Genomic DNA, 72,089 nt, shown 5'->3' on the forward strand with positions numbered 1-72,089 from the left:
ATATCACGATATATTTCTTAATTTCAGTCGATACGATATAATTCCGATATCGATATGAACACTATTAAAAAAGCCTCATAAAAACGGCCAAGAATGGCCACAACAGATGTCTGTGCCTACAAACTTATGAAAAATTATTTTGCCAACTCTATGAAACCTACTCCTACAAAACTATATAATATTTTAGGAAACAAATGGCGCAAATAAATAAATGTTCACCTTTTATTGGTATTTAGCCTTCATACAAACAAGAAATGTGAAATCACTGTCAAATAAATATCAGACTCTCCATATTAATATTAATATTTTTTACTTCAAACTATAGGCTAACATACCAGTCAAAAGTTTTTGAACAGTATGGCTGTAAACAAAGCAGCTCCGCTCATGAACGCTACTTCATCAGATAAAAATGCCATCTAAACTATTCTGAAGACAGTCGGTTCCCTTCAGAGATACATTCACATAAAACACCCGCGACGCGTTTTGATTTTGAAACGTGCAGCGCTCATGTTTATTCAACGAAGTCAAACGCCACAAATAAATCAATGTATGGGAAACACTGGTAATGTATATCGAAATATCGGAAATGTGTTTAAAAATCATATCACCGTTATTGAAAAAAATTATATCGCGATACATATTGATATTGAATTATTGTCCAGCCCTAGTGTGAACTATCCCTTTAACAACTGGTTTCAGCCAGGGCCATCCTTAGCTGACACAAGGCCCAGTGCGAGGTAGGGCCCCCTCTGTCCGTTCACGATCACGTTCCCCCTCGGTCCATTCGCAATCACTTTCCCCCTAGGCCCATTCGCAGTCCCAAAGGGCCCCTTGTGCTGGACGTTGGGGCCTCCATAGCATTTTGCTGGTGGTAGTGATAAAAGGATAGGATACCTATAATGTTTATCAGAAAGGGATGCCTCTGATTGATTTGTATTGTGAATTAATAAAAGCTTCAAGGCAACTTTGCTCTTGACTGGGACTTGCAAATGGGGCTCCTGAAGATACATGAAAGAAACAGGGGCCCTTGTGTTTTTTCAGAGAGGTGACTGGGGGGATGGGGTCTTCGATTCATTTGGGGTGGAGGGGCCAGACTGCTTGGGGCCTCTGGGCATGTGTCCCACATGCTGGTCATAATCACAGACCCAGAACATAAACAATGCATCAGACCATGAATTTGCTACATCCATCACATGCCAGATCTGATGGCGGGGTGGTTATACCAAGACATAAACGAACATATTACCTCGCAGGTGATGAAGCATCTTACACCAAAAGCACATATGTCAACACATTCAAGCTGTTCTGTACTGGTCCTAGTGGAGAATACAAAACATTAGTCTAGAATGTTCCCACATAAAAAAAATGCTCTTGCTAATGGAGCATATAATGGACACAGTCATTGACATTTACATAGCAGCAGATATGTATTCAAACATATCCTTTATATATGCCAACTGACCATGTTCATGCCCTTATCTTCTGTTGGGTCTCACATGTCATTCTCTTTTAAATTTACATATTGTAGAGATATTTTTAGCCGTTGGTCATTATCTGAGTTCTCTGATGCAAAAGTTGTTTGAAGAGAACAACAATTTTGCTCAGTCTGAACCAGCACACACTTCTAGATGCACATGCTCTCTTAATAGGCTCTTCAAGACACACAGGCATCTCATGTTCATGCACAAGTATTCTTTTGATACTGATATTCTTTTAATCAGATAAAAACCGATTGCTGATCATAGATTACAGATCAAGTTTCTTCCTGACTCAGGGGTTGAATTTACTTTTTATGCAGTGATAAATGTCTCTTGCTAATGTCTGTCTCTCTTTTTATCTAAACCTCCACCCCTCCCACCTACAATGGTCCCCATCCCTACCTGGTCCCCTCTTTTGAAAGAGCACACAATAGTGTGGGAGACAAAGGAAAAGAGCTGAGTGGGCAGCACTAAGTATCTGTGGGTACTGGGGCCCTCTCGAGCTGGAACTGGCTGAAGCTTTGCTTACATAGAACTGCTTTCTGCTCACTACAGCACATTCAGTATCTCACTCTGTTGCTCACTCTTTTTTTCAGTTTTATCTTTTAAAGTCTGTTAAAAGTTAAAAGTGGTTGATATTGTGGGGACTGGCCTGCGGTCCACACGATGGAAAAAAAAATATTAAAAATAGTAAATGATGTTTATCTGAAAGTTTAACAATGCAAACAGGTTTTCTGTAAGGGGTATGGTTAGGGTTAGGGGATAGTAAATATCGTTTGGTGAGAAGAGTTCAGATGCAAAAGCCTCTAAGTGCCATCTGAAATTTTCTTTTAAAATTAGCATTTTTATCAGGCTCCTATGTTTAGATTCAGTCATTTTACTTTAATGGCAATGTATAGGTCCTTTTCTATGCCATTAAAGTGAAATAAATTAACATAAATATAGGAGCCTGATGAAAATGCTCATTTTAGATGAAAATTTCAGATGGCACTTAGAGACTTTTGCATCTGAACTCTTCATATATATATAGCCTATCCACCTTTTTCTTGCTGTAAAAATGGGCGTGGCCATTTGTAAATTCTATGGGTCTAGCTTCCAGTCTCATTGGTGTCCAGCTATTTTTAGCTGTACAAAACAGTTTGTTTTGCTGCTTGATATTGAAAATTGGTTTGTCTTATCATATTATTTTAATCTATTGTCTTAATTATGAACACACTGATTTGTAGCGCAAACAGTTTTACTGTTTACTGCACGTTGTTATTCTTCTCATTATTTACCTATAGCAGCTAATGAACCGGAAGTCTCGCCCATAGGCTTACTTCCACGTTGAAGAAAAAGGTGGATATACATATATATATATACAGTGGGGCAAAAAAGTATTTAGTCAGCCACCAATTGTGCAAGTTCTCCAGTATATGTGTGTGTTTTTGTGTGTATGATGTAAATCCATTTGAAATAGCAAATTATGAGTGCACAGTGTTGGTGTGTTTTGTGTGCAGAAGCAATTATTTTTGCCTCAGGCTCAGTGCATGTGTCCAGTTTTGGATCTCCAAATCTGTTGGCTATGACCACCAGGGAGATTGTGCTAAGATAGATGGAGACTTTCAAGTCTGTTGCTGTGCACAACACTCACACCGCACTGATGCCGTTTAGATCAAATAGATGACTGTGTAGTTCTTGTTTCTTGATACCATTGACTGATGAGGTACCTTGATGCTGAAGTCACAACTGTACCCAAGAGAAACCATATGATTAAATGCAAATACAAACTATGACGGCCCTCCTTTTCCCTTTCTCTCTCTCTTTTTTTCTCCCCTGTATCTTTATCTCTTCCACTCTCTCTCTCTCTCTCTCTCTCTCTCTCCGACCTACTAAAAGATATTTATATTCCTCTCACAACCTCCTCAAGTCATCTCATTGGGACAAGCAAACTATTTCTGTTCTCTCTCTCTCATTCTCACACCACCAAGTTCTACCAGAAACAAGTTTTTGAAGGTCACCTAGCTGTTCCAGTTTAGACCACAAGAATTGTTGCCATAAAAATAGGACATAGATGTAGGAGATATTGAGGCAGAGTCAAGGAAAAAGGAATCAGGATGAAACCAAAGAGACTGCACTGTAATTTAGGTGATGACATTTGAGGCACGAATAAATATGTGGCTTACATCACTAAAGAAACCAGGTTACACTCAACTCTAAAAACAGTTATAGCAGTAATTCCTCAGAATTACCCAGAAACAAACAAAAATAAACAACAACATGAATAAAGCAGCAGGCTGCAGAAGACTAATCCAACTTACTTTATATTCAAATATAGAACCAAATAAAAATATTCTTACATTAAACATCAACCTGCTTATTCAAATTTTGTCTTTGCATAGGTACACAATGCACTGTAGTTTCTTGAGAAGGTGTCACAGCTATTATTAAGTGCCTTATTGGAATATATGTTATGATGGCTAGGAATCCAAATGATAGGATAAATAAAATAGGTTCACTTTAACCTTTAAAAAAGGAACGAGTGTGACAAAATTGGCAAGAGAACAGAAAGGAAAATAGAAGAATGGGAAATGTGATGGGAACAGCGGGAAGATGACAAATAGATTATTTCTCTGGTATGTTTATCTCCGGCTCCTTCCCAGAATGCATTGTGTGGACAGTGGCAAATGATATAGCCCTTACAAGATGCTACAGATGGCTGCGCAAGTGTGTGTGTGTGGGGCAAGTTTTGCCTACGTTGTGAGAACCAAATGTCCCCTCAAGGATATTAAAACCTGAAATCAACTACATTATGAAGAACAGAACGTAGCCAATGCTTCCCACAAGGAAATCAGCTTTATAAATATACTAAATAACGTTTTACTGATCATATAAAAATGGTGAAAGGTTTCTGTGAGGTTTAGGAGTAAGATTATAGAATAGAAAATATCATTAGCTTAGTATAAAAACAATAGAAACACTATAATAGAAAAACAAATGTTTATGTAGGCTCAGAGGCGGACAAAGTACTCAACTCCATTACTTGAGTGAAAGTACAGATACTGCTGGTCAAATATTACTCTATTACAAGTAAATGTTGTAAAGACAGATTTTTACTTAAGTCAAAGTACAGAAGTACTTGCTTTTAAAAGTACTTAAGTACCAGAAGTAAATGTCCTTTTTTATGTCAATGCACTGTTTTATTGTTGTATGTAGTACTTGCAATACTTCTGAAGCAACTTACAATACATTACACCTGCTGAATACACTGACTATCTTGTAGTATCTTTGGAATAAAGAGGTTTTAGAATGTTAAAAACCTATGGGGGAAAACAAAAAAAAAAATTTAACACCCCTACCCACCCCCACAAAAGTAGGATGGTAGTGCTCTGGACACATCTATGTGTAGCCATTCATCCACATTTGAACAGAATGGACAGTGAGATCCTGTAAATACAGAGTGATGAGGAAGATCAACCTTGATTTAAAACCCAGCAACACAACTGTAGCTGTATAACTTTACAACAGCAACACTGCTTTAACAACAAAGCAAAACAGCAAGACTTATTTGACATCAAAACAAAAATGTTAAATGCTGTCTAATCACCCTCGCAGTACTTTGATGCCACACACACAACAGTCTGTGCAGTCCTGCTTCAGTCAAACACCTATTGTGTTTTATTAGATGCACAACAATCCTTCTGTGGCTTTATAGGTAATATTTTCATGTACACAATTTAGCAAAATCAGACAATGTTGTGTCTAATATATACCACATTATTAACTTATTAAATTGTTGTAAATAAATATCACATTTGCAACTGCTCAGTGTTCAAAAAATGCAGGGAAATCTCTTCATGTAGCCCTACAAGAGTGATTACTGATAAACTGTCTGAAAAAAAGAAAGTCACGTTATAGCACGTTTTTCAAAGCTGCTGCATACAGTAATAAAGACTTTCTACTTCGAGGACCTTGATAGAAATGTAGTGGAGTGAAAAGTACAATATATGTCTTTCAAATGTAGTGAAGTTAAAGTCATAAGTTCCCAGAAAAAATAATACTCAAGTAAAGTACAGATACTCAAAAAGTGTACTTAAGTACAATACTCAAGTAAATGTACTTAGTTACTGTCCGCCTCTGTGTAGGCTACATTACATAATGCAATCACTCACCTGCACACTAACCTAACACAGATATCTGACAATGGATGAAACTACACAGAATAAAAAATTATGAACAGATGAGAGGAGGAAGTGATGAAAAATGGACACACATTCTCACACTGTGTACTGGGCGGCATTATTCCCTAAACACACACTCGCAATCACATTATCAGTTTAGATAAAGTTACATGAATAACCCAGCTATCCCAAAAAAGTTCTGCCCTCAAACTTTAGCTCAAAACTATTTAAATCAATCACCGACCTAAAATAGCCATCTTAAACCAGGGCGCACAAACATACAGTCCCTCCCTCTCGCTCTCTCTCGCTCGCTCTCAAGCTCATTACAGCGTCCCATTCTGAATTTTGTAGAATATAGGTAAAGTGACATTGACGCTGTTATCATTAATACTATGAGTCTGGAGACACACGCTGCATGCTTCACTCACTGAATAACTGTGACTTTGATACAAACTCAATCTCTGACCTCATTAGAAAGAGAGAGAGCAGCAGAGGGAGAAAGAGAACGAGAATTAAACAACATAGAGAGAGCAAGAAAGAGAAAAAGATAAGAGTTTGAGGCTGTTCTGTGTGTGAATCAGGTCAACTGAGATTTAGCAAGATGAGGTGTGAGGTTTGTTCTGCTCTGGGTGAAACACACATTCATGCGTTCCAGAATCAAACCAACTGGGATCTCCCGGTCACAAAACATCACTTGTCCTGAAAAACTTCTGTTCATATATAAATGAGTGGCTCAAAACCACATCCAATCATTCTACTCTACATTTCCAAGCATGTTTAATTCACTAAGAGCATTCAAGTCACTGAAATGTGTGTCCTATATTTTAGCCACCTCTGGGTTTGGTAGCAAGGGACTTGCTGACCTATTCATGAGCGCCTTTCTAATTATGCTAATTTAAGACTTAACCGGGCTGACGCCTGCAAAGCCAAACATTATCTCATGAGGATGAGCTGAACACACAGGCAAATTAATATGAATTTAATATAATTAAATAACACACTATTCATTTGAAAACATATAACACCACGCAACAGACTATGCAGCTTACATAACCAAGTTATGCCTTTCTGTATGTTAAATATATAATTTGCTCCACCTATCTCTTCTCTTTCTGCAACTGGAATGAGAGCAAGCTATCAGAACATGAGATGTTTCTTGTTGCTATGCAACCAGAAATATGGGATCGTGGGTTATTCTGCGCTGTGTATGGCACTACATAACCATTCAAAAGCAGAGCCATCTGCATCAGTGGCACAGTGAGGTAATGCATGTGAGGATCCTTAAACAAATGGCAGACAGACTTTCTAGATAGACTGTTATCCTGTGGTGCAGCTCTAGGAAAATTATTAGAATAGAATTGTAATTAGAGAATAATTCAAATTGTGCAGGAAGCATGTTGTTTTTATTGATGGCGTCATTTATATTCAGAAATTCAGACTATATAGGGAAGTTAGTTAGTTTCAGTCCTCAAAATTAGAACTGTGGATTTCACTATTAGTATTGACTCTTCGTGCAGGTTTCATCAGTAAGTGACTGTGTTTAATCATTCACTTAAACAATTATTTTGAACACTAATTAATTGAGGAATGAAACAAGTGACTAGATGCCTGCATCTGAATCCAATTATTTCCATACTATATGTGAAATCCTTATATCTAAATCCTCAGTGGACATTCGACACCTGAAAAATAGAGGTAGATCATTGACCCGGGTTCAAATCCCGGACGAGCCCCCAATTTTCACTGTTACGTCCCAGATGTAGGGGTCTAGGGTAAGGGAGTAACAGAGAAAAGTAAACATAAAATTGGTTGACCTGAAAGGAACCGGTAAAATAATCAGGCACAGGCACACAGGATAATTCCGAAACTAATGACCACAGTCCCGCTGAATGACAGCAAATGCCTGCCATCAACCAGAAGAGATACAGGTAGAGTTCAAACTGAGGCTCCTTTCTACATACCCGATTAAGGACTGTGAGTCATACTGCACAATGAGAAAAAGAGAAAGTATTTCTGAGCTGAGGAATGACTCACAGTAGACCTAATCACATGCTATGCTCAGGGATGACAAAAAGAGACAGATGACAAGTGGGATGCGGAGGCTGATGAATGCAAGGATAAATAAGAAAGGAGTGTGATCATTTCAATCACACTTTTATCAATATCATCTTCTTTTTCTCCAACAATAGCATCACAGTGTAGCAGTCAGTGATGGTTGGTGATGGCGCCCCCGAGTGGCTAAACTGATTTAGAGCAGTAGAACATAATAACCTTGTTTACTGAACCCAGCCTCTGAGTCCAATTACACAATTTTCACCAAGTGGCTGTACCACTTTATGTTATGTGTCTGATGCCCCGTGGTATTTTATATCCCCTCCCACATCATGAATTGAAAATATAGAGATCAGAATCTTGCTTTGTCATCACTGTGTCCTTGAGCAAGGCACCAAACCCCAGGTGTTTCCACACAAACTGTCTCTGTAATTAGTCTACTGTGAGTCACTTTACATTAAGACCATTGTCTACAATTTGACATCTAAACATAAATATGAAGGACCTATGGATGGATAGACTAACAGACACATGCATATTCGTCATTCTTAGAGGACAAGGTGCCTTGATACTTCTATTTAACATGCAAATCGAATGAGATGCATGAGTTCTAACATTTGGTGTCACAGGAGACCTTTGGAGACACAGTACTATTGATCTTCCTGGCACCGGTAAATATGTTTATTAATTATGTTTCATAAATAGCACTGTAACTGTGTGATTTTAAAATAAAATCTGCAATTTGTCATTTGAGAAGTATTAAAATGTTTGAAGGATGCTTTGTGATAGAGGGGATTTAACATATGGTACATGGTCTATAATGGATTAACATAGAACTATTACAGAAATCATATATTCTGAACTGTGAGAATATATATATATATATACATGATATTTTCTGTTTACTTATGTGTTATATATTATGATAGTGATGTGCTTTTGACATGATGTGTAAATATATATTTTAAAAAAAAACATTTCAAGAGTTTCAAGGCATATTAAGTTGTTTAGCTATAATCAGTATAACGGAAATCATGCAGAATACCCACGATTAATAAGTGTAAAAATGTTTGATATATGTTGACAAAAACTATTAATATGTTGAACCTCAACTAAAAATCAACTTCTTTTATTAGCGTGTTTGCACTGGATATATAAGATAGAACGTCTTAAATAACAACACATTCTCAGTGAAGAGAAAAATAGATGTTAATCACCTCAACAGCAGAGTAAAAATGAGCACACAGTTCATTTTGGATGCTGTAAAGATTAATTGTGGGAGTTATTTTTGTTCCACACAGGCCACAAAGAGAGAAAGAGAGAGAGAGAGAGAGAGAGAGAGAATGAATGGCTGCCAGATCTGTCTGTGTGCTGGTCATCTCTGTAGGTTGGTGGTTTCACATCTGATAAATTCAGAATTACAGCAAAATCCTTACAATGAATATCAGTCATGAACAGGAAACCAATACGATTTCTTTTTCCTGGGTTTAGACTAGGGAGTCACTATATGCCTTTACTGTTTTATCTAAAGATTTGGGACAATGAAGCATCACTGAGTCACAGGCCAATGACCAGTAGCTACAGTATAGCAGTGGGTGAGGGTGATTGACGAATAATAAAAATTCCAAATATTACCAAACACATCACATGTTTTTCTAACCTGTACATTCTGTAGACCTAAAAAGGAGAACCATAATCACTGAACAAACTGTGAATTAAACACAGTTAATGATAAACCCCAAAAACCTATGGGTTATCATAAGATAAAGATCCATCAGTATCATCATACTGATCTGTTTAGTATTAATTTCTTCTTTACATTCTTTATGTAGTGGTGATCAGTGTGACTGGAATGCTGGCGTCTTGGATAATGAGGTGCAAATTTTTATAGTCCTTTAAAAATATGTGACAGTCTAGTAAGAGTTCTTAATGATTACAGGGTTTTTTTTATTCATGTCTAGGTTTCAACAATCTGAGATTAGAATGAAGTATTCCGTAAATTCATTCACAGTCAACTCAGATGCAGCTCGAACAGAGATGACAACATTAGCGAGTGCATCAGATGTGACCGAAGGTGTGCCGAACATGCCGAAGGCACATATAATCACAAATATTCCTGGAACTGCATCAGTGAATATGATGTCTGGATCATCTGTGGTATCAAGAGCTTCATCCGTTGCTATTGCCGAACCCTCTCGGCAAACAATAGCTGAGACAGCAGCAGTGAGATCTACAGCTGGGGAAACAATCGTCTCGTCTGGGACCATAGAGAAAGTTAAGATACACACTTTACCTGGAACAAAAAACGCCGAAAGACGAGAAACAGCAGAAACAACAGTCACCACAAGTACACAAATACAAGAAAGTGCCAGTGTGGAAACATTGATAAATACAGCTCACAAAACACCCGAACCTGAGAGAATAAGTGAAAGTGATATCATACAAACAGATGTTACAATATTTGAGAAACCAGCAGAAATAAGCATCACACCCAAACAAGAATCAGGGACAACCAGATTAGCTCTGACTATAACAGCTACAGTTAATATCAGGAGTGCGACTCCGATACCAGAACCAGTGACAGTAAGAGCAACAAATTACATTTCAACAACCCAAACTAGACCAGACATTACATTTAGGACAGAAGTAGCTAGGACTGAAACAAAAGCATATTTAACTGAAGGAAAACTAGCACCAACCACCATCATAAAAAGACCAAAAACAGCAGGAACAGGGCCATCTAAAGTTGAAACAAGTGAAAAAAACACAGTTAGACCACAAAAATCTCCTCAAGCTATAAAGACTCCAAATGGTCCAACAATAAATGAGGCTACTGGTATAAATCTTATAACTATGATTCAAACTGCCACTGGAAAACAAGCAAAAACAGTGGGAAAACAATTAAGTACAGCTGGTACAGGCATAACAATAAAATCAAATGTATTAACTACAATTAAATCCATTGTAAATGATTTAAACACCATTTCACCAGAGAGACAGACTGCTAAAGTGTTTGAGAAGTTGACAACTCATCCACACAAGTCTGTATCGCCATGTACAGGTAAATGTCAAACCAAATCTACTACTAAGAAAACTACAGGCAGACGAGGCCAGGACAAGAAGCCCCTGTCGCATAAAACTATTTATTCTGCCATCACTATGGGTAGCATCTTGGTTGTATGTGGCCTTCTAGCTCTTGTTGTGTTTATAAAGGATTTTATTGGGCCCGACTAAAATACTCAATTCAAATGTTGGTTAATTGTTTCATGAGTTGAAATGTAGTATTTGTTTTAAAATGTAAATAAACAACTAATTGAATAAATAACTAATAACTAAACCTGTAATTATTAATTTTGAATAAATAACTAATTCATTATAATGAATTCAGATAATGACTGTTGATTTTCCCCCCCCCCAGTATAAGGTGTTAATCGGTTAGTTCACCCAAGATGAAAATTCTGTTAACGTTTACTCACCCTTGGGTCATTCCAAACCTGCATGACTTTCTTTCTTCTGTGGAACCAGTTTCAACTGGTTTTATCCATACAATAGAAGTCAATGGTAATCAGTCAGTGGAAGTCAATGGGAAATATCGGTTACACTTTACTTGAAGGGGTGTGCATAAGACTGACATGACACCTACATAATCATGACCTGACACATGTCATGAATATGAAGGTTTTTTATGCATGTTTATGACATTTGTCATTAAGTGTCATTCACTCAGTTATGTCATTTTTAATGCAAATATGACATTGTTTGACCTAACCCTACCCCTAACCATAGCCCATAACAAAGACATCTCAAACAATGTCATCTTTGCATTAAAAATTACATAACTGAGTGAATGACACTTAATGACAAATGTCATAAACATGCATAAAAAACCTTCATATTCATGACATGTGTCAGGTCATGATTATGTAGGTGTCATGTCAGTCTTATGCACACCCCTTCAAGTAAAGTGTAAAACACAGTTAGACCACAAAAATCTCCTCAAGCTATAAAGACTCCAAATGGTCCAACAATAAATGAGGCTACTGGTATAAATCTTATAACTATGATTCAAACTGCCACTGGAAAACAAGCAAAAACAGTGGGAAAACAATTAAGTACAGCTGGTACAGGCATAACAATAAAATCAAATGTATTAACTACAATTAAATCCATTGTAAATGATTTAAACACCATTTCACCAGAGAGACAGACTGCTAAAGTGTTTGAGAAGTTGACAACTCATCCACACAAGTCTGTATCGCCATGTACAGGTAAATGTCAAACCAAATCTACTACTAAGAAAACTACAGGCAGACGAGGCCAGGACAAGAAGCCCCTGTCGCATAAAACTATTTATTCTGCCATCACTATGGGTAGCATCTTGGTTGTATGTGGCCTTCTAGCTCTTGTTGTGTTTATAAAGGATTTTATTGGGCCCGACTAAAATACTCAATTCAAATGTTGGTTAATTGTTTCATGAGTTGAAATGTAGTATTTGTTTTAAAATGTAAATAAACAACTAATTGAATAAATAACTAATAACTAAACCTGTAATTATTAATTTTGAATAAATAACTAATTCATTATAATGAATTCAGATAATGACTGTTGATTTTTCCCCCCCCAGTATAAGGTGTTAATCGGTTAGTTCACCCAAGATGAAAATTCTGTTAACGTTTACTCACCCTTGGGTCATTCCAAACCCGCATGACTTTCTTTCTTCTGTGGAACCAGTTTCAACTGGTTTTATCCATACAATAGAAGTCAATGGTAATCAGTCAGTGGAAGTCAATGGGAAATATCGGTTACACTTTACTTGAAGGGGTGTGCATAAGACTGACATGACACCTACATAATCATGACCTGACACATGTCATGAATATGAAGGTTTTTTATGCATGTTTATGACATTTGTCATTAAGTGTCATTCACTCAGTTATGTCATTTTTAATGCAAAGATGACATTGTTTGAGATGTCTTTGTTATGGGCTATGGTTAGGGGTAGGGTTAGGTCAAACAATGTCATATTTGCATTAAAAATGACATAACTGAGCGAATGACACTTAATAACAGTTGTCATAAACATGCATAAAACCTCCTTCATATTCATGACATGTGTCATGTCATGATTATGAAGGTGTCATGTCAGTCTTATGCACACCCCTTCAAGTAAAGTGTTACCGAAATATCTTCTTTTGTTTTCCACAAGGTTGATATAATAATGACAGGATTTATATTTTGGCGGAACTGTCCATTTAATGCTTATGAAACAGTAGAAGACACAAATCGCTTGTAATAAGCATTTTTTCCCCTACAATGTTTACATTTAAATTTGACCAGACTCAATAAACAGCTCAAAAAATAGAAAAATGTAACCACAATAAACCTGATCATTGATCAATATTGATCAATACAACTCAATAAAAGATCCTGTACATCTGATGTAGGCTACGTATCATTAAAAATGTGTCTGGCTCAAAACAAGAATGAAGAAAATGACTTGGGTACCTGCTGTGCTCAAAAGTCAACCTACTCTACGAAGATGACGCTGATTGGCGGAATGACTTGTAACAGGTTGGTCAGAGAGCACGCGATTGGTCCTGTGTTAAATCATGGTAGCGAGCTGAACTGATGATGGTTCTTGACCGCAACAATTTTCACGACTCACGGGTGACAATACAGTTTGAAATGTAAAGAAATAGCACGCAATGTAACGGATGAGAATAGTGTAATCTCACCCGTCACTAGTGTGGTCAAAATCTGTTGCTTTGGTAAGCACAACGGAAAGCAACAGATTTGGTCCACACTAGATCACGTGCCCCTGCACGCGACGCTCACGTGGCCTCGTTGGCGCAGTAGGCAGCGCGTCAGTCTCATAATCTGAAGGTCGTGAGTTCGAGCCTCACACGGGGCACAGATTCTTTTAGTCATTAAAACGGCAAATACACTCTCATGTATACACACGAAAACGCCGGAGTAGTGTAAACGACAGGCGTAACCGTAGCAAAAGTTATGCGTTTTAAACCGAAAACGCACTAGTGTAAACGGGGTATAATGACTTTCATCTAACGTTACAGACAGAGAAAGAAACGAACTAGAAATGCTTTGGCAATATAAAGCGTTACGGTTTATATGAAGAAAGTCTTGAACAGTGTTGCCAACTAATTTTCAGGGGAAGTTTCTAAAGGAAGTTCGATTTGTTGCTAAATGACGTTGTGATGTCATTGCGTGATGACGTCATTACGTAATCACGACGCAAAATCGTGTCACTACATTAAAAATATATATTTGTTCATTTAGATTTGTTCGTAAAATAATATAAATGCATAATATAATGTTAAAATATAAATAACTTTTTTATATACAACACTGAATTATTGAACACTTACAAATGTTTTAACGATTACAAGTTTTTTTTTATTAGTTAGTAAACTAGTAAAACTACACATTCTGAACAATTATAGTTTTAAGCAGTGTATTAGTAGTCAGTATGCTACACTCTAAGAAAATAATTCACCGGTTTTTACCTGCATTTTAAATTACGCATTGTATTTTGTGGTTTGGGTTACAACGGATGATGGATAACGAATAATGTCCTGGAAAATGTATAGTACCTTTTCCATTTTTCTAGATATTTTTCTTACAGTGTACTAACTGATCAACAATCACAGGTACAAGCTACGAGGTGTATCATAAATTAACAATTATTATTATTATTATCAAATTGAACGATTGCAAATAGCAGTAACTTAATTCACGTGATGTGTGTACTGCTAGGCATCTTTGGTTTCCTCTTTTTGTGAAATTTAGATGGTAGTCAGTATGCTACACTCTAAGAAAATAATTCACCGGTTTTTACCTGCATTTTAAATTACGCATTGTATTTTGTGGTTTGGGTTACAACGGATGATGGATAACGAATAATGTCCTGGAAAATGTATAGTACCTTTTCCATTTTTCTAGATATTTTTCTTACAGTGTACTAACTGATCAACAATCACAGGTACAAGCTACGAGGTGTATCATAAATTAACAATTATTATTATTATTATCAAATTGAACGATTGCAAATAGCAGTAACTTAATTCACGTGATGTGTGTACTGCTAGGCATCTTTGGTTTCCTCTTTTTGTGAAATTTAGATGGCAAATGTGTGCCTTTTTATTGTTTAAGCCACTTATCAAAAGTTGCTAAAAGTAGCCAAATAAAATTTTAAAATAGCTAAATTTGTTGCTAGGTGCTTTTGGAAGAACAAGTTGCTAGGGTAGTCTGAAAAGTTGCTAAATTTAGCAACAAAATTGCTAAGTTGGCAACACTGGTCTTGAATGTAAGCGTTTTATAAATGTGTCTTCGTGGATGTGTCTGTTTCAGAAAGAAACAATGTTATATTTGTGTTGTTCTACTGCCCCCTAGTGCCAGAAACAAAAAAGATTGTTGTTGATTTTGCCACTAGGCGGAGGCAGAACACCACAGACTTTCAACATTATTAGCATGACCATAATACTGACTCTCTGAGGAAAGAAGTGTGGAATATGAAGAAGACTGTAAACTGACACCAAAACAAGGTGCTTGTATTTTATTTTTTAAACAAGTTCCCTCAATATAGTTACATTTCAGTAATGGTTATGTAAAGCATATTTCCATCTCTGTACACAAGTTATTGACAGCCTGTAAACCAATCACATCATAATGTAATAAATCTAAGAGCTGATCATTTTGTTCATCTTAGCACAAAATAGCATGTGCTATAGTAGCTCTATTACTATTGTTGTTACTTGATTTCTTTCTCTCTTTTAGAAGTGTCTGAGCAGATGATACTACAGCTGGTAGTTGAACGAGTGTAATGATGCAATTTTCAAAGCAGCAGTTCTTACTTAAAGCGAAATTAGACCAGTTTTTGGAACCAAGTAGTTGATATGATTGAGAGTAGACCCAATATTTTGTGTTCAATTAGGTATAATGTCTATAGAAAGATAAACAAGCTGACAAATTTTCCCTCACCGTACAGCCACTGCCATTGTCTTAGTACAATTGGCCCCAATTTCCTACACCAAAACACCCGCTACAGCCTAATTATAATTAATGAAATAAAAAGGACAAATATATAGAGAAAATCAGTCAGCAGCACTAAGCTTTGAGTTTGACTTATTTTTTCTTGTTTATTAATGTATCTTCATTTCTTTGGTATATGCACTTGTGTAGTTATTAGGTCTAGTTTTTTTTCTGTGAAAAATAAACTTGCAGTTCTGTCTCATTAAGAAAGCAAAAAGTATTTAAGAAGCTGAAAACTTTTTTTTTCATTCTGTTTCAGTACAACATTTTTGCACAATTTAAATGGTTCAGAAAACCAAAATCATCACTGGCATCTTTGTCAATGACTAACTTCATATAAAAGCGATAAGGTTCTCAGTGCAACCAAAGAAAGATGACAACGGTTGCATTATCACATAAAGAAAACAATGTACAAAGCAAATTAATAGAACAAAACACTATCCATGGTGAACAACAAACAGACATCAATACAAACAAAGAAATATCACAATAATCAAATGATCGTTGCTATCAAACTGAAAGAGGGCAGAAACCAATAAGAAAAAAAAGACTTGAAAGTCTTACAAATTTAAATCTTAAAAAAGAAGAAAAATTAAGAAATACAGAAAAAATACAATATTTAACAAAATATTGAGCTATAATAAAGTTAACCAAAACGTGCTGAGCAGCAACATAATTACAAAAAAAATGAACCCACTTAAGTTAGAAGACACATTTCATCCAATGACAATCCCTCATCCAGCAACAAACACATTTTCAATTGGGTGCAAACAGATATGAATAAAAGTATACAATAAAAGCAACATCTTAATATTTCAGAAGTTAATGATTCATTCCCAACATAAGGACATAACAGGAAATGAGAATGCGAAACATGAAATGTTTTTTTGTGTGTGTTTATGGGTAAATGTTCATAATTGCAGTTATACTAGATTTGACGATGTGTATTAGTGGTGGCATCTGAATTTTTCTGTATGTACATGAGAGCGAGTGTGGGCTGTTGAAGCGTTAACTGTGTGGATGAGTTGCAGTGCTGCTACTGAGCCCTAGCACGTATACACACGTTTGGTCGGCGTGCCACTACAAATCCGAGTTTACAGTGACATTTGAATGAACCGAGGGTGTTAATACAGCGTGCATTCTTGCAGGGACTCTGCCCTGTCCCTCGGCCCGCACACTCATCGATATCTAGAGGAAGAAAGAGAGAAAAAGCCTCAAAATATGTCTATCCATACACTTACAAATGATGAAATATGTCGACTTCAGGAACATGACCTTAATGATTATGTGTGGGTGTGTTTGAGGATCTGCATTCATACTCACCTATACAGCGTGTTCGCGAGTGGTCCAGTACAAATCCAGTATTGCACTCGCACATCGTACCCAGATAGGAGCGCACGCACCGTCCATTAGCACAGCTACACTCGTCTGAGTCTTCCTCTGAACTGTCTCCCTCTGAACAAGTGAGAGTGACAGAAAGAGTCATGAATAACTCAGCCAGTTCTGAGTCTTTCTATTTAGCGCAAGGTGAATAACACTGGCAAGGTCACCTGGGTTGTAATTGGAGAGAATTGCCAGGAAGTCCCCCTCTCCGTCAGACTCAGTCTCCAAATGCATCTCACACAACCTGTTAAAAAGCACTGCACAGTGCACACACCGAAACAGAATAAAGGAAAGTTATGTTTGATATTTCATTTCATCTTAGTACATCTCAATTTCATCCTTTTCTACCTGATTTGCTAATGTAAAAAAGAAAATTCAACACTGACAAATGTTTTTTTCTCTTACGTTCATTAAAAAAAAGTTTGAGTAAGATGTTTTTTTTTAAAGAATTTAATACTTTTATTCAGCAAGGATGCATTAAATTGATCAAAAGTAACAGTAAATACTTGAAATGAAATTCAAATTGAAAAACCATTAAGAATATTTTACAATAGTACTGTTTTTCTGTATTTTTGATCAAATATATGCAGCCTTTTTTTGCGATACCTGAATTTCTATTTGGACAGGTCCGGCACTCTGGGCCCCAGCCTCGACCGTAGTGACAGCAGCACTCGGAGTACGTCACCGTTAGCTCATTTTGTGGCATAGTGCACATAAGATCCTCATCAACCTCCTGGAAACATATGTCCTTATGTGCTGCAGTGCGGTCTGAGAAAGACAGAGATAAGCAGATGATGGAGGACACGAAAAAAGAAACAAAATACATAGAGGTTTCACAGAAGAAATGGCAAAGTAGATGGAAACAAAGTCAACTCCAAAGCTAACACTGCTAAAACACCTTTAATGGTCCATGCTCAGCAGTCAAGTGGAAAACTGAGGTTCAGAGCAATAACTTATGGACTGTCAAAAAAAAACAGTTTCCACCAATCACTTGTGATACCCACCATCATAGACGCATTGCTTGAGGGCTGCACTGAAGGTGTGTGGCTGCTTGCAAATGCAGTGGAAGGAGCCGGGAGTGTTGACACATCTCCCGTTCCTACAGTAGGAGGGATCTTCACACTCATTCACATCTGAAAGGTGCACCACAGACACACCCGTTACTAAAGAGATATACAGAGAGAAGGACAGATAGAGAGAGAAAAGCAGGAGGGAGGAAGACAAGGAGAGAGACATCAGAAGCACACAGTCTTGGGTGAGAACTTCGATAAATGCCTGGAGTTATTTCATCTTTACTAGTCCAGGAAGAGCAGTTGAATTTCTTAGGAAATTAATAGCCCAGCACATTTTGTGCCATAATAAAACAGACCTTCTGTACATTACATTATAAGAACTCATGCCATTTTTTTATTAGGACTGTGATGTTCCCGTAAAACTATACTCACCCGCCTGCTCCTCAAGTGTGACACAGCTGTTACGGTCGGTTGCCAGAATCCAGGGAGGAGTGCAGATGCAATAATAGGAATCTTGGGTGTTTACACAGTGGCCATTTTTGCAATTAGCAAGGTCCAGACATTCATCCACACCTGAAGCAAAAAATGTTACATCAGTAACACTATTTTTTAAATAAATCAAAAATACATTGGCTAGTGGCTACCGTTCAAAGGTTTGGGGTCTTCTTTTGCTCACCAAGGCTTATTAAATTTTACATGTTACATTTATTTAAAAAAATGTGAAAAATGTGAAATATTAGTAGAATAAAAAAGAAAAACGGTTAAAAACTGCTTAAAATGTTATTTATTCCATCTCTGCCATTACTACAGTCTTCAGTGTCACATGATCATTCAGAAATTATTCTGATATGCTGATATGATACTTAAGAAACATTCTTATTATGTAAACAGTGGTGCTGTGTAACATTTTTTAGAAAACAATTTTTTCGGGGATTCTTTAAGAAATAAACATTTCAAAAGAACAGAATTGATTTAAAACAAATAATTGGTAACATTATAAATTTCCCTAAAACACCATGCTTTAAAAGTGGTGTGCTATCACCCTTCCTATGTAATCAAAATCAGTCAAAACATGTAATGTTACGTGACTGACGTTATATGTAGTCTCCTGCCGGATACGGAAAAAACCCCAGCTAAAAACGCACTGAGCTAGGAAAAAGACATTGTTTCCCAGACGACTTTCTGCATGAGCATTCCGAGGCGGTACAAAACACAAACAACTGGGCTACTTTGGGCTTCAGATGTGGGCTTAAATGGACTAATACACACAAAAATGTTAAGAGTGAATCATTCAGTGCTCTTCACTGAATAACTTTCGTAACTTATAAGAATCAATATATATTTAATTAATATGGTGATGACTATGCAGTGTTTTATTTACGTTTGATTATCTTATTCAATTTCTGTACAGTAGACTATTATTTTTAGTAGGCTAAATTGTTTATTTCATTTGTATCCATAAAGGTTAAAGGTCCTTTTGGGGTTTTTATGAACACACTGATAGGGCCCCCTTTACAGATACATTATGTGTAAGAAACATGTAGCTGTGTCACTACATAAAGCAAATGCAGGCCACAGCCTCGTTGGCGCAGTAGGCAGCGCGTCAGTCTCATAATCTGAAGGTCGTGAGTTCGAGCCTCACACGGGGCAGAAACTTTTAGGCAGAGGCGGACTTACCCATTAGGCAAAAGTAGGCGACCGCCTTGGGCCCCTAAAAGCCAAGGGCCCCCTAAAATGCTTTTCATATTCAAGATGTGCATTAATCGCGGACATGTGAACGGTTGTTGTTCACGGTTTTTATTACCATGACAAATGTCTGCGTGTGTGAGTTGAATGTGCTTCTAGTGTATACTGCTTGTAGCAAATGAAAATATCATGCATATGAGGCTGTAATTAAATATTGAGCAACAGTGTGTATTATATGTTTATCATTTTAAATGCCGCTTACTCATTTATGAGAAGGACCCAAGTAGAGGACGCATACAGTTACTTTTTTTGGTTGATATAATCCTTGGGGGTGTGTATAATTTCCTTTTCTTTATTTTTTTCAGTTTCATTTAAATGTGTAGTTAAAATAACTACAAATAAATGTATTTTAAAGTTTAGAATTAGACAGCCTTTGGAAAGTGTATGAGCCCAGGCACACAGGCTACCGCTGGTAACTCATCAGTGAACTTTTTATATGAATGAATCTCTGTAGGGAACCGACTGTCTTCCGCTGGCATTTTCATTTGATTTGATAAAGCAGCCTTTATGAACGCAGTGCTGCTTTGCTTACAGCCGTTACCGGGGAAAATGCTATATTTCTGCCGCTCCGAAAGCCCCTCCTGCTGGCAGAGAATGAATGTGCATTTTCAATAATCCCATCTGCAGATTTTGTTCAGACCAATTCGAAAATCCACCCACATAACCCCGTTTTTAATCAATATAATAATTTAAACTTCAGACTCATCCCTTTTCTTTAAAAAAATGGTTTAAAGGCTCAATTGTGAGGTTTATCATTTTATAATTTATTTTGTTTTTGTGAAAACCTGTATCTCAACTATTAATCAATTGCTATTTTGTGGTCTAAAACATGAAAGAAAGCCATTATAACATGTAGATGAAAAATGTAGAAACACTGGACACAACTATGGGGCACCATTAAGCAGCAGCATCACAACAAAAAAGGAACCTCAAGGTTGTTCTAGGTAAATGTGTGCAAATGTATAGGGCCCCATTCCTACATTTTGCCTGGGGCCCCCAATTCACTAAATCCACCCCTGCTTTTAGGGTCGCTTTTAGGGCTGTAACGATTCACTTGTTTTCTCGATGCATCGATTACAAACCCTGACGATGCAATGCATCGATCTTGAAACATGATTTCAAACGTAATCGATTTAAAAACGCTAAGAATCGAATGAATTGCGATTTCTATAGCGATTCAAAGCTTTCAAAATATATACACATTAAATTACTACAAGCACGAATGAATGGAGACCTTGAACAGTGTTCGTGCCCTCGCATCTCTCCTTAACGCACTCCACTATTTATGCCTGCATTCGTCTCACTGACGCAGCTGATGTGTGATCTCTCCTTTGCCTACTCGTGGCCAGTAATGTTAAAGTGAAGTAGTTTTACTTTTATGTAGTTTTTCAATGGCTCTCGGTCATACCGACGACATTACCTGAGCAGTAGAAGGCTGCATTTATTGCATGGACGGAGCAAAAAATGTAAGTGTCTAAAGCATACGCACAGTTCCATTGAATGAGAAATGTGTTTTAACAATGTCGTTGAACCGAATGTACGAAGGAAACCGTTAAAATAACCACAGCATTAACAACGACCTTGAAATAAGAGCGCAAGGTTTATCTGAATCAGATGCATGAAAGTAGCGCTTGTTGCTATAGCAGGCGCGTTTTCTTTCAGGATCATCATTCGCTGACGGAGAGGAAAAGTTAAATACTATAGCATTTTATTTTATGAAAATGAGATAAAGAAGTTTTCGCCCTGAAAGAGAAGTGATCTCGTGCTCATAGAACTTAAGACGTGCCAGGCTATATCTGTAGCTAATCTGAATAAAAAGCAGAATGAACTGAAACTTTAAGACAATAAATAAATACAATTTATGAATGATGCAGTGCTAATTGACATATAATTTATTACAGTACAGAAACTATAAAGTATATTTTCTACCTTATTCTGTGCAGAAAATTTAAATAACTGTTTGTAGTATAAACAATCATAAAATTGCCATTAGGAAAAAATTATAGATTACAAATGATTGATTATTGTCCAGCAGTGTATTTGATTTCTTATAGCAAATTCAAAGTAATAGATAAGAAAAGAATTCCTTGTAAAAAAATTTATAAATAATAATAATAATAATAATAATACATACATACATAAAATTATGGTATTTGACATTTCTATCACTTCTGAAATGAAGGCTACGTCCCTGGTGTGACAAAATGTTAAGCCTATACATAATACTTTTAAAGCTCTTTTTTAAAATCTTGGCTTACATACATTTTTACGTATGCCATGTCATGCCATAGCATCATTAATCTAGCATCTAACAATGGACAAAAGTGTTTTTTTTCTCTAACCTATGGTTCTGGCTGCTGTGTAGTTTGCCCCCTGACTAAGCATTTAAAGAATTTAGGGTAAGAATTTAAATAATCCTGTGAATGCACTTAAAGAATGCAGAATCGAATCATTAATCGAATCAAATCAAATTTAAATGTGAATTGAATCGAATCGTTCTAAATTTGCAAAAATTGTTCTTGAATCGAATCGAAAACCTATGAATCGTGAATCGAATCGATGAATCGCTGTCTACCCAAAGATTCACAGCCCTAGTCGCTTTACTACCAAGTGTGACACACTTGATTATAAACACATACCTGTAACTGTGGGAAAGACACACTTCTTGTTAGAGGCATCAGGGACCCAGGGTGGGTTGCAGGTGCAGTAGAATGACCCTCGGGTGTTCACACAATATCCGTTGGTACACAGGGACTCGTCATGACATTCATCCACATCTACAGGGGGAAAGAGACACAAAATACTATTAAGGAATTTTACAATGCATTTGAGTTTGACAAATATGAAAGATGAAGGTTTATTGATGTGTTGGTATGTCAAATGGGGTGCTGTACCGGTGTTATTCTACTGCTCCCTAGTGGCTGACACAAAAAAAATCCTTCTTTCTGCCACTAGCGGGCAGTACAGCAGCACAGAAAATCTTTCCTGTTCAATATCAGTATCATACTGGTTTTCTGAAAAATGCTTTTAATTTTATTTTTGGTGGTTTTGAAAAATAATCTAATATAATAACGACTGCTTGAACCACAGCAAAATTCTAAATTATATAGCCCATTACAATGCATGACAAAAATAACAACACATAAGATTTACAATTATTTAATAATTTATCAAAAATGTATTTTTTTTAATTGTATTTGCAAACAAATCATGGCATTGTACAAAATATTGTACTTTTACACAAAACTGTTCCAAAGTTTGTTAATATTTTTTAAATAAATCTTTTATACGCACCAAAGCAGCATTTAAACAATAAAACAGTAATATTGTGAAATATTGCAATTTCTTTTCAAATAACTCTTTTCTATTTGAACATATTTTAAAATGTAGTTTATCCCTGTGATGGTAAAGCTGAATTTTCAGAAGCCATTACTCCAGACGTCAGTGTCACGTGATCCTTCAGAAATCATTCTAACTTCTGGAAAGATCATTGACTGCTTTAATGCGAGTATAAAAGAGCACGAGTGCCGTTGACGTGCCCAGACGCGACGCTTTGAATTTGCGCGTACAATGAATGACATTGCGTCGGGAGCTGACTAGCAAAAAAGTAAAAGCCGAGAAGTTTGTATTCAAACTTAAAAAGCAAACAAACTAGATTTTTTTTTTTAATGTTTCAACTAAAAGATCTCAGGTGTATCGTCTAAATTCTGCTGATGATTACATTACTGCTCTAACATAACACTTATAATTTCAGTTTCAACTAACTAGAAAATAACTTTTTCTGCTTAGTAGTGATTGTGTCTTTCTCTTCCACTTGATTTGTGTGTATATATATCATATTTAAGGTAACAATGCAATACATTATCATATAATTGATATTAATAATATGACAATATCTGTAGTCAATATTGATCAAATGGGAGGGGGAAATCCTGCACATACCGAGCTAGGGGGAAAAATCATAAAGGCACTTATGTTCATCTACTGAAGTGGTATTCTGGAACTGTGAATAACTTGAATAAAACAGCAAAATAATAATAACAACAACAACAACATTTTATCAAACAAAAAAGAGATTAGATAAAGTTTGATTGATATGTACATACAGTACCGGTCAAAAGTATGGACCCATTCAAATTTTTTAAAATGTTTTTGAAATAAATTTCTTATGCTCATCAAGCCTGCATATATTTGATCAAAAATACAGAACAAATCAGTAATATTTAGCAAGGATATGTTAAATAGATAAAAAGTGATAGTAAAGAGACTAAACACATCCTTCAGGTGCTGAAGCAAAAGGCTAAATAGGCACGCAAAGAAGTATAGGTCCTAATGTAGGTGTGTGAGTTGTCATCATTCTAAATATAAACTTGTTCTGTCGATCAGTGTAATTTCTGGAAAGATCATTGACTGCTTTAATACGAGTATAAAAGAGCACGAGCGCCGTTGACGTGCCCAGACGCGACGCTTTGAATTTGCGCGTACAATGAATGACATTGCGTCGGGAGCTGACTAGCAAAAAAGTAAAAGCCGAGAAGTTTGTATTCAAAGTTAAAAAGCAAACAAACTAGAATTTTTTTTTTAAATGTTTCAACTAAAAGATCTCAGGTGTATCGTCTAAATTCTGCTGATGATTACATTACTGCTCTAACATAACACTTATAATTTCAGTTTCAACTAACTAGAAAATAACTTTTTTCTGCTTAGTAGTGATTGTGTCTTTCTCTTCCACTTGATTTGTGTGTATATATATCATATTTAAGGTAACAATGCAATACATTATCATATAATTGATATTAATAATATGACAATATCTGTAGTCAATATTGATCAAATGGGAGGGGGAAATCCTGCACATACCGAGCTAGGGGGAAAAATCATAAAGGCACTTATGTTCATCTACTGAAGTGGTATTCTGGAACTGTGAATAACTTGAATAAAACAGCAAAATAATAATAACAACAACAACAACATTTTATCAAACAAAAAAGAGATTAGATAAAGTTTGATTGATATGTACATACAGTACCGGTCAAAAGTATGGACCCATTCAAATTTTTTAAAATGTTTTTGAAATAAATTTCTTATGCTCATCAAGCCTGCATATATTTGATCAAAAATACAGAACAAATCAGTAATATTTAGCAAGGATATGTTAAATAGATAAAAAGTGATAGTAAAGAGACTTATATTTTTATAAAAGATTAATATTTGTTTTTTTGTAAACAACTTTTTAATAATTAAAAATCCTGAAAAAAGTATCACAGTTTATAAAATAAACATTAAGCACTGTTTGTAACACTGATAATAAATCAACATATTAGAATGATTTATGTAGGATCATGTGACACAGATCTGACTGGACTGGAGTAATGGCTGATGAAAATTCAGCTTTCCATCACAGAAATATATTTTAAAGTATAGTAAAATAGAAAAACATTATTTTAAATTGTAATAATATTTCACAATATTATTGTTTTTTTCTGTATTTTTGATCAAATAAATCCAGGCTTGATGAGCATAAGATACTTCTTTCAAAAACATTAAAAATAGTAATGTATCCTAACTTTTGTACTGTATAAGTAAAAATATGCCAAATTAAATGTTGAAAATTAATTTTGCCTAGGGCCTTCTAATGTCTAGAACTGGCCCTGTGGTGATGTAAAAAGTGTGAAATCCCATACCCTGGCATCGGCGCCCACTGACGGGCATGTATCCTTTTTGGCACTCGCAGCGGTAAGAGCCCATCGTATTGATACAGCGTCCTCGCTGACAGTTGGAAGCTCGCTCACACTCATTAATATCTAAAGAGATCAAAAATATTCGTACTGATTCACGTATGGTGTGCATTAGTGAATCGTTTCAGCTGTATTAGAAGGGTTACAAAAGATATATGCTCACTATCATTCAAAAGTTCACTAGGTTTTTCCCCCCAAATAAAATGAATCCGTTTATTGAACAAGGATGCACTAAATTTATCAAAATGGACATTTATCATGTTAAAGGGATAGTTCACCAAAAAAACCCCAAAATTTTGGTATCATTTACTCAAACTCATTTCGTTCCAAACCTGTTGAACATAAAAAGATATTTTGAAGAACGCTGGAAATCAAACAGTTGATGGTCCCCATTGACTTCCAAAGTATTTCTTTCCCTACAATGGAAGTCAATGGGGACCAGCAAATATTTGGTTCTTCAAAATTTGTCAAAATATCTTCTTTTAAGAAAGAAACGTATACAGGTTTGGAACGACATGAGGGTGAGTAAACAATGACAAAATTTGCATTTTTGGGTGAACAAGATGAATAAAAATTGGGTGAAAAAGATTTTTAAAATATATTTAAACTGAAAATAGTTATTTTAAATTGTAATAATATTTCCAAAATGTACTGTTTCTATTGTTTAAATAAATGCATACTTGTTGAGCATAAAACACTTCATTCGGACTTTTATATTTTAGACCACATAAATGTTTAACTATTGTAAATGTTTGTTATACAGAAGGATATTTTTGATCCTGAATGCTGATTGGTCAGTACTGTGTTCTGGCCATGCTAAAGACTGGAATATACTACACAACTTTTTAATATCTGAAGAGATTTTAAAACACTATGCATCATACAATGGCTGAATTTTAAAATGGTAACCAAGAAAAACTGTGCATTATACACTAAACGTCACCACCAGATCACAATACCAGACTTTCAAGTCACTCTGAACACAGCAATCTCCTGCAGAAACATGTGCCTAGGAAATGTATGACAAATGAAAACGATATGTGCTCTACAATTGGCATGCTTCAACCATGCTTCATATCCCTCAAATGGATGGAATCATACACTATGTGGTTTTCTGTGAAAATTCCATCTACCCAAAATCTGCAGACTTAAATTGAAAATGTCTGTAGTGTCTGTATGACTAAAAAAAAAATAAAAAAATAAAAAAAATCTCTCTCTTTATTTATTCCTTCTCTTTCTAGCTTGTACTTATTTGAACAATGTCTAAGAACTTGGTATTACAACCACTTCTTGTGTCTGTTTGCCTCTTTAAGAAGAATCGCTTTATGTATCCCCCAATTGTAAGTCGCTTTGGATAAAAGTGTCTGCTAAATGACTAAATGACTAAATGTAGTGCATTACAGCCCCTATACAATTTGTACTGTAGTATACAGATATTGCAGTATTATGTGCAGTATTAAGTTCATGAGACTCGCAGCGTTGGGTTAGTAATTACTAGCTGACCTTCGCAGTGGCTTCCCTCTTGTGTAGGCTGGTAACCAGTGTAACACTGGCAGCTGAATGATCCCTGAGTGTTAATGCAGTGACCGTTAGCACACAGACGGTTATCCTGACACTCATTGATGTCTGTGGAGAGACGAACAGACACATAACTTTCAAGAACATATACACGTGCTCAATTCTGTTTACATAAATGTCGAAAAGTTGTGTTTGCACAGTATATTTATTCTCTTTAGAATTCCCTTGTGCAGGAAGTAATAAAATATAATTTAAAACCATTCTGAACGGCAAGATTAAGTTTCCATTAACCAACATGTTGTTTAGTTTTATTGGCTGTGTGCCACTGACCTCTGCAGCCTTTGCTGTCAGTCTCAGGCAGGAAGCCCTCATTACACAGACATCGATATGATCCTGCCAAGTTCTCACAACGGCCATTCAGACAAACACCACGCTTCTGACACTCATTGACATCTAATAGAGAGAGAGAGAGAGAGAGAGAGAGACAGACATATCTTGTAAGATTACGCAATTGTCAACTTTATTTGTCAAAACACCCCACACTCATCACATTTTCTACAATCCCAGCTGGGTAGTATCTGACTACATGTAATCTGGATTAAGTAATTAAATTAAAATATTAAGTACTTGTAATTTCATTACATTACATTTTAAAATACTTGTAATCAGACTACAGTTACTTTTTTATTGATGACATGATTACATATTATTAACACAATAACCATAAATTATTCATAATTTATTGAATCCTCCTGATATTCCTCTTTTTCATCTTTTGAATGTTCCTTTTTAAAATAGTCTACTGCTTATATACAATCAGAAATTCCAGTTTTGTGGATATTCACACAAAGACCAGTCACTAGGTGGCTACACTGCATTTGACCACTGGATTTACAAAAATTATTGCAGGTTTAAAAAGTGTTTCACCATTGCATCATACTATGACCATTATTTGACCACGTATTACTGTGACTTTAATCTTTTAAACACATTAAAATGCACAAATTCACATTACTATGTTTTTTTTCATGGATTCCCAAACTTTTTTTGTCATCTGAGTGCCTTTCACCTAATATATTTATTTGAAGTATTCCTGAGATTTTAAAATAATATTTTAATAATTAAGTAACACATTTGCATGTTCAAATTTCTCTGATGTTGGTTAATGATCACATGACATGCAGGTAGATGTAAAATATTTTTAATATATATTTTTTTATTTTGAGTTTTATTGGGTTTATTTTGATCGTAGTTTATTTTAATTTTACAGTTTTATGATTTAATTAATTATTAGCGTTTTGTTAAACTCACAAACCCACTGCAGTTCCTTTACGAACCCGTTTGGAAAACCTTTACATAATGTAATGTTTAATGCACTTAATGTTGTTAATCACAACGAATGGAATATATTTTCAAACTCTTTGTATTTTTTATCAATATGGTACAAGATTGTACTACTTAAATCTATTTGATAAACGAGTTAGGTCAAAAGTAATCTAAAAGTAATCAAAAAGTAGTCTGATTATTTTACCACAAATGTGTAATGTAATGGATTACGCTACTAACTAGAATTTTTGTCATGTTTTTTGGAATGGATTACAGCCTACATTGTGCTTCTCATCTGGTGTGAAAAAATTTCTATGATTTTTAATGCCTTTGAAATAAGTTTTTTATGCGAATCCAGGCTGCATTTATTTGATCAAAAATACAGTAAAAACAGTAATATTGTAAAATATTATTACAATATTATTACAAAGAGAATTATAATTACTGAATAGTAGTGTACATGTTTTTCCATGACCAATATCTAGAGAGCAGCTTGGCCAATAGATAAAAATAATAATATATAATAAAAATATAATGACAGTAAATGGCATGCACAAAGGGGAGTGAAAAGAGAGTTGTTTTGGTTTAGTCATGAAATGTCTGGAAGTCTGTGCGAGGAGCTGATGGTAGTCGGACTGGCCTTAGCCCTATATTTCTAAGAATGTGAACTAAACTGTTTGTGAGTGGTTACACGTTTGTCTCTGTATGTGTGTAAGTATTCAGACCGTAACACACTCCTCCCTGTGCTTGGTATCCAGGTTGGCAGGGTATACACTCATAGGATCCAACAGTATTCTCACACTGTTCGTTAGGACAGATACTCGGGTCCGAACATTCATTAATGTCTGCATTTGAAAGACAGCAACAGCATAGACAATGAGACTCTCACAAATCTTCACCGACATTTAAATACACTGCTAATAAAAAACAGAATAAACCATATTGGATGAACATGAACTGTTTATAGGTGTCTATAATTAACATTAATTAGGTGTTTTGTGCCTATGCATAGTATGGGTGGGTGTCCTCACCTTCACAGAGAGGTTGTCTGCGTGATTTGCTCCGGAAGCCCGGCAGACACTCACACTTATAGGATCCATGCAAATTAGTGCAATGCCCTCCAACTCCGCAGATATCAGGCTTAGAGCACTCGTTTACATCTGAAAACATGCATCCAAACAAGTGTTAGCCATCTGTATTGATACTCGCATATATACAGTATAGTAGCTGTCCACTGCCTTTGAATAGACAATGCTGGTCACTTACCAATACATCTGCGTTTCCCATGATGCACCACAGGTTTGTAGCCATTGTAACAGTTGCATCTGTAGGAACCCACGGTGTTAATGCAGGTGCCTCTACCACATGGCTCCGAGTCACATTCATTTTCATCTACAGAAAGAGTGAGAACATTGTATATATTTTTATGTTATCTTTATTGTGTAATATAGTTGTCTTATATAGTACTTTCATTAAACATTATACACTACCATTCAATTACTATACCATTCTATTTAAAATAAATGCTGTTCTTTTGAACTTTCTATTGATTAAAGAATCCTGAAAAATGGGTCATGGTTTCCACAAAAATATTAAGCAGCACAACTGATATAAGAAGACATTTTTCTTGAGCACCAAATCAACATGATCATGTGACACTTAAGACTAAAGTAAAGGCAGCTGAAAATTCAGCTGTGCCATTACAGGAGTAAATTACATTTTAAAATCTATTCAAATAAAAAACAGTTATTTTAAACGGTAATAATATTTTGCAGTATTACTGTTTTTACTTTAAAAAAACAGTAACTACCAACCCCAAACTTTTAAATGGTAGTGTATAATATTTTATGCACTACAAATGCAGGCATTTAATTCAGAGTACATCCATCTGTGATTTCATTGTTTGTAAAGTATGTTTGTGTATTTACATGTGTGTACTCACCCACACAACTCTTTCTCTGTGCATGTGGTCGATATCCAGTGTAACAGTGGCACATGAAACCATTTGGCATGTTCACACACTCTCCATGGCCGCATATATTTCTGTTCAGCTTGCAGTCATCCATTGCTGTGATACCCAAACCCAAAGAAAAAATCCATAATTGTAAAAAAAAACCTTTTTCCTTATTAAATTACCAAACAGAACTTTGCATAGACCAATACTGCAGATTTAACTGACAAGCTGTCACGGAACTCACGTGAAACCTGCGTCTGGGCCACTTCATGTGAATCACTCTCTGGAGGCACATGGACTATGGGAGGAGTTGTTGGCCTGGCCACAATGACTAAAGAGACAGAAGCAAAAATGGAGAGGTACAGTGGGTACGGAAAGTATTCAGACCCCCTTAAATTTTTCACTCTTTGTTATATTGCAGCCATTTAAAAGACACATTTTGAAAAGAAATAAATGTTTAAATGTTTGTGAGTAAATGAAAAAAGAAATGCAGATAATTAATGCTATGGATACAACATTTTTCATTTTGAGTTGATATTTGCACTACCATGTGAGCTATGGAGAAAAACATCGCTACATTTTGTAAAGTGTACCTGGGTGGCGTGGCCCGTGTGTGCTGATTGGTGAGAGCTGCATGGGCGTGGTCGTCTGAATTGGGATTTCCTGTTGGCATGAAAGCAAAATCAATTAAGTTAACTGTCTACAGCTGATCTCCCATAATTATATTTATTAAAACCGTGGCTTCTGTCAAGATTTCTGTCAAAGATGACTTTTGGCTTTCATTCTTCCCTCGATTGGTAGTTTAGGCACAGAACCAGAATCTTACCGGAGACTTGACCTCTGAAACACAAACACAAAGATACAATGAATAATCAGTCAATAAAAAATACAGCAATCAATCTTAAAGAATCTTTATCTCAGAACTGATTCAAATGTCTGTACCAGTGTCAGGATTAATGTGTTTAATACTGGTCAGGAAGGGCTGAATGGACAGAGTGCCATGATAGGTCAGGAAAGACATCCCCTTTCCCGCTGGACAGATCTTATTAAAGGAAGCTAGAGATCGAGCGAGAGAGAAAGAAGAATTAGAGAGAGAAAGACCAAAGATTATTTAGTCAAAGGGTCAAAACCTTCTTTAAAGATACAGACATATGTTCACAACAGGATTGGGCAAAATTCAGAATTGAAGAATTGACTCCATTTCAGTTTATGAGCTAGAATTTTAATTTAGTTGGCAAAAAAGAAGTTGAATCGGAATTTGAATTTGAATGACAAGAGGAGGAATTTACTGGATTGAAATACTAAGAAATTCAACATAGGTAATTAATTCTGGGAAATTAAGTGTTCTTCCACTCTGGTCAACAAAAGTTAATTAGTTAAATATGATAAAACAAACTAAATACAAAATGTCTATAGGTAGCTTTTTAAACATCTCTTAAATATTTAAACGTTAAAGTTCAAAACAAGGTTTTTAAAAAATATTTTTCTTGTTTAAAATGAATTTATTCAAATTTTAAAGTCATTTTAATTCTACTTCTCTACATTCAAATTTGAATTGTAATTCTGCATTCCGTTTGCTACCTTCATATTAAATTCAAATTCAGGAACTGAATTAGAATTTAAAAGGCAATCAATTCTGAATGGTGCGCATCCCCCACTCAAAAGGCACACTCACCTGTCCCATCCTGTGGGCATCTCTCGCAGTTGCTTCCCCATGCCTTACCCACAGTGCAGCAGCAGATCTCCTGGGAAAGGCGTGTTGGAAGAGCATGCTCACATTTCCCTGCTTCCATAACCATAAGATAACAGAGCCCCTGCTCAACTGTTGCTGTTGATGCTAAGAGAGTAAAAAGATCTTTATGATAGTTTGTTGACCATTCTGTATTTAGTGTTATATGCAAGTTTGCACACACATTTATGTCTTACCAACACAGCGTGTCCTTTCTGTCAGTACATAACCAGGTTTGCAGGTGCAGCGGAAACTTCCCTGTGTGTTTAAACATTCTCCATTCTGACACAGTCCCTGCATCATACATTCATTTATGTCTAAGGCAGAGAAAGGAAAAAAATGCACAAGAAAAAAGTCATGAAAAATATGTTAAAAAAAACTAAATTTTTTTTTTAAAATTTAAATAATTTTTGGTCCTGTATGAGTAAAATTACTGGAAAAAAAGTAACAAAAAAAAGTACTGGAAAAAAGGAAATCGGTTTAGGATCAGGGTGAATGTTTCTGCTCATGGGCAAAATTTAAGATGGTCTAACATTGCCTAGAATGGTTAAAAGACTATCCTTCAAAGAAATCAAGTCTTCAATTTGTTCAGTCTTCCTTTGTTGGGTCTACTCATTGTGTACGTTTTCCTTGTGCTCTGTGTCTCCCTGTTGGATTATTAAAGACTCTCGTTTTGTGAAATCTCCACGTCTCCTCATTTCCTCGTTCCGGTGCTCCAGCGAATTGTGACAGAAGACCCGACCTAATACAGTTACCTCCGTGTGTTCCCTCCGTTTTTGTTTCCGTTGTTTCTATGGATCCCCTCTCCCGTCCGGAATACCACCTCCTCCTGCTGGAGCAGGGGGAGAGATTGCTCGAGGGCCATACCAGACTGTTCCTGGTCATCGCTGCTCTAACCAGCTGACCAGATGACGCGCTCTGTACGTTCTACGACGCCAGTTTGAACATCTCGTGCAGAGCGCTGTCGTCCGAAGATGGTCCTCGAGCGAATTTCGCCGCCTTTGTGGAGGGGACACTGGGGAGAAATGGATCTCTGTTCCCCGCCTGTTCCCAGGAGAATCTCACCAGTTCCACTCCCGACCCAGTGCCCAGCCCACTATCTCCCCGATGCGCGGAGCGTATGCCCGAGCCCACCGCTGAGGGAGAGCCGGAGCCCGCCATGCCCGATGAGCCATCACCGCAAATGATGTCAGTCAAGGTGTATGAACCAGCAACAACGCCCGCCGCGAGGGAGAAAGCCGCGGACGGTGTGAGCGCTGAGAGGAGCTCCGCCCCCTGCACCGTGGCTGAGGGTGAGCTGTGTATGGCGAGGCGACTGTGTCACACCGAAGAGGAGAGTGCTCCCATTCCTAAGTTCTGGCCTGAAAGCCCGGAGGCTTACAAATGCCCGCCCTCCCACCCTCCCGGCAGGGAAACACCCTGGATGGATGGCCAGTCCATCACAGGGCAACATATAACTTGATAAATAATAGGGCTGGGACGATACGCTAATCTGCCGAGGGCCATACCAGACTGTTCCTGGTCATCGCTGCTCTAACCAGCTACCCAGATGACGCGCTCTGTACGTTCTACGACGCCAGTTTGAACATCTCGTGCAGAGCGCTGTCGTCCGAAGATGGTCCTCGAGCGAATTTCGCCGCCTTTGTGGAGGGGACACTGGGGAGAAATGGATCTCTGTTCCCCGCCTGTTCCCAGGAGAATCTCACCAGTTCCACTCCCGACCCAGTGCCCAGCCCACTATCTCCCCGATGCGCGGAGCGTATGCCCGAGCCCACCGCTGAGGGAGAGCTGTCTGGCAGCCCCTCTGCTCGCCCTCAGCCCACCATCTATGCGGTGTGAGCTCTGCAGGACTGCCATCCTCCAGCGTCACCATGGCTGGAGTTTCCCATGACTCCGCCTCCATCCTCTAAGCCCCGGACTCCGCCTCGGCCCGTGGACCCATCGGCTCCACCATGGCTCCTAGCTCCCTCCTCTCCGCCATGGCCCGGCAGTCCACTAGCTCCGCCAGGCTCCCTCGTCCCTCCGGCTCCACCTTGGTCTGGCGTTGACCATACTTCGCCTTGGGACTCCACTCCTCTGGCTTTGCCTCATCCCTTCGTCCCTCCGGCTCCGTCAGGCTCCTTCATCCCCTCGGCTCCTCCTCAGTCCTCTGTCGCTCCGGCTCAGTCCTCGAGTCGGCGGCCATTCCTCCTCCATGGCTCCTCAGTCGGCTCCACCGTGGGTCGCCATCATGGCTGTGGCCTGGGTCCTGCTTAGCTCCTCCTGTTCCAAGTTCTTTCCGTTTCCTCCCTGGCTCCTCCCTCCGTCTGATCCGCCCTGGCTCCTCCTGTTTCCTCCCTGGCTCCTCCCTCTATTGTCACCTCCCTGGTCTCTGTCTGCCTGCCCCCTCCCGGGTGTCCGTCCTCCTCCTGAGTCACCTCCCAAGTTACTACCCGTGCCCCCCCTCTGTTGTTCTACGGCGTGAGGACGCGCCTTCTGGGAGGGGGGCGATATGTCAGGATCATGGACCTGTTTTGTTATATTTTGCCCCTGTATCTGTTCCTGTGCTCCCTTTTTTGGTCATGTTCCTGTCCTCATTTAGTTAATTAGTCATTCTGTGCACCTGTGTTAAGTAATTATCCCTTGTATTTAAGTTCCTGTTTGTTCAGTCTTCCTTTGTCGGGCCTACTCGTTGTGAACGTCTTCCTTTTGCTCTGTGTCTCCCTGTTGGATTATTAAAGACTCTCGTTTTGTGAAATCTTCTTGTTTCCTTGTTCCCGTACTCCAGCGAATTGTGACAGGTACCTGCAGTTTGTACAGTGCTATACACTAAGTTTTCTATGAAAACACAAAGGTAGGTTTCTACATTAAGAAGGTGATAGGCTCAAGGTCAAAACATTATCAGAGTAACCAGGTTTTTTTTCAATTACTATATTATTTTTATATTAATACTAAGTACTGAGTAGCTTCAAAGTTTTTTCTAGTATGACTTTGAATTGAGGTTTCTAAATTTGAATTGAGGCCCAAATGGTAGTTATCATAAACTCCACCTACTATACATGAGTTTCATCCTCAATAATCTTGTCAAAATAAAAACCACTGGTCTGGCTATGTAGCAAACAGAAGTATAAACTATTTTTCTGCCTGTGGCTGGATGCAATATTTCCCCTAAACCACATGACAGAAAATGTTTTGGCAGCCGTCTTGTTTGTGTTAATTTAATGCTCATGGATGTGTACATTTTATGACAACCAACATAACTACAATTTGTAAAACCTATACAACACACACAATCCAACATGTACACACATATTACCTTGGCAGTGAGTGCTGTTAAGTCTCTTGTATCCCTGAGGGCACGTGGAGCCAAAGTCCTCTACTATAGTCTGGTGTTTCCCAGCATCTGAATGAGAGAAATTCAGACAAATTATTAATCACTTCTCCTAGAAAAAGCATCTGTACTAGCTGCTTTGTTTGTTTGACTAAGCCAGAACATGAAACTATGAAACATCACACCAATGAAGGGAATGTAAAACAAAGCGAAATAAAAATGAAAGTGGTGGAAGACGTTGAGAAAATTGATGAAAGAAGTGTCTGTGAGGGGATTTAAGTCCAAGAGAAACTGGTAGCATGGTGTGCTGTGTGTGATGTGCTTCACTTCTATGTGTGTGAGAAAGTGAGAAAAGGGCCTCAGTGGGAACATTTCTCTGAAGCTGATATTTTCTCTTCTGTATAAGAACATGCGAGAACAGAGACAGAGTGGCTTTCCAGAAAGGCTTTTGCCAAAGCCAACATTTTTTCATCCTTTTTTCCAGCCTTCACTTTTGTCTACTTTTACTGCAAAGGGTGTGTCATTGGAAAATATGGTGATGTTGCTGAGGCACGAAGACACTCGCAGACATTTACACACACTCGAACGCAAACACTAACGCACATCCACTCACACACAGAAGCGTTCACCAGGCCAGGATCACTGTTTGACTGAGCTCTGAGACATCAAATGAGTTACAGAGAGAAACCGGGAGTGGAAAAAAGCTTTTTTCTTCTAGCCCATATTGAAACTCAACTCCAAGACTGCAATGACACATTCCCACCTGTCAAGCTATGACAGTGTGAATTTATAAGGAAAAAGTAGAGTGAGATGAACTGTTATTTTTTAAAGAATTAGTAATGAGAAGGGGTTGTTTTTGGCTGGACAGACACTTTGGTCACTTTGACAGAAACAGTAAGATGCAACTCCCAAAGAAAAGTTAAATTATATAACAGAAATTATTTGAACTTACAAGGTAGTAATGGGCATTTGTAACAATTATTTTGGCCCCAGGAATTACCCACACTGCCACAGCAGTCTTCCTGATTGGTCAAACCAGGGAGAGGGTTACTACTACACTGTAAAAAGAAAGAGTAATAATTAGAGTGTTGTTAAATAAGAAATTCATATGCAAATCAGATTTTGTGTATCATCTCATCTACTTTTGTCACTCACAGCCTGTTTGGGTGTGGTTTCCTGGAAGCACCTCCCCTTTGGCTTGTGCGTCTGTGGAGGGAGGCGGGTCACAGTCTTGGCACTGTGAGGCTTGTTCTCTGATTGGTCGACAGAATGAATGACAACTGAAGTGTCTGGCGTGTGAACAACACGAACATTGACCTGCACTGGAAAGATACAGTCCAAAAAGAAGGAAATGCAGTTATTTTTAAATAACTTTTTAATAACAATGAAGGTTAGAAGCATTAAGCATGAATATACGATTTGATATCACAAATTCTAAAAAAAAGTGTTATTTTAGTATTTATATACTATAATAGAATTTATTAATATTTTGAATTAGATTTTATTTTATTTGATTTTAGTTTTAAATTATTTTTAAATGATAAAAATTATTTTTACTATACAATAACAACACTGTAAAAAACACATTTATATTGACCATCATCCCAGACTGAGCTATAGACAGACAGAATGTTATAGAATGAGCTTTAGTTACTCTTTTGATAATTATTTCTGCATGGAAAAATTCTCACATCAGTTTTTCATGTGTACACAAGTATGTGAATGAGACCACATTTCAGTCAAATTAAAAGTGAAAATGTCCTGTGTGCCAATTACCTTCAGAAGAGTGATGTCCAGTGCCTTGCAGAGTGAACACAGAGTGTGTCTGTGTCATCTGCTGCCGCCCACCTGTGCCACCTGGCTCTGACAGACTCTGGGACTCAGGCATCACCTGGAGGAGAGATATTCTCAGTTAATTATTAATCTAAAAAAATCAGCACAAAACCCTCAAGAAACCCTCAAGAAACATGAAACATATTCAGTATCCACCTTATTTTGCAACGCGGAAGTAAATACGATGATGTACTTCCTTATAATGTGTTAAAACTTCTGTTTCGCTAGCCAGTAGGTAAGGAGCGTAAGGAGCGATGTGGTGGGAATACACAGAACACTATTAAACACCGTGATGGTAAATATTTACCACACCCATGGTGTATAACACAGTGGGAGGATGAAATGAAGAAGTGGCCTCCCATAACTTATAAAGACATTTTTCATTATTTCGTTTGGTCGCTTGGAGTAGATGGGTCTTCGATGTGGAATTATAAAAGCACTGAGGCATATCAGTACCTGCACAGCGGAAAAGTCGGTCGAGTGCTGGTACATGAAACAGAAAGCGAATTCATGTTTTTAAAAGCAGACGTGAATCCCAGTACTGTTAGGCGATTGCATTGAGGATTTAGGTAACTGGTAAATGACTAATGTCTCCTTTTTCTCTTTCATCTGTGAAAGCACTTGTTGATAGTTTTGAAGTAGTAATGAAATATGTTTTGGTCCTTATCCGTAAACTGATTACAATACAGTAGTGCAGAATTAGGGCTGATTCATTTCATCCAAAATAAAAGTTATAAATAACTAAAATATATGCGTGTACTTTTTAATATATATAAACAATATATATATATATATATATATATATATATATATATAACTTTTTTTGGAATCAGGTTTGTATATATATAATAATTTATTCATTTATATAACTTTTTATTTTGGATGCAATTAATCGTTTGACTCCCCTATTCAGAATGTTTTCCATTTGTTCCATGAGTTCTGAAAAAGTGACAAATTGACGATTATTTACCTAGCATTGCTAAACTGTATCATTTTCAGTGGGGGAAAAAAATCTAAATAAACTGCACCTTGACATTTTAATTGTGTGTTTGTGTGTGTGCATATATAAGGAGAAAGAAGTAATATAAGATCTTGAAAATATTTGTGTAAAAACAGTATATTTAATGGTCACTGAATAATTCCAAACAACTACACAATGTATCCAAAATTACTACACCATTCTAAATTTCCTATAAATGCCATGGAATGTAGACTCACATGTGCTCCTCCCATTGTATCAATCCAGTAGGAGATAATTCAGCTTACTACACTCTGGGATACATCAAAGCTTTCGGCAAGATCTCCTTGAAGTAAATTCAACTTCAGCTTCATCATGGTCATCAGAATTTGATCCATTATGTGCATCTTAAAATTGGAAGTGTAGAATTGCTGGAGATATTTAACATGTTCTTTAAAGACACTAAGGGTGAAGCCAGTGTACAATAAAGAGCTAGTGTCATTCTTGAGAATGGCAAGGGCTAAGGGATCTTCACTGTGGAACTGTGTTGCCTGGTGTAACATTATTTTATCCCCTGACTCATAAGTGTGGTCTGTCAAATCCTGGACCTCCCATTGAGTGCAGGCATCACTGTACTAAAGGGGCAGCTGCAATGGCTCCGTTTGTGCGGTCTCATGGTCATCTTGCTCATCATCTGCAAAACACAACACTGAAGTCAGTCAGATGCTTAGGAGAAACTGATAAATTCTCCACCCCCTATTTACAAAAAGTATTACAAAAAAAGTAGCAAAAGTATTTTGTACATGGCACCATGGTGTTCCAGTCGCAGTGCAGTGATATTTTTATTCAATACAATCACAATACTTGGCTTTAAGGGATAGATCACCCAAAAATTTAAATTTTCATCATTTACTCAACCTCGAGTCGTTCTAAACCTGTATAAATTTCTTTGTTCTACTGAACACAAAGGAGGATATTTGGAATAATGTTAAAATACAAACTATTCTTGGGTCTCATTCACTTCCATAGTATTATTTCTTACTACTATGGAAGTGAATGGGACCTAAGATTTGCTTGGTTACAAACATTCTTCGAAATATCTTCCTTTGTGTTCAGCAGCAAAAAGAAATTAACACAGGTTTGGAACAACTCGAGAGTAAGTAAATGACAGAATTGTAATTTTAGATATCCATCTATGCGCTTTTTTGTAACAGTTTTCTACTGTTATCAACAACTTCAGCTTAGCACTAAATAGTATTCATGCCCAATAGGAGTGTCATTGATAAAGAAATAGTTTAAACAATGTCTTTTGTTAGAGCACGTAACTTAACAAGAAGCTGTAACATACCTGTTTGTGGATATATCCTGAAGAGACATCGCCTCGGAGTCTTCACTGGAGCATCGTTTCTCGGGGAATGGATGATTTTCCGTGGGTCTGCCATCAACGAAGTGGAAAGAGCAAACATACGGAAATTTCGGTGGTTTCTTTAAGTTTAAGGCTTTTAACCAAAGCCGACGAGCTTCTTCTCCCTTTGGAGGGGCGTGCAAATCATAGGGTGCCCCACATTCACATTCATTTTTTTTATTCATGTGTAAGCTATTGCTTCTGACCTTCAAATAAAAAAAACTCATGATTTTATGAGATTGATACTGCTTTATTTATTCAGAAACACAAGTTTCTTAGTGATGTGTATTTTACTTTCATTTTGTAACAAGTAGGCCAACAGCGTCCCTCTCTATGTAAATAAAACGCCTTACCAGACAGGCATTAGGACCCGTTGGAGGCTGCCGCTGCTGCTACTGCACGCGCTAGTGACTGTTGACTCTGTCACACACCGAACGCATCATCTTGTACATGCATTCTCAAATTAAATGCAGTGATCCAAAACAGTGAATCTAATCATCATTCAGAGAAAAGTTTGCTTCAAGAATGACCACACTGCTGATGTGATCTAATCGCTAGCACACCCTGAGCGCGTGTGAGTTAATCCTCTTATCGGCATATTTTTTCATATCGGGCCGATGCGATATTTGCATTTAAGACATTATCGGCCGATTCCGACATCGGTCCGATAATATCGTGCATCCCTAATTCAGTATATTCTTTCTATCACAACTGGTTCTGCACCATCAGTTTGTCTGTTTGGAATCAAGATGACAACTGTAAAAAAGGGTGCATTTACAATAAATCAGTGAAAAACAGTGTGAAGGAGACACTCACCTGTACACTGTAGACGGGCTGCTTGTTGCCTCGAGAAGCTTGAGTCCGAAGTGGGAATTGGCAGAGGCGTCCGGTGAAGCCTGGTGGACAGAGACAATGTGTGCGGGTACTGCATACTCCTCCATTCATACAGGTGAGAGGACACACCACTGCAAACACAGACAGATTACAGATTAGACATGACACATCGGGTTTGACAATATTTAGATATTACAGTCAACATAATATATCATATAGTTTATATATTATTATATATATTATGATATATTATTTTATATCTTGTATAGTTTACATATAAATTAACTATACAATGTAAATCAATCACATACATTTTTACATATATAGAGCATTAATACATGACAATCACATCATCCACTGTGATTAAACATACTAATTATTTATGAGGGCAGACTGAACTTTATTTTTCGCTGTCACAAAAGCACAAGGCCTGGTTTAAACATGGATTCAGCGTATCTGCTTTATATTGTGGCGTGTCAGACTGTGGTCTGGTTAGAGTGCTCTTATGTGGGCTGAAATATCAAGCCAGGCTTAACCAGATCATTCTGGAACACTGACATCATTATTTAATACCAGCTCATGGTGGTTTCAGAGGGAAAAATCTAGTGTCTTTCTGTTACTGTGTTCTACTCTGTGAAGAGCTACTCTATAAATTATTCAAGAGTATATTTAGTGACACCTGATATAAAATCATAGTTGATGATTTAACATAAGAGACATTACTGACAGCAAGCATGAAAACACAATTTTTAGAGTTTCTATAGTTTATAGTATAGATTTTATTTTATTAAATAGTAAATGTACTATTTGGAAAAAGTAAAATCCTACATACAACATGATAAAAAAATGTTTTACTTATTTTGTAAAAAGAAAAAAGTATGCTGTAGCGGTGTGTAGTACTACACTGTACTCATAATAATAGCAATGCTTTTTAATAGCAAGACAATGAACGAGCTAAATCTAATCTCAACTAAAAAACAAATATCCATTAAATATCTGTATCTAAAATCCTGTAAATCACACATGCAAATTTAGACTTCTAGCCTATAATCACCAATAATTTTTATTTCAACATATTTATTGTAACATTAAGCTCCTAGTTTTAGACTTAATATGGAAGAAAATGTTGTCAGGAACACATTCAACACAATTTACAAACAAACATAAAAGTAAACAATTTAAAAGCATTTTAGAAAGGAAAACAAGCCACGATTGAGCCAACGACCATGAAGTTAATGCAGCAGCACTGTAAAGATCTTGACAGCAGATGTGCAAAACAATACAGAAATCCCAGATTGGACAACCAGAGGACATTTTGAAGAGCACAAAGGCTGTGATCAGGCTGGCAGTAGCAAACTGTGGCTCGCCTGTAGCTTGATGAGGACAACACACGGAAACAATTACAGCTGGCCGGACTCTGTCTGCATGCGTATGACTACCACCCACACACGCTCACACTGATTCAAGCTTCCACACCACCAGCATTCTTACTTTACATAAAAATAGGTTGACTTTATATAAATGTGCTTATGAGAGAGACAGAGAGAGAGAGGGGAACACTTGAAGCAAAACCAAGCTAATAAAGACACAAACAAACAACCTAGTTTCTAGCAAAAACAAAAACAAACAGCCACATGAGTAGAACATGAAAAGTAAAAAGGTTTCTTTCTTACTTTATTGCTATCTTTCTAAATGTCCAGTAATCATAGCAGAGACATCCTGAATGTAAAGTGCCATTCTGTCAGTGAGTGCATGTGTACCGTGAAGCTTTAATGCCTATGTGGGTGTGTAGGGTGTACACTGTGTAGGCTGTGAGTGATTTTCTGTATGGAAGCTTTTGTTTTTGCCTATGATGTGCAGATATATTCATAACCGTGTGTAGATTTGTGTGTGTGAAGCTGTCTGTGTGTGTGTGTGTGTGTGTGTGTGGGAATGCCTCAGTGTGTCTGTGCTTGCCGAGTTAATTGCAGTACTCCAGACAGACAGAGGTTTCAAAAATACAGCTTTAGACTTCACTACACCACTAACTCACACACATACATGTGACTTTTCCCAGCAGCATTTAGTTCACAGGGAATGTGGTGCTTTTGTAGTATATCTTCCTCTCTTATACCCAAAATTTTAGTTTGATTGTCTAAATCTAATCTTCGACTAGCTTTTTTTTGCTTATAAAATATTTACTTTAATCTCAGAAAGGCCAGAACACTGACAAAAGCTCTAGAAATCTTACAACATATCGGTGTGCTTATGATTTCTGAGGAATGTCAAAATACTTTCTTACTCTTTGTCTGAGCTAAAGAGCATGTTAATGGATTTAACAGACCCAATATGTGTGCGTGTTGATGGGTGGGGTGTATACGATAGATGGTTTTCTGCGGGTTAGTTGGGGGTGTGTCTGCTGTGCTCATCTAATCCACTGCCTGTCTGAAAATCACTATGTATTTACAGTAAGAAGCTGAAAGCTTCATATCAGCTTTCTCACACCTCAGTATAAAAAGCAAGCAGCTGAATCCATAAACCTGCCACAGCAGTGGATAAATCAGCAGGGTTCAAATCAGGTCCTTGAGCGGCTTTAATCTGAGACACGCAAGGAAAATAAATAACCTTTTACAGATTGTGTTCTTAAAATGTCTTTGCTCACCAGTTAAATATTTAAAATATTTTTATTTTTGTTCTGGCCACCATATTAGTTCATTCTAGTTGATGCAACATAATATATTGTCGGGGAAGGTCAAACTACTCAATGTAAATCACATAAGAGTGAGCGAACTTAGCCTCAGACAAATGCCAGCTAAGAGCTCATTTATAAAAGCATCCTGTGCCAAGACAAAATTACATATGAGATGTCTTTAATATGTCATGTCTTACAGCCAGCCATATGATTAGAGAGCAAACTACGAGTTTTGCTTTAAATTTCTCATTGAGGTAAAATAAACAAGTATCTCGTCCTCTCCATCGCAATAATAACTCCAATTTAATAATAACTCAGACTATGCTCAGATTTACCAACATACCAAAGTCTGCCATCAAGTCAGAAGTTTCATTAAAATCTCAAAACATTCTTAGCAGATTCTAAATTAATGTAAATGATTCGTACCTAAGTCTCTATTCAGGGCTGGATTGCATTTTCCCGGTGGGCCGACGCACCTAAGGGGCTGACAGCATTTTTTTATTTTTTTTTTGCCAAGGACCATCTCGCACGGACAGCGAGCAGCCAGTGGCCCATTGGTTTGTCTCCTGTATTGACAGCGTAAACCATCTAATCACAATGCGCTATAGACGGAGCGATTAAGTATTTTGCTCCGCCTAAATAAAGATCGCTTCACCCCAACTTCTTCCTAGTCGGCTTTTCCCACGTTTTCACAACAGATTTATCAAGAACAGGCTTGCTCTGTGGTGAGTGATGCGGGCCAAAGAGACAGGCAAGAGGAGGAGAGGAGAGTAGTTGAATCTGTAAAGTGCTTGATAAGGACTCGCAACGGAGGCAGGCATCTAACCTATCCTAATGTGTGTGCACGCCATGAGTGTAGAATACATAACAGAGATGAGCACTCGAGTTAAGTGACTCGGACTCCAGTCGCCTTTTTATAGACTTCAGACTTGACTCAGACTCGACATGAAAGGACTCCAGACTTGACTTGACTCGAGAAAAAGGACTCGTGGAAATTTTAAAAGCAACTCGAGTCTTTTATCCTTAAATAACTGATATTCAAAAGGCGGACCGCATCCACCCCCCTGTATCCATCCGGACCGCGAGCCGTAACACGGCACCATTTTAAGTGAACGGCGCGTTAAAACAGCGGAGCGGATCACATAACAAGCGCTCAGGGTCGTTTATAGTAAATATCTTTCAGCGCTATATCCTCTAGTATTTTTATCAAAAGCCAAACGTGCTTTATTCAAGCCATTTCAGCTCCGTGCGCTTTCTCTCTCTCTCCGGACACGCGCCGGCGCCAAGTCCAAGAGCTGCAGATGATTTTAACTGCATTATTTTAACAACAACAGAAACAGCAATGCTGCAAATATAGTTATTTTTCATATGATCTATTTATAACCTATGACACTGACTGTTCAAACCAGATGTGACAAGACGTTTCTGATCTACATTTAGCATTATTAATCTGTAGGCTAAGAACATTGCAAAAAAAGAATCATGTCATTATAATTGGGAAAATTGTTGTTAGATGGCTGGGATAGGACTTAAACTTTGAAATGGTTAGTTATCTTTATTTTCTGCTCAAGATGAGAACGTTTTGATTATTGTAATGTAGACTAAGAACATTGCAAAAAAAGAATCATGTCATTATAATTGGGAAAATTGTTGTTAGATGGCTGGGATAGGACTTAAACTTTGAAATGGTTAGTTATCTTTATTTTCTGCTCAAGATGAGAACGTTTTGATTATTGTAGCTACATTGTTTTTAGATAATGCTTTTAAGTAGGCTAAAATATTAAAATAGTACAGATTTCAGGAGGAAAACCCTGAACAGAAACAGTATTTTTTTTGTGTCACATGGCCTCGCATGCATCTAAATGTAAAAATGCAATACATGTAAAAAAAAAATAAATAAATAAATAAATTTTTTGTTCGGACCTCTGCTTGGAAGAAAATATAGAGGCCGCGCCTCTTGGAACTTTAATTGAATACCCCTGACTTATATAATAAAGAGATACTTTATTTGTATGGTTTTGTAATATCTGTGTCACATATTTTCTTGTGTGGAACATCAGACTCTTATTATAGAATTGCACTACAGAAAAACAGTTTTGAACATGGTAATGGATTAAAACATAGCCTATAAATAACAGGCTGGATGTACAATAACCTTACATCTTAAAACCTCTTTTTTTTATATAAAGAAGATCATAGAATATTTTTTCTATAGCCTATAAATCAGCTTCGTAAATAAGAAAGATTTCAATACATGAGGATTCTAAATGAGATTTTTTTTTGCGAGCCATTAAATGACTTGAGACTCGACTCGGACTCGTGACCAAAGACTAGAGACTTGACTCAGACTCCAGTGATAAAGACTTCAGTCTTGACTCGGACTCCAAGTTAAAGACTTGTGAACATCTCTGATACATAAACACTTTTTAATAAAACGTAAATTTGTCCCCCGTGCTTTTTTGGCCAAGTCAAGTCAAGTGTGTTCATAGAGGTTTCTATGGGCCAATGCAAATAAATCTAGATTTTAATGAAAAAATACACAACATTGTCGGACCTGACATTTTATTCTTATCTAAAACAACTATATGTGATATGAGTCTGATACACTACCAGTCAAAAGTTTTTGAACAGTAATATTTTAGTTTTTTTAAAGAAGTCTTTTCTGCTCACCAAGCCTGCATTTATTTGATCCAAAATACAGCAAAAGCAGTAATATTGTGAAATGTTTTTACTATTTAAAATAACTGCTTTTCTATTTAAATATATATTAAAATGTAATTTATTGCTGTGATCAAAGCTACATTTTCAGCATCATTACACCAGTCTTCAATGTCACATGTTCCTTCAGAAATCATTCTAATATGCTGATTTGCTGTTCAAGAAACTTTTATTTTTATTATTATTATTAAAACAGTTGAGTAAATTTTTTTGAGATTCTTTGATGAATAGAAAGATCCAAAGATCAGCATTTATCTGAAATAAAAAGCTTTTGTAACATTATACAATTCAAAAGCTTGGAGTCAGTAGAATTTTTTTTTTTGGGGGGGAAAGAAATGATAGAAATTAATACTTTTATTTAGCAAGGATGCTTTAAATTGACCGAAAGTGATGATAAATACATTCATAATGTTACAAAAGATTTCCATTTCAGATAAATGCTGTTCTATTCATCATCTGAAAAATTCTACTCAGCTGTTTTCAACATACTATAAATAATCAAATGTTTTTAGCAGCAAATCAGAATATTTGAATGATTTCTGAAGGATCATGTGACTTGAGTAATGATGCTAAAAAAATCAGCTTTGAAATCACAGAAATAAATTACATTTAAAAATATTTTCAAATAGAAAAGTTATTTTAAATATTAAAGTTTTGCTGTATTTTGGATCAAATAAATGCAGGCTTGGTGAGCAGAAGAGACTTCTTTAAAAAGCATTCTCTATTATATTAAAGAGAAATTTCTGAACAATAAAACTGCAATCTCTATGTATCTCTATGTGACTCTGTGATAGAGGAGCAACACCCGTTGAGCACACTGCAAATTATATATTAAAATGTAAATTATTCCTGTAATGGCAAAGCAACATTTTCAGCACCTATTACTTCAGTCTTCAGTGTCACATGACCCTTTAAATATCATTCTAATATGCTGATTTAGTTTTTAACAAACACCTCTTTATAAAATCTTTCAGCATTATTTGAAAAAAGTTCAAAAGAACAGCTTTTAACTGAAATAATTGAACACTTTTGATAAATTTAAAGTGAATGTTTTTTTTTCTTCAACTTTCTGATCCCAAACTTTTGAATGGCAGTGTATGTGAACAAACCAAATCAAAGAAGGCAAACTTTAGCACTCTCCTTCAAAACCTGTTTACACAATATTGTTGTCAGCTCTGTATCTCTGTTCCTCAGTATATAACCTCATTTTTTCTGTAAGTGTTTATCTCATCTTGTGTTCAATAAATGTCTTTAACCAAAGAAAATACCTTTCGCCAAGCAGAGGTATAAAAAAAACAATGTGCTCTGACTTCTCTCTGAAACTACACGCACGCACGCACACACACACACACACACACACACACACACACTTCACTCACAGAGAAACACACAGCTTTTAAACAGTTATACTGCAAACCACTGGCCATAAACTATTTTTTCAAAACAAAGGAAATAACTAGGTATACTTGTTTCAGAGGTTTAGAAGGAAGAAGAGAAAAATAAAAAAATGAATGGAGGAATGAGTAAATGACAGATAGTGGAAAAGGAAAAAATGAGACACATATTCACACAAAGAAATGTAAGCTGTTTTCCTTTAAAGGGGTCATATGATGTTGCTAAAAAGAACATTATTTGGTGTATTTGGTGTAATGAAATGTGTTAATGCGGTTTAAGGTTAAAAAACACATTATTTTCCACATACTGTACATTATTGTTTCTCCTCTATGCCCCGCCTTTCTGAAACGCGTCGATTTTTACAAAGCTCATCGGTCTGAAAAGCAAGGTGTGCTGTGATTGGCCAGCTATCCAGTGCGTTATGATTGGCCGAATACCTCAAGCATGTGATGGAAATGTTACGCCCCTTACCATACTGTGATGATGCCCTGTCAGGCCGGAGCGATGATTCAAAAACATGAAAACCCATTATAAATTAGGCATTTGTTGCATCCAATGGGGACATAATTATGGATTATAATGACTTACACTGTCTTTTTACGCGTTGCGATGCATCGCGCCACGTAAACATAAAACCATGTCTGCATTTGTGATCGGAGAAATGACAAACAACAAGCGCTACTCTACACTGCTCAAAACTCGCGTTTGAATCATCAGTGGCAAATTCTTTAAATATGAAAAACGTACTTACAGATAAGCTTCAACACCTACATGCGAGAGTGGTTAATGACTGTCACATTTAAACGATCAAAATTTATCAAGATTTTTACATCAAAAAACATCATAATTTAGAAGTAATAGGCTTTTTTCTGTCCTGGTTTGACCCCCTCATTGGAACGCTACGTTTGAATAGGTGTGGAGGATTGTAGACTCGGATGTAAACGCCCACTGCTATGATTGGCTAATAGTTGTGTATGTTTGACAGCCTACATCCTTCACAGGTTATAAAAACAGTTACTCACACTTACGTGGTGTGACATCTGATCCAATATAGTCAGCACAGCATCGTTATTTAGTTTCAATCGATCTGAAAATCCTGCGTCGATTTGTGCCTTGTTAGTAAATGAATTCGCAGTAAAATGAAGTGAAGGACCAACTTCTTACTGACGCGGTCTGGCACTTAATTAAATATAAAGTTTATTGTTTGGTTTCTGCGTAGACCTGCGTTTGCCACTCTTATAATTTACCTACTATGTGCGCGAATAGGTAGGTGGAGCTAAACAGGCAGCGATGTAGAATCAGGTGTTGATCTTCTTCGGCGGAGGCGGTGTTTAGTCACACTATTACGTCATAAAGTGGTACATTCCACAGCTTGTCGTTTGGACAGACTGGCTTAAATATAAGCTGTTTTTAGACTAACGAGAAAGTTTTGAGTTCTGAAACTTACAGAATGTTTTGTATAGCACAATGACCTCTTATATATCAAAAGATTAAGGAAATTTAAACATGACAAAAGGAAGGGGACTGATCAGATGTGGAACAAAAGACCAACCAAGAGTTTCATTTTGCCCAATTTTTACAAATGTAATGTTGCTTATAAAATAAACATTTAAAATATACAAGAAAAACTGCAAGTGACTCAATGACCAGACACATTGGCCAACAGGTTAATTTGGCACTGGACTGAATAAACACACAAGCAGTAAGCGGTAATCCTAATATGGATGGGCAACAACCACTGACCTGCCTTTCAACAAATCAGTAAGGTCATGAGGTTGATCCAAAAAACATCAGTAAAACACTACCTATATCATGCACTGTAAAAAAAAAACATAATAAAAATACACACTAAACGTCTGGGGTCGGTAAGATTTTTTATTCTCGTGCACACCAAGTCTGCATTTATTTGAAATAGATAGAAACATTTATAAATGTAACATTATATAAAACGTCTTTCCTGTCATGATTGATCAATTTACTGTGTTCTTACTGCTTTCTTTCAAAAGAAAATCTTACTGACTGACAGTTCTACTCTGAACAGAATAAAAAGTACTGAAGTTCATTACACTGCCTAATTTAACACATTTTTTCAATTATCATCTAGAAAACATAGCACTTCACGCACATCAATACCAACTAACTTATCTGCTAACAAAGTTACTAGCAAAAACAGCAACAAACCCTCCCATTAAAATTGTATGTTAGCAACTATAATTTAGTGTTCTAAACACAAACATACTGAAAATATAAAAGTGGCCATTAGTGTCAAAACAGAAGGTGGGGCAAAAGAATAGTCAACCTAATTCAGTTTCTTGACAAAAGTCTGGGATTGTTTATTTCTGTGGGCAGCAAAATAACAAAAACAACAAGCACACACCCATTATAATGCTGAACCCAAGTTTCCCAAAAATATACTAACTATATATAATCACTATCAGCAGTGTGTTAAACCTGACCGTCATAAAAACATCAGAGACACTTTAAAAAAATGCTCACCGAGAGTCTGGAGAAAAGTCTAGAAAAGAGAAGAGTGAGTGTTTAATGAAAGGGAATGTGCATGTACTGTACTGTATATCAACATACATAAACATACCCACATACAAATACCACACAAATACAAATATTAACATTCTAGCATGTATGGATGCCTTTTTCTCATGAATATAGAGGCATTTTCTTTCAAAAATTTTCCTAGACATAAACTGTAGCATTAAAAGCTGTTTGACTTCCAAAAAGCACAAATCAGCTCTCCAAAACAGCAAACGTACTTCAAAGCACCTCTACTTTTGTCAAGAGTCTGACCTGAGCTAAAAATATTTTTCAAAATAACTTTCATCCACAGATCTTACAAAAAAAACAAACACATCAAATAAAACATCAAACCAATGCAGGGCAACCCCTTTCTTTCATCTCAATAGTGGCATGGGGGCCAGAAGGTGCCGTAACCTTGGCAACAGCAGAGGTTCCAGATTCTGAAAGCCAAACAGATGTGAGCGTGGATGGAATGCAGACAGGACAGACAGGAGACTGTGACTGTGATGTCATCATCAGCGCTTGACAGGTATTTGTGTATTTATGGAGAGAAAGGAAGAGGAAAGGGGACATTTAGAATGGAATATTACGGGAAATTTCATGAGCAGAGAGAAAATAGGCTAGACACTGCAAACACTAACTTTTATACAATATACTAAGACTATGACGAAATGACCCATTGAAAATTTATTTTTTGAGAGTTGTCGAAAATATAAATGTATTTGGAAGTTATTTGTACCTTTACGAGTAACGAGTCTTGATGTGGTGCTTTATCTGTCCATGTTTAACTGAAGTTGTAGGGTTTAGTCTGACTGAGAAAATATTGATGTTTTGGTGTCTCTGTTTGCCTGGGCACCAATGAAAGAGAAAACCAGAAAGTATGTCCTGGGTCCCCGAATAGAGGGGGTCCCTGCAATGGCAGATTAAATAAAAACAGGGGTCCAAACATAACGGTTGACATCACTGCCTTCTACTGATCTATGATTAGTCTGTGGAACTAGTCTGTGATATTATTAACCAGTAATATTTAAATGTCTTGGACCTTCCATAGTCAGGGACTAGGGTAGTGCCATATTTCATTTATGACAGGAATGAAAGCAAGGCTGTGAGGGATAGACGCACAGTTTGTTCAATGGACTGTACTGTTGTTTAACTACATGTCAATTGTTCAGCTAACAAAACATCTTTTTAAACAAACTTTCAAACTTCATAAACCAGTTTTGAAAGTTGTGAGTTTTGAAATTACATGATCTAGTACCTTTACACAATATGTACCATTGTAAAGACTGTGGGCTACCCCTCACAGCCACGTTTTTATCCTGTCTGGATTAAGGGAGATAGTTCACCACAAAATGAAAATTCTGAAAAACAAAAGAAGATATTTTGAAGAACTTTTTTGTCTATATAATAAAAGCCAATGATGCAAAACAACTCTGGATAATACTAACTTTCATTGCATGGACAAAAAAGACATCTTACTTTATGTACTGGATGAAAAAAGTCATCCAGGTTTGAGTAAGTTATGACTATGAGCCCAATCACTCAAAAACCTTGTCTACCGTTAACCTTTAGATATTTTCGCATATGAATAACTAGGGTATGCGGCCAATAACAAATACACATACATATACAGACATTCCTCTGCTCTGCTTTAAATAACTGGCCTCATTCTCACAGTGAAAAGCAGTGAGTTTACTCAAAGTAAACCAGAATGCTTGTTTAAGGGCCTGAGTTTCAATATTGCCCTTTAAAAAAAACCACAGCTGCCACCTCTCCCTCAAACACAGACACTCACTTATACTCAGTGTTCTCTTATCACTTTCCAACACAACCTCTAATTGGGGTTTCAAAGTCTTAGAATGGCAAGGCCAATTATGCCAATTGCATCTCACTCTGCTCTTCAATCTTCTGCATTAGAAATGCATGGGAAACTTTGCAAGGAAGAATGGGAAATACGATCCACAAAAAAGCAAAGGTTAGATAAAAAGGACGACGTGGGGGAAAGGACTGAGAAACCAGAGGTTGATGACACTTCATACAACAAATGGTAGATGACCACTGACTCACACGCTCACAAACACACAAGGTTTGGCATGCTTCTGGAATGTTCGACTGGATTTCTGACACATTTTCCACTCTCAAACTGCTCCTTTGTGGCTTGCTGCATGGATTTTCCATGCATATGAGCAAAATAAGAGCAGGGGAGGAATAAAGCCTGATTAGCCCCAAAGACTTCATGTATCTAGTTATGTAATAAATCTGGCTCTTACTATTGTGTGCACTCTAATCACAGCATACACTGAGCACTGCACTCCACAGTAGTTAAATGAAGAGGGATCACAGACTGTGCTGCAAGTAGAACCGAGTTAAATAAAGAAATGAACAGAAGTCACCAAAATACAAGAAAATATGTGACGCCTACATGTGAAAGAGAGGCAGTGTGTGTGTGTGTGTGTGAATGAAGACTGAAATAGGCATTGGGTAGTGCTTCTGTGGCATGCTGGCATCGTCCTGGGCACTCTGTGGCACTCTGCAGAAGTGGAGGATGGTTTGGGGTTTACACACCTCTTGCCACAAAACCCAGATCCTGGCATTGACAGACAGACAGAGGAACACAAAAAGAGAAAAGGAGGCTCCTTTCTCAGTACTTAAAGGGGTCATATGATGTTGCTAAAAAGAACATTATTTTGTGCATTTGGTGTAATAAAATGAGTTTATGCGGTTTAAGGTAAAAAAAAAACACATTATTTTCCACATACTGTACATTATTGTTTCTCCTCTATGCCCCGCCTTTCTGAAACGTGTCGATTTTTACAAAGCTCATCGGTCTGAAAAGCGAGCTGTGCTCTGATTGGCCAGCTATCCAGTGCATTGTGATTGGCCGAATACCTCAAGCGTGTGACGGAAATGTTACGCCCCTTACCATACTATGATGGAGCGATGAGACAAAAACATTTAAAAAACCCATTATAAACGAGGCATTTGTTGCATCCAGTGGGGACATAATTATGGATTATAATGACTTATACTGTCTTTTTACGAGTTGCGTTGCATCGCGCCGCGTAAACATAAAACCATGTCTGCATTTGTGATCAGAGAAATGACAAGCAAGCGCTACTCTACACTGCTCAAAACTCAAATTCTTTAAATATGAAAACGTACTTACAGACTGTGAGTCAGAACAGCCGGCATTGTAGTCTATTCTACCAGGATCAGGAAACAGTCCTCCATAAAATGCGCTGCACACATCTGAATATTTGGGTTGAACTGTTCTGGTACAGTGTTGTAAATACAACTTTACCACTGATTTCTAGTTGTGTCCTCTTTTGAAAGGCAAAATAAAGTAGTTTCACTTTCACAACGAAACACACAGCGTCACACACGGCGGGCTTCAGTGAGCGGAACGGCATGGTCGGCTTGCGGCAACCACATGTGACGCCCCCGGGCTGGACTCTACTTCGTCCACGGTGAAAGCCGATCCGGCGATCCACAGCGAGAAGTTGATGTATTTCTTCAGCGACCAGCACGGATCAGCTTCAGGCATGACGAAGCGGATATCGTCCTCTTTTGGAAGGCCAAACAAAGTAGTTTCGCATTCACAACGAAACACACAGCGTCTCCACGACATGGCGGCGGCGGCAACAACAATACTACAGCAAGAATAAAAGTTACGTCTTCTTTCTTTGCATGCAAATCTTCCCACATCGTGACGTAGACATGTGGGAGCGTGTTAGAATGAGGCGTTTTAGGATTTAGGATTCTTTTATAAAGAATATCTCTTTGGATTTGAGACTTTAGTCTTTGCAACTTTAGGGATCTTATCTATGCACGAACAGCTTTTAGCACTCCAAAGAGAAAGGAAAATTTGAAATTGCATCATATGATCCCTTTAACAAACTGCTAATGAAACTGCCAGTAAATAAGCAAATATTAAACAAATAGTTTACCCAAAAATTACAAGTTGCTGAAAATTTACCCAGCCTTAGGCCATTCGAGATGTAGATGAGTTTGTTTGAAAAAATTTTTAGCATTACATCACTTGCCTACCAGTGGATCCTCTGCGGTAAATGGGTACCGTCAGAATGAGAGTTCAAACAGCTAATAAAAACATCACAATAACTTCCAGTCCATCAATTAACATCTTATGAAGTGAAAAGCTGTGTATTTGTGTGAGTTGTGTGGATCACTTGTTGATTCTTGTGATGTTTTCATCAGCTGTTTGAACTCTCATTCTGATGGCACCCATTCACTGCAGATTATCCATTGGTGAGCAAATGATGTAATGCTAAATTTCTCCAAATCTGTTCAGATGAAGAAACAAACTCATCTACATCTTGAATGACCTGAGGGAGTAAATTTTCAGCAAATTCTCATTTTTGGGTGACTATTACTTTAACAAAAAGAAAAGTTAGACTCTGCATATTAAATAAGATGAGTTGACATGCGAGTATGTCTTTAGGTGCCTGATCCTCCAGACACAGACAGTGGGCCTCATTTATCAATCTAACGTAGAAACGAGCGCAGATCCGTGCGCACAAATCAACTTAAGACAGAGTTCGTGTGATTCATGAAACATTCGTATGCCGCCAATCTCATCATACGAATGATCGCATGTTGATAAATGTGGCGGCAAAAAACAATCGTCATTTGCATATCACGCCCCTAAAAACACCCTGGTTTAGAAGCCTCGCCCTAGAGTTTACGACACGGAGAAACGAAACCCGGCCAAAAAGAGGAAGTAATCTCGTCAAAGAGAAATTGATCTTATTCCAAAAATACCCGTTTAACCTTGTAATTGCAAACTATTAGGCTACATTAATTTATGTAATTTATATGTATTTTGAAATACTCGTAAATATAAACAGCCTATTTAGTTCCCCTCACTCTACAACAAATATTTTAAATTTAACGGTATTCAGAACAGAACAAGAATGAAAAATAAGTAGTTATAAAATTATATATTCAACAATAAAATAAATCGAATTTGGCTATGGCATTCATTATAAACAGCATACAAATGTAAAGCAAAAGTGAAACAGCATTGGGCTCACGAGCCTGTCTCATACCACAAGAATCCAAATGTTTCCATTTTTGCCATATTTGTAACATTCGTTTGCATAACTATTATTTATTATGTAGCCTAAACATGGCTTTATACTTCACTCATGTTCTAATATCCGTGTAAAATCCTTCACATGCGCAAAAATGTTTGTTTGGGCACTGCACGCTGATCTTACAGCGGACCTTTTTAAAATAAACAGTGTAACTTTTATGTTTGGTTAACTGCATTTTAGTTTTATGATGAATAGTTGAAATGTCAGGCAACGGTAGAACTAATGTTGTTTGTGTGTGCGTGAGGCACCTGTGCGATCAGATGGATTTAATCAAATAAAGACATAGCCTAATTCAATTCAAGTTTATTTGTATAGCGCTTTTCATGATACAAATCGTTGAAAAGCAACTTCACAGAAAATTATGTTTCTACAATATTTAGTAGTAGCTTATCAGTGGTGACTGTCAGTTAATGTACATATGGCAGAAATGTACGGAAAAATGTATTAAAGACGTAATCAAACAGACAATGAAAAGACATAAAGAAAAGAAATAAAACGCATTAAGAGTGTCACAAAAACGAGCGTAGCCTATACTTGTTGCACAGTTTTGTAAATCTGTTAATTATATTATAGTATAATTAACAGATTTACTGTTAAATTTACCCCCCTTTTGTAAATCTGTTAATTATATTATAGCCTATTATATATTTTAATAAATAAAAAAAGACATTCTAATCTTACTGGTTAACGATCGACTAATGAGCTTCATTTGACGGTCAGGAAAATAAAAATGAACAAAATGCTGTCATTCTAGAATTCTCCACCATATTAAGTTCAGGCAACTCAAAAACTTGCGTACATGAGCTGAGACAAGACGTGAGATTTCATCGTAGCCATCGCTCACGTCCATATTGATCAATTCCAAGTTTTGCGTTGAAACGACCGTACGCCCAATTTTCTGTCGTACGTTCATTTCGTAAATGAGGCCCAGTGTGTGCATTCCATGACTGAAACCACAAGGACCAAGTCAGAGAAAAATTTAATATGTATCATCTGGACAGCTGAGTCAGGCTTTAAGCAAAATGTAAAAAATCTAATGACAAATTTTCTTGCTGGCATTAAAATAAAGGTTTATTTATTTTATGATGATGATTATACAGCTTTAACACAGTTTGAGTGTAGCTGCAGTGCTCATTTCCACTGAACACCATGAACTCTGGACTCTGGACAAGTCTAAGTTAGCAACTGAAAGACCTTGCGAGAAGAGTATTATTCCCTAACATACTTACTAGAACCAAAGGTTTCAGAAAATATCAGGTCTGGTGAAATTAAATAAATAACAAAAACTTCAACCAGTCTGTTGAGGAGCATTATCAAATAGCATGTGGGTGCTTCTTGTCTGTTCTCATATTCCTGTAGAGAGACAAATTCTCAGATAGTCATGCAAAGAAAAGGACTTGTTTGAAAGAATAACAGTTTGAGAATGTGTTGAGAAATTCATCAAAAAGTGTCTGTGAGAGTTAGGTTTAGGGTTAGAGGATGTGATTCATTATTTACTTAGGAGGTCCAAATGGCTTTCAGTTAACTTTGTCAAATCAAATCACAGCTTTGTTTCTAATAAAGATGTTTTTTTTTATTTTATTGTAAATCGATATGATTCATGAATCGATTTGGACTTATGATACCAATATACACTAACATTAAAAAGTTTTGGCTCAGTAATATATATATGTATATATATTACACACACAAACTATTTTAGTAGTCTGTCGACTGCGAGTGTTTGTTTATGTGGACAAAGAGAATGTGAATGTACATGTGCGTGTTTAAGAGAAGAGAATGTGTGTGTGAGCAGTGCAGATCTTGCTGCATAGACTTTATGGCACCATGCCTTACCACATCCAATCTGATACAGCTCAGAGCGAGAGCTACCCTGCCAACCAGACAATATGCAGAAACCATTACCAAGAGCTAGAGAGAAATAGACGGAGAAAATTGAGGCAGTTTTTACTGCATTTCCACTCACAGACTCACGTGCCACATATTCAACCATAAAGTTTGTATATTAAAGGGCCAGTTCACTCAACAACAACAACAAAAAAGTCATAATTGATTCACACTTTCACATCTGCATTACTTACTTTCTTGGGTGAAACATAAAAAGAAACGTTAGGCAGAATGACAGGCCCAGTCACCATTCACTTTAATTGTATGGAAAAATGATGCAATGAAAGTGAATGGAGACTGACGGTATCAGTCACTAATATTTTACTTCAGAAATAAAGTCATACTGGTTTGGACCAACGTGAGGGTAAGTAAATACGTAACTCAAGTCATTCAAGGTGAAATGTTTATTTTTGGGTAAACTATACCTTTAAGGTCCTTCTTCATCCAAGTGTGGCAAAAACATTAACAATAGAGTTCGTGAGCAGTCCTGTCATCAGACCAAACCGAATAATAATAATCATTCTAAACTTGAATTGACTTACCGACTCTGAAGCCCGGCCCGGTCAGTGTGTCCGCCGACTGTCCGTTTTCACCGATGAGGGTCGTGTTGTTGCCCTGCTCGCAGGTGTCCTGACACTGTCCCTTCAGACACGTCCGTTTGCAGATGAGTGGCGCGATAACCACTTTGAAGCGCTCGCGAGTGGACGCGCGCTCTCCGCACAGAGCCAGCCGCTGGAGCGCGAGCCAGATGAGGAGCAGATGGGAGAAAATCAGCGAGGGCATGCTGGCATCCCTCAATGCCAACACAGGTCATTCACGCTACCACCCACAATATATGTCCGAAAAGCCTGAGCGGATCAGGCGGTCCCTCCGCGCACGACCGCAGAAGACGTTTTGCTGGAGCCCCGTTTGGAAAAAGTACGCAAGCACGCGCTCTCTTCCCAGGCAGCGCTGGCTATGAAAGTCCTCGCGCAGAAAGTTTTCCCGATGCCTTCCTGTCCCGTTTCGAGTGAGAAACTTGAAAAATTACGTCCGGTTCGGTGGATAAAAAATACAGATGATCCGCATCGAGGTCGTTTGCGACATTTTTAAAAGGCGCTTTAAAATGCTTACATGTCTTAGAAGGCAACCTGGCAGTGGAATAAGGTGAAAAACTCCTCATTCCTTAAAGCAGTTCTCCTTACTTTCAGTCGCTGCGTGGATGGCGTGTGTGCGTATCGCAGTTTGGGAAAGTTTAGGAGGAGGAGAGGCAAAGCGGGAGCCAATCCACGGGCAGCCGAGCTGGCGCAAGGCCAGAGCAGTACAGGAGCGGGACTCACAACTCACAGAGGTTTTGATGTCGGTGCTTTTCCTCGTCACCTTCTTTTCCCCTTATTTCGAATGACGCTGTCACGGTCACTGAACACAAATATGACAGTGGAAATGCCAGCTGCAGTGCCCTGGGCCATAACTTTTGCATGCACAACACTAATGAATTAGTAGTGTTTAGGATACTACTTAAGCATAGCAAGAGGGCAATTTACCATGTGATTTAAAAATCTCTTTAAAAACTCTTTTAACACCTCTGCTGAACTGAAAAGGCCTATGCTGTTTCACTGGTCTTCCAGCTTGGTTTTAGAGAGATGTTGGACACTTCTTGTCAGCTCGGACAGGCTGGGGGACAAGCAAAATGGCTTCAACCCAAGACCCTAGGTAACGTGTCTTGACTAGAACAGTGAAGGAAATTCTAGGTCTAATTCTAGCTAGAAAGTGATCCTTTTAAACCGTTTAAATAATAATTTAAAATATGCATAGGCCTACATTCACATTTATTTGTATGCCTGTCACTTTTCAATTCAAAACAGCCATATTTGAGAAAAAGTCGAATAGTTGGCATCACTGGATATTACTGTCAGTCGCTTCTAACATTTTTATCGAAAACAGCTGTTAAATATGAAATGTTTCGCTACTTGCATCATACCTCGCTCTCTTTCAACGTCAAAACTTTTTAGTTTAGAGCTTTAAAACTGACGCTTTGCACGGGAATTCGCGCTCTGCTTCTGGAAACCCCGCCTACTTTGATTCATCTCAATCATTTTACATTGAAGACCTCAGAGGAACACCAGCCTTCAAATGTAAGGTTTTTTGACATCCATAAATGTGTTGTTATGCATGGGGCTTTAAGTGGGTGTGTCCGGGGCAGAGGTCAGAGGGTTAAGATAAAAGATGTCAACACTGCTTAAGAATGACTGTGTTTGCATCTGTCTGTGAAGAATCAACAAAACATGGTGTCAGAAGTGGTTCTCTTGTATGGACTGACCAAAAAGTAAGTCCAAAGGAGGTGAGAGAAGGGATTATAAAACCCAAGCGTGCAAGAGAGAAAGTGGCGAAATTGGAGAGAAATTAAAAGCAGCAAGCTACAAGCGACCAAACAGCGAATGCAAGTGAGCTTCGTGAAAAAAAGAAAACATCTTGAATTTGCTACTGGAAAGCTGAGGTCCGTTGTCTGTAAAGAATAAACAAAACAATAACAACAAACAGAGCACTGCACAATGGAGTGCAGCAGAGCAGTGCAAATTTCAAATAGAGGTGGTGGTAATTAATTTGTAATTAATGGGGTCAATGTCTATGGTGGTTACAGTTATGCTTAAACCAAACCATTCTCTCTTTTTTCAGCAGGGATAATAGTGTCTTGGTATTCCATTAAGTATTTTTGCATATGTATACAATTAAGTATAAACTGGTATTTTTTAGCGTATCATGTACAGGCCCTTAGAAAAAAAATACTACAATTGTTTGTATTATTTCTACAGCAACATTGTGAAAATACAATTGGTGTTTTTTGTTGTTGTTGTTTTGGTGGTATTTGCCACCAGTGGCTTTAAAAAGAGATTCCTAACAACATTTTATTATGACATTTTATTAATAATTATGCGGCAAAAATATTACTACCATGGTATTTATCATAAAGGAGGGAAAATAAAGCAGTTTTTTTTAATAGTTGTGAATAAAACAAAGATCATTAGAGCATGTTTTACAAGAAAATGCTATTTCAGTTTCTCTACTTAAAAATTTCACGTTTGATTCAATGTGTTATTTTTTTAGTTATTTGTGAAATTTAAGCTACTAGCAATTTCTGAGTTAAAATTGTTACAAGGTAAATTCTACACAAGTTGTTTTTCAGTGTTCTTGTTACCAGATGAGGAGAAAACTTAAAACTAAAGATATGATTGTTATGAAATTTGACCCCCATAAAAGAAAACCCAAGAGAATGTGATTTTATAGAGGACGTGTATAAAACAAGAAGGGAGAAAAGGCAAATTCAAGACAGTTAAATCAGCCAGTGGGCAAGAAAAAATTGTGAGAGCAGGATGATGGAGAGGCAATGTTAGAGAAAGGGAGTTGAGTCACTTCCTTTAAGAAAAGTGAGAATGTTTGCTTTCAGTCACTGAGGAAATTACTTAATGAGAGCTCCTCTCTCTCTCACACACACACACTCACTCTGAGTTCACAGGCAGATATTACATTTTTGGCTACACATAGGCATGCAGCTCTAAAACCCACAATGGACATGCGCAGTTGCTCAAACTCACATAGGAATTTTATGCTAAAATACACACGCACAGAAAGCAAAACATGTAGAAAAAGCAAGCTGTTGCTTTTTTAAACACACAGATATAATGCATTTGAAAAGAAACTTTCATTATAAAGTTTCTTTATAAAGGGTTTCACAACATAGAAAGAGTTCCCAAAAAAAACCCAACTCTTCTGAACAGTTCTTTAAAAGAAAGAACCATGAGAAAGAACATTTTGAGAATCTGAAGAAGCCTTTTCCACTACAAAGAACATTTTGTGAAACGGAAAGGTTCTTCATGGAACCATAGATGGCAACAGAGAAACTTTATTTTTAAGAGCTCTTGCAGCAAGACAACATCACATGACTAGTTCTGTCAATGAAAAACAATGCACGTCAGAATAATCACTATAACAGTCACACAGAAAGCAAAACATGTAGAAAAAGCAAGCTGTTGCACTGCATGTCAGCATCCATTTTTTTAAACACACAGATATAATGCATTTGAAAAGAAACTTTCATTATAAAGTTTCTTTATAAAGGGTTTCACAACATAGAAAGAGTTCCCAAAAAAAACCCAACTCTTCTGAACAGTTCTTTAAAAGAAAGAACCATGAGAAAGAACATTTTGAGAATCTGAAGAAGCCTTTTCCACTACAAAGAACATTTTGTGAAACGGAAAGGTTCTTCATGGAACCATAGATGGCAACAGAGAAACTTTATTTTTAAGAGCTCTTGCAGCAAGACAACATCACATGACTAGTTCTGTCAATGAAAAACAATGCACGTCAGAATAATCACTATAACAGTCTGATGACATAGAGCAGCAAGATGCGCATTCAGCCCAACAAAACTTACCCTCAATGTGACATTAAAACCTGCTTACTGCAGCATAGAGAGCAAGGACTGTGGTCTGGAGGCAGGGTGTGGGCTCAAAGAGCAGAGTGGTCCTGACTTACGTCACAGAGACTATAATCACGCCTGAGCGGATACATGAGTCACTTCAGAATCCAGTGAGGAGAGTTCTGCATGGCCAAACATCAACTAAATGTGGGACAGACTTTGACTGACCGATGTCTCATCGTCTGGGGCAAAACACAGTGGCATTTTTACAATGGAAATCTTTTGGGGGTTGAAGAGATTGATAGGAAATGGTAGAAAAACAAGACTGACAACAGATACTTAAAGCAGATACCGTGGAAGTTACAATTCTAGACATTTTTATACTTAGGTGACAAATTGCACTGGCTGGTGTATGTTACACATGCTGTAGAATTACAAAATTTTAGAGGCAGCAAGATTTATTCCCCCCCTCAAAATAAAACACTTTTCATCAGAAAGGACACACTAAACTCATTGTCATGTTAATTTATACCTTAAAGGGTTAGTTCACCCAAAAAAGTGTGAAACAAAGTGAACAAAGGCCTCCTGTAGCGAATCAATGCGTTTTTGTAAGAAAAATATCCATATTCAAAGTGTAATAATCACTTTAATCTAGCTTGCGCTCACTGTTGTACACGGAAGCAGTTCCGGGCGGATGACGTATGAGGTCAGCTTTGCGCATGTGCCGCTCAGAAGTGACGAACGCAGAAGCGCAGGCGAGAGATCAAATCAAAACAACGGTCACTAATTAGAAGTACAAAACAAGGATTTGTAAAGAAGAATGTCGGAGGATTTCGATATAGGACAAGAGGAGACTGGTTTTACTTTGCTAAAGTAAGGAAACTTTGCTTCCTTTGCTCCCGTTAACAAACGTTGGTTTTCACGAGACTCACCGGCGCATGCACAGCGCTGAACTCATACGTCATCAGCCCGGAACTTCTTCCGTGTACAACTGTTGGTGCAAGCTAGATTAAAGTGATTATTACATTTTAAATATGGTTATTTTTCTTACAAAAATGCTTCGATTCGCTACAGGCCTTTGTTCACCCCTCGGAGCCGTGTGAGACACTTTTTTGTATGGATGGGCGCTTTTTATTTCACTTCTTTTGGACTGATGCATGCAACACCCGCTGAGTGCCATTAAACAGCTTGAAAGATCAAAGACAATTTTTAATATAACTCGGACTGGATTTGTCTGAAAGAAGAAAGTCATATAAACCTAGGATTACTTGAGAGTGAGTAATTTATGGGCTAATTTTCATTTTTGGGTGAACTAACCCTTTAAGTTAAATTCCAACAACAAAGATATAGCTAATCCAAACATTCGAGACAGAGTGTGACACAAACATTGCCGGACAAATGAAAGGTCAGCAAAGAGGAACTTATGCTGCCTTAACGTGAAATCGGAAATTTCCTATTTTCCACTTATAAAGTCATGATTACGAGCTTGTAGCATTCAAATGCTTTGTTGTCGGAAAGAATAAAATGTAGCATCCCATTGGCTGACAATCACATAAACATTCACAGCGCTAGATATTCAGCTTAATGACGATTCTGGAATTTTGGTCAAATACATGCTTATTTCACTGTTTATAAAACATAAATGATTGTTCATATATAGCTTATAAATACAATACTTTAGCGATCACAAGACAAAGTGATGTAGTTGTTGTGGAAAAAACTAATAAAGAATAGCATTGACAGCAGCAGTGGTTGTCCCCTCCACCATGTTTAATGTTTATGGCCTGCCCCACTCAGAAACTCTGGTATCAAAATGATCTCCGAGTTTCCCAGTAGTAATAAATATGACTTCAGAGGTGTTCACGTCTAATTTCTGATTAGGAAACTCATATTTATGACAATTCTGACAGCAAGTGAAGGCAGCATATGTGCATAACAAACACAGTGGTACACATAATATACACAGTGATAACAAACTAAAGGGAGAACAGGTGATTAATGAGTGTTCATGGTAACGGATAGCTGGCGGCAAAAATAGAACAAAGGAAAAAGGAAAGTGAAGAGAAAAAATCCATGACAATTCATCTAAAATGACAATATGACATACATTTATAATGTTACAAAGAAATATATTTCAGTTCTTTTGAACTTTCCATTTATCAAAAAAAAACAACCTTTTCTACAAAGATATTAACCAGCACATCTGTTGACTGATAATAAAAATAAATGTTTTTTTTTTAAAGCACCAAATCAGTATGTTAGAATGATTTCTAAAGGATCATGTGATACTGAAGACTGGAGTAATGGCTGCCAAAAATTAATCTTTGACATCACGGGAATAAATTACATTTTAAATTATTTTAAAACAGAACATATATTAAATATAGAAATAGTTATTTTACATTGTTATAATATCTCACAATATTACTGCTTTTACTGAATGGTAGAGCAAAATCCAAATGACTTGACTACAAAGAATCTAAACATTGTTAAAGGTTAACTTCCATTATTGATCCTTAAGGGAAAAAAAATATGCCTTACAAATGCACTAATGATAACAGATGTTATTCTCTTGAAAATTATAGATATTTCCATTTTTCCATTCCAACATAGATTTGTTCAAATTCAAATACAAGTAGTTACTTTGTTGTTGTACCCTGTGAATCAGACTCTCACCCTAGCATAACCAGAGTCAACACAGAAAAGAAAGACTATTCATAAAACTGTAAACAAAGACTATATATATACGAATACAGTCAGAGGAAAATATGTCTACAGTAATATCATCCCAGTCATGAACTCCGTCACACTATAACACTGTCCTGTTTATTTGACCAAGTTCATGAGCTCTGTTCACATGCATACTGACTACAAAGAATCTAAACATTGTTAAAGGTTAACTTCCATTATTGATCCTTAAGGGAAAAAAATATGCCTTACAAATGCACTAATGATAACAGATGTTATTCTCTTGAAAATTATAGATATTTCCATTTTTCCATTCCAACATAGATTTGTTCAAATTCAAATACAAGTAGTTACTTTGTTGTTGTACCCTGTGAATCAGACTCTCACCCTAGCATAACCAGAGTCAACACAGAAAAGAAAGACTATTCATAAAACTGTAAACAAAGACTATATATATACGAATACAGTCAGAGGAAAATATGTCTACAGTAATATCATCCCAGTCATGAACTCCGTCACACTATAACACTGTCCTGTTTATTTGACCAAGTTCATGAGCTCTGTTCACATGCATACATTATACACTCACCATTTTATTAGGTAGGCCTACACCCGTTCAACCGGACATTAATACAAAAATCTATCTAGCCAATCACATGGCAGCAACTTAATGCATTTAGGGATTTAGACATGGTCAAGACAATCTGCCCAAGTTCAAACCGAGCATCAGAATGAGGAAGAAAGGTGATTTAAGTGACTTTGAAGTTTGAACATGGCATGGTTGTTGGCAGAGGCGGACAAAGTACTCAACTCCATTACTTGAGTGAAAGTACAGATACTGCTGGTCAGATATTACTCCATTACAAGTAAAAGTTGTAAAGACAGATTTTTACTTAAGTAAAAGTACAGAAGTACTTGCTTTTAAAAGTACTTAAGTACCAAAAGTAAATTTCCTTTTTTATGTCAATGCATTGTTTTTCTATTGTTGTATGTAATACTTGCAATACTTAATTTAACTGTATATAAAAATACACCTTGCTACGTGTACTGCGTCAAGCTAACTGAGACTTGTCATTTGCACTTATATATTGTTGCTCTTTTGTTAGTTTTGATTGCTTCTATTGTCCTCATTTGTAAGTCGCTTTGGATAAAAGCGTCTGCTAAATTACTAAATGTAATGTAAATGTAAATGTAATTGAATAATAAAGAGCTTTTAGAATGTTAAAAACCTATGGGGTGGGATAGTTCGCCAAAAAAAATTTAATTATTGTCATCATTACTCACCCTCAAGTTGTTCGAGTTTCTTTCTTCTGCTGAACACAAAAGAATGTTGGTAATTGATTATTTGAAAAGTTTTAATTTTAAATGATTATAATACTGTTGGTACATCATTCTGAATACGACTGAACTTGATTGTTATAGATATTAAGAAGATGATGACTGTGCCCTTCTTAATTAAAGAGTATAATGACAGAAAATACATAGTAAAGGATATGCAAGTAGAGATGTTATAGCATTATAGCAGTTTTCTTATGAAAATCGACCTGTATTGATATCTTACAATGAAGTCTAATTCTGGAGAATGAAAGATTACATTGATCATACCATATATTGAAACTAAACATTACAAACAACTATTTAGAATCTTCTCCTCCATTTGGCTTAAGTGTTGCTGTCCCTTAACTTGTATTACAGCACTACACTTATAAGCTTGCAGATCAGACCAAAATACTGGTTTAATGCTAGCAAAAAATAAAAATAAAAATAAAAAGTATCTTTACATGGTATCAAAAATTCTGTTCTGTATATTTACTAAAGATGAGGTCTTTTAACACTGAAGATTTGTTGGAGTGTTAACTACAATAATTTTGTTGAACTTGTTGAATCAACTACAGATGGACCACAACCTTCAAACATCTGCAACAGCATCTCTAACATCGCATGTGGGCACAGAAACATACAGAATATTGTAACAAAGTGAACAGTTTAAATAGTTTCGAGTTATTAAAACACTTGTCATGGATCTATTTAAGCTCCAGTTTCTAGCTTGAATTTTTTTTAAGACTAACCTATTTCAAATCAATGTACAGAATATACAAGTCAAATGTACAAAATGACATTTCATGAGATATATATAAAAAAAAAAAAGAGAAAAGAAAAAAGATGTACTCACAAAACCAGTTTGACACCATGGCCACAACAGAAACTGTGTCTCCATCTTTGGAGGAGAACCAACCATAAAAGCAACTTGGCAGTAAAAGCCTTTTCCTCATATATCCAGTAGAGGGCAGCACTTTTAAAGTTTACTTGATTTCTGTGCTGGCTCATTATACCTTAACCTAATGGAGAAGCTTTCACTTTTCAGAACAATCTGCATATTAATACATAGCTAAGTTGGATATGTAAATACATTTTTACAGATAAGTCAGCTGAATTAACCCTGGTAGTCACAATTCTGATTTTTTGGATCAGCACCCTGTGAGATACTCTTCACTGAATGAATATTCTGCAGCTTGCAAACACCCACTGATAAAAAGGTGAAGAACCCAATTTAAAACAATACTCTACAGCTATTGATGCACATCTGTGTGTGAGCCTGTGCAATAAAACCAGTTAAGGCTTTAATGTGTTCATCGTAGCTTTCTCTAATAGTGGGCACATTAAAATGATTATCACACCAATAACAACACTCATAACGTGTGAGTAACAGATATGATACCGTTAGTCCCACTGGAGCGTCAACAGCCCCTACACTAAAATACAGTACACACAGGAAAAAAAGGTTGCAAGTCTACATGTCCCTGTCCATATGATGTGACATCTGAGAAGTCATGAGATATATGTACTTGAAGTGGATATTTGAGTCATCATGATCAATTTACATAACCATATTGTTAAATAACAAGCTTGTTGTTATAGGTCTTATAGTCAGTCTCTACAAGAAAGTGTTGCCACAGACATTGTTTTTTTTTTTAAGTCCAGGACAAGATGTAACCTCTGTTGTATAGTCATCGCCACATTTCGGTTTTCAATAAAAAAAACAACAACTGTCCCTTAAAAAAATGTTGGGATAGTTCACCAAAAAATGAAAATTCTTGTAATCATTATTCACCCTCAAGTTGTTCCATAGCTGTATGAGTTTCCTCCTTCTGCTGAACACAAAAGAATATTGTTAACCAAACAGTTTTTTTCGCATACTATGGAAGCCAGTGGGTGTTTGAGTTTGAGGGTGAGTAAATGATAACAGAATTTTAATTTTTAGGTGAACTATCCCTTTAAGTCAGATTTTTTTTTCCACAATACTTTATCTGTAACTCTGTAACTAAACACGGTCCACCACAGGCTCGCCTTCATTCCCTTCCTCTTCCCCCCACATCCCGAACCTCATATCCTCATCATCTATGGATCCTCCCTCTCCCAAACCAGCCATTCCCATTGCTTCATCCGCTCCAGGCTCACCCTGATGGGCACGGAGGTGTTTCCTCAGACTAGCTGGATCTTTAAAGCCTCTGTGGCAAAGTGGGCAGCAACATGGCCGCTCTCCTGTGTGTATGCGCTGGTGATGTTTCAGATGCTGCAGGCGGCTGAGCCTTTTCCCGCAGATGCTGCATACATATGGTTTTTCACCGGTGTGTGTGCGGCGGTGCTTCCGCAGGCCATCGAGATGACGAAACTGCGTTCCGCAATCGGAGCAGGAATACGGTTTCTCACCTGTGTGGATGCGGAGGTGAGTCTTAAGAGCCCCGGACTCGCGGAAACGGCGGCCACAGACCGTGCACGGATATGGTTTCTCTCCAGTGTGGATCCTCAGGTGCTTTTTCAAGCTAGAGATCAGACGGAAAGTCTTGCCGCACTCCAGACACAAGTGAGGACGTTCCCCAGGTGCCTCTCCCATCAGCTCAGAGATGGAGCGCCTAATGGGCTCTTCTGGCGATGAGCCGCCCACCCCTGGGCTCCTGCTTGTGGTCATACCCAAACCAGGAGCATCCCTCTGGGCAGACCTAAGTCCGGAGGTTCCTTGTGATGGTGAACTACTGGAGGAGGGTCCATCGTGAGGCCTGGAGGGGGGCGGTGGTGTAGGCTTGGATTGGTGATGGTGTGAACGGGGGTCTCCTTCTTCCTCGACCACGTGGACATATGCCAGATCACACACACTCTGTGCCGAATGCTCAGCCTCTGTGGGCGCCTCTCTTCCATGCACACACACCTGTCCAGAGGCAGGAACCTGCTCCTCTTTAACAGAGAAGCTAGTGTGTGAGGGAGGGTTTTGGGGTCTGGCGTGTGTGAGTCTTCTGCTGTCATCCACCATCTCACCTGTGACACATCACATATTTATACACAGGTAGAAAAGGTCTATGACAATTGTCAACTTTGGCATGACAACTTCACAATTTGCAAAACTGTTTTCTCACTGTACTTCATAAGAATATTAGATACCTTGTATATAATGTGATATCTGTAATTTTCACAGACAAACTGATTGTAATGTTAAACGCCTGACAGTTCATCTTTATTATAGGCATTTACAGCTGAAAACTACCAGTTATCAAACTGTTAAACAGTCCAACAAAAGTTGTCTTCTCCAAAATGTTCACTTCAGAATAGCAGATTTTTTCAATATCTTAACAGTAACAACAGCAATAAAATGGATTATCAGTTCTTCAGATTGTCACAAAACATTTATGAATACCAGTGAAGAGCTGACAATCTTATTACTTTTAACTGTTGTTATTTTAAAATATTCATGCTAAAATATTCAAAATATTCATAGATAGGCTATTATGTCAAATAACAGAGAAATATCTATATGGTTATCAGACACACAAGCATAAAATAATCAGAATAAGTTGTAACACATGAATAACTGTCACTCTAAACTAGAGAAACAAAAATACACCAATATTAAACTTTTTCAGGTTATGATTGATAATCAATAAATAGATGATATTAAAAGTACTATAGTATTATAAAAAAAAACGATTTATAATATTTTATATTACAATATAAAATCAAATCATTTGAAATGCTACAATTTAGGCAGTGAAATACAGAATTGAAAAAATTTCATTTTGAGATTTATTGTTAATATTAAATTTATAGTTTATAGAATTATAGATTATTAATATTAGTTATATAAAATGTAAAGAGAGAGAAAGATGTGAATGCACATAGATAATTAAATGTAAAAACCTACTAGATCGGCATATAACCGATATGGGACCGATATATGCATCTCATCTCTATTCTAAACCACTCAGTGTTGTTGCCACACTGTCTAATACCTGAATGCTTCTGTGTTAGCACATCAACAATTCATATTGCATGCAATACACCGTGTTGTCTTACCAGGTCGGTTCATATCTGAACAGATGTTAGAGGAATGGACGTTTATATGGTCATAACCGATTTATAATATTTTATATTACAATATAAAATCAAATCATTTGAAATGCTACAATTTAGGCAGTGAAATACAGAATTGAAAAAATTTCATTTTGAGATTTATTGTTAATATTAAATTTATAGTTTATAGAATTATAGATGATTAATATTAGTTATATAAAATGTAAAGAGAGAGAAAGATGTGAATGCACATAGATAATTAAATGTAAAAACCTACTAGATCGGCATATAACCGATATGGGACCGATATATGCATCTCATCTCTATTCTAAACCACTCAGTGTTGTTGCCACACTGTCTAATACCTGAATGCTTCTGTGTTAGCACATCAACAATTCATATTGCATGCAATACACCGTGTTGTCTTACCAGGTCGGTTCATATCTGAACAGATGTTAGAGGAATGGACGTTTATATGGTCATAAAAACTGTTCGTCACCGTCCCATCCGCCTGAATGGAGAGGTGGCAGCTCTTGAATTCCTCCCTGGAGTCAAAGCCGTGTATGGCATCACCCAGAGCGCCACTCAACTCGGGTTCCGCTCCAGTAAAGCAGCGCGGATCCGGCTCGGGCGCGCTCCGATGCGTCAAGCGGCTCGAGTTTACGGGTCCAGCCGTGGCGTAGACGTGAGGACCCGGCATGGGCGGGTTCCCAAAGGGGCCCTGAAGCTGGTCGATTAATTTCTGTGCGCTACACAGACACTCCTGTAACGTCTTGAGCTCTCTCTCAGAGACTTCGAGTCGAACCTTCAGCTTCTCGTTCTCTTGCTCCTTGGTCAGCAGCTCCCGCTGGGTTTCGGACAGCACCGCCACGATCTCGCCCAGAAGGGTGTCCACCGCCGCGGACAGAGTGGACCGGATGGTCGGTCCGAGGCGCGTTCTGAGTGTGGAGATGGACAGGTTTTTGTCCCAGACTGTGTTTTGCATGCACTCATCCTTCTCTCCCTTATGGGATGAGTTGATTATAGTTAGTTTACGGTGAGAAGCACTCGCTGATGAGCTGTTTGTTGCCGTTGGTACTGACACTGGGTTGATTCTGCCCGCCCCGTTTTCACCGTTGTTGCGCTTCGAGTTCATAGTGAATTCTTCTGCTGTGCATACAAACGAAGAGGAAACCTATATTATTAGTTATTGCTGTGATATATTAATGCTATATAAAAGGAAACGGTCATCCTCTGGAGTCTCGCTGCGACAGTATTTCCTAATCACCGAGAAATGAAAAACTAGAGTCGAGCCAGATGAGCTAACGTTACTATAGCATTGCCATTAGCAAACTAGCCCACACTTTCCTCTTGCAAATGGAGCTTTTCGCTGACTTGGTTTTGGTGAAAGCTCGATAAATAACCACCCTGAATGCTCACGACGATACTATTGTTAACCTGCATTAATGTAGTAATTCGCTTTTTCGCTACGCGCTAGAGCCTTCATCCCACAGTACAAACGCTGGGCTCAATCCTGACTTTTGATTGGTCAAAGATGTGGTCGCTGCTTAATGACATACTCTCGCGTAAACAAACGCGCATATAAATGACGATTTTCAGCCCGAAAAGCGGATTAACGTTCATTATTAGTGTTTAGTTATTGGTCATGTCGTACACAAAATTCTAGTTTACACATCAAACATTAGCTGATGCAAAATAATGTATTTAACAATTGATTAAATATCAACTGTAATAAACCATTAAAATGAAATATGAAAGTCAAGCTTGCCAAGATTAACTTTGTTGTTGGTTTAACGTGAAATTTAAATGAGCTATAAGACCTTTAAGTTCAAAGGTTTTTTATGTCTTACAGACAAAAATACTAGATAGACAAAAGACCTTGACCAGTGGTTCTCCATCCCCCTTTAGGTGGCCTCAGCAAACTTCTAGGGGGCCCTAATAAATCTTAAAATAAATGGAGTTATATTAACATAATCAAAAGATGTACAACATTAAAACAACATATTATGGGCTTTATTTTTATTACAACAGAAGTACTGGAGAATATCAGCTTAGATAGAAGAGTTTTCGAGTATTGTCTTGGACATAAGGAGCACCTTGGAGTCAAAAGGTTGAAAACCACTGCTCTGCACCACCATCTTTTTTAGATATAATAATTTATGCTGCGAAGCGACTGGTTCATATAAAAGATTGTGCAAATAATTACAATTAAAATGTGGAGAAATCTGGGCTTTAGTGGGTTATGTTTGAGGTATAAGTAGTAGGCCTAGTTAACATAGTTAGGCCTATTACTCTTTAGTTCCAGCTTTATATGAGACACTCTGCAGCCAGAATGGTTTTGACTATACAAAAGAGGGAATTATGAGTATAGGCTGTTTTGCTTCAGGTGGAAATATTGTAGTTTTTGTGTAAAATTCTCATACATCTCTAACTTGTCATTCAAAAGCATGTCTGTGGAAGTATTAAACATGACTGTGTGATACATTAACCCTTTAGTTTCTTGAATAATTATTTGAAAAAGTAAAAAGAAATATATTGCATTGTATAACTGTATTCCACAGTTTTGCATATCTACATAAAGATTTCCCCCGTCCCTTGATGTAACTTTTACACTTCCTGTGATGCAACAGTGTGTTGCTATTGAGATTTGTTGTGTTCTTGTGCTTGTTGTGGCACCTGGTGGCAGATCTTAGTATATCAGGAATCAGAAATAATAATCACATTTGGGTTGACCAAAACATATGCCTCAGTAAATGTGCCAATTTAAACACAAAAAGCCAAAAAGCTTTAAGTTTCATTTTAGATCTCACCAGTGGACACCAACCAATAATTAGAAGCTCTGAATATGGTTTGGTGAAT

General features: G+C 37.2%; 2 protein-coding genes and 2 non-coding genes across 4 annotated transcripts; 2 read left to right on the forward strand and 2 right to left on the reverse strand.

Annotated features, from left to right (window-relative positions):
* The first annotated feature begins 13,528 nt into the window (after positions 1–13,528).
* On the forward strand, positions 13,529–13,601 carry trnam-cau (transfer RNA methionine (anticodon CAU)). Its single transcript has one exon. It is a non-coding gene; the product is annotated as a tRNA-Met (tRNA).
* A 2,751-nt stretch (positions 13,602–16,352) lies between these two features.
* On the reverse strand, positions 16,353–58,020 carry LOC107548441 (latent-transforming growth factor beta-binding protein 3-like). The gene is made up of 26 exons (XM_016229110.1): positions 57,346–58,020; positions 40,469–40,617; positions 37,233–37,347; positions 36,612–36,778; positions 36,409–36,514; positions 35,442–35,528; positions 32,344–32,463; positions 32,093–32,254; positions 31,360–31,473; positions 31,244–31,257; positions 31,011–31,080; positions 30,662–30,748; positions 30,406–30,531; positions 29,730–29,855; positions 29,495–29,623; positions 29,189–29,308; positions 27,468–27,590; positions 27,123–27,245; positions 25,566–25,685; positions 22,521–22,658; positions 18,568–18,708; positions 18,127–18,285; positions 17,729–17,890; positions 17,290–17,379; positions 17,063–17,194; positions 16,353–16,927 (listed from the first exon to the last, which is right to left on the reverse strand). The coding sequence occupies exons 1-26, from the start codon at positions 57,584–57,586 to the stop codon at positions 16,776–16,778; spliced, it is 3,273 nt and encodes a 1,090-aa protein (XP_016084596.1). The 5' UTR covers positions 57,587–58,020; the 3' UTR covers positions 16,353–16,775.
* Positions 19,713–19,785, forward strand: trnam-cau (transfer RNA methionine (anticodon CAU)). Its single transcript has one exon. It is a non-coding gene; the product is annotated as a tRNA-Met (tRNA).
* A 9,169-nt stretch (positions 58,021–67,189) lies between the features above and the next one.
* Positions 67,190–70,737, reverse strand: LOC107548460 (zinc finger and SCAN domain-containing protein 5B-like). Its single transcript, XM_016229143.1, has 2 exons — positions 69,660–70,737; positions 67,190–68,201 (listed from the first exon to the last, which is right to left on the reverse strand). The coding sequence occupies exons 1-2, from the start codon at positions 70,363–70,365 to the stop codon at positions 67,210–67,212; spliced, it is 1,698 nt and encodes a 565-aa protein (XP_016084629.1). The 5' UTR covers positions 70,366–70,737; the 3' UTR covers positions 67,190–67,209.
* Positions 70,738–72,089: the final 1,352 nt, after the last annotated feature.

This window comes from Sinocyclocheilus grahami, unplaced genomic scaffold, assembly GCF_001515645.1.
Source record: "Sinocyclocheilus grahami isolate Dianchi unplaced genomic scaffold, SAMN03320097.WGS_v1.1 scaffold348.1, whole genome shotgun sequence".
In the NCBI taxonomy this organism is placed as follows: domain Eukaryota; kingdom Metazoa; phylum Chordata; class Actinopteri; order Cypriniformes; family Cyprinidae; genus Sinocyclocheilus; species Sinocyclocheilus grahami.

Excerpts from the sequence above, each read along its gene's own strand:
- LOC107548460 (XM_016229143.1), bottom strand. The coding sequence starts at position 70,365 with ATGAACTCGAAGCGCAACAACGGTGAAAACGGGGCGGGCAGAATCAAC. Across the intron at positions 68,202-69,659 it reads TTCAGATATGAACCGACCTG|GTGAGATGGTGGATGACAGC; the intron begins GTAAGACAACAC and ends GATGTGTCACAG.
- LOC107548441 (XM_016229110.1), bottom strand. The coding sequence starts at position 57,586 with ATGCCCTCGCTGATTTTCTCCCATCTGCTCCTCATCTGGCTCGCGCTC. Across the intron at positions 32,464-35,441 it reads TAACAGCACTCACTGCCAAG|ACATAAATGAATGTATGATG; the intron begins GTAATATGTGTG and ends TCTCTGCCTTAG. Across the intron at positions 17,891-18,126 it reads CAAGCAATGCGTCTATGATG|ACCGCACTGCAGCACATAAG; the intron begins GTGGGTATCACA and ends TGTCTTTCTCAG.